General features: G+C 38.2%; 2 protein-coding genes across 2 annotated transcripts; both read left to right on the forward strand.

The window, feature by feature from the left end:
- The first annotated feature begins 1022 nt into the window (after positions 1–1022).
- On the forward strand, positions 1023–13068 carry LOC128362297 (thiamine transporter 2-like). The gene is made up of 6 exons (XM_053323038.1): positions 1023–1109; positions 2894–3157; positions 5565–6321; positions 11410–11602; positions 12653–12794; positions 12925–13068. The coding sequence occupies exons 1-6, from the start codon at positions 1023–1025 to the stop codon at positions 13066–13068; spliced, it is 1587 nt and encodes a 528-aa protein (XP_053179013.1).
- A 1971-nt stretch (positions 13069–15039) lies between these two features.
- Positions 15040–53228, forward strand: rgs8 (regulator of G protein signaling 8). Its single transcript, XM_053323039.1, is given in 8 exon segments — positions 15040–15047; positions 28547–28643; positions 28645–28689; positions 28691–28734; positions 43239–43349; positions 44811–44872; positions 51630–51796; positions 53034–53228. Coding segments are annotated over 8 exon segments (729 nt in total).
- The last annotated feature ends 18861 nt before the right edge of the window (positions 53229–72089 follow it).

A 72089-nucleotide genomic window follows, 5' to 3' on the forward strand; every position in this document is an offset into this window, starting at 1 on the left:
CACAGGAGTGTGGTGGCATGAGACTTTAGATGTCCTTCACCATGCTGAGCTCCATTCGGTCCCACTGTGCTCAGCATGCACTTTCAGACATTTACTTGCCATTGCCTCCCACAGTCCACACTGATCGAGATATATACCTAAGCTATCATAAGACTGTCTAACACTATCTTTACCTGCAAATGTACAGATAGAACATAAAGGAAAAGGTAAGATACCTTTTGATCATCACTTCAGTCTGCAGACAGGATCTTATTAAACAGAAAAAAGGAGAGCAGGTAGAAAAGAGGTAGTCTGAGAGTGAGGTCCATCTCTGTCGCTGTAAATTAATAGAAATAAGACCGGAGGTCAGAGATGATTAAGAGCGTAATGAGTCCAGAGTGGAAGATGAGGATGGGATGTCATGATCTTGGCAGAGCATCGTGCAGTGGTGTTAATGTTATTTTTCATGTCTGTACATTTTTGTTATAACATATGCAGTCACACTGTGTTTCAACACCAGGGAAATACACATTCAAGGGCTTCAAAAAGGGAACTGATAAGCATCCAAACCACATATTGCAGGTATACCTTTACTTTTTGGAATCTGTCTACTGAAAATGAACAAAAAAATTAAAGAAAAACTAAAGCATTGCTGACTTATGAGTTATGTTTTAAAGAAAAACAAAGCTGATGGCTAAACAAGAAGAAATTGTACATGTTTTTCACATACAGACATATTTCTCCTCATGCAGTTAAAATACACATTGCATCTGTGCAAATGCTGCAGATGAGGATTTTAAACAGAGATTGGAAATAGGAAAGAAAATCTCAAATAGAATTATGTTATCATTTTAATGAGTTTATATGGAATGATGGAAAATACAGCAGATGCAACAAAGGTTGGTAGTGCTAGTACTGATGCTTTACTTCTTATTACTAATAATAAAACTCCTACTGCTATTATTATACAAACCCAAAAAACTATGGAGGAAAGAGAAAAGATAGCAGAGTGGTAGACAGTGGATGGTGATGGATGTGAGACCATGGAGGATAAAACATTTCTTGAAGGCTTTGAATGTATGTGTCCCTTAGAAGATAATCAAGAGCCTCCACATGTTGTTACTCCAAAGGTACTGGCTGAAAATCAAAAGTGGGAACATAGCTATACAAAAAATAAAAAAAGTGCATGAAAGATTCAAGAGGTACTGCTGAGAAAATCTCTTATACACAGAGATTTAAAAAAGCATAAAAATGATAGACTATGCTACAGCCACTAGTAGTTAGTAAAGCTACAGAAAACCTCATCGAGAACAACATAGTTTCTATAAGAGACTAAAGAACAAATTATGATAACAATAAGACAATAATAAAAATAATGGATAGTAATATGAAAATATCTGCATGTTATATACTACTGTACAAATTTGCCACAGCACATACATTTTGAGAGAAACCTATTTCTCCCCCAGATAACATTTCTTAAAATAACGAGGAAACATTTTTAATTAACTACTTAATTAAATTTAATTAATTATCTGACAAATTAATCTTGCATGTGTAATACCTACAATATCCACTCTTCTAATACTGTATATCATCTGCATGATAGATAGATAGATAGATAGATAGATAGATAGATAGATAGATAGATCCAGAGGTAGCACTTCCTTCACTGGAAAAAATATTGCCAGTGAACATAATTGAAGCTTCAAATGAGTTTTCTGTCAAACCATAATTAAGAACGTAAATTATGAGGATGTTAAATGTCTCTGCAACACTGATACAGTAGCATACTGTAAATGAAACATCAGGTGGTGACTGTTAGATGTCAGTGATGACAGTCTGACCTTTTATACTACTGGCTCTACAATATGTACCGATAATAACGCACCTGAAAGGAACATTACTTGATACAATAGAACAGAATATTGATAAAAACTTCATTATAATTGTACTCTGACAGAATAAAAAGGTCAAACTGAGTGGTTCTATATCTGTTCCCCTCCAGCCACAGCCACTGAACATCATGTCCTTTAAATCTGGCAACATTAAACGACAAATGCTAAATATACTAATATGAATAACATTTTCTTTGCTGGTGACCTTGGCGTTGAAAATTAAGTCATGGAGACGCTCTGACAGTTTGAGCTGAGGCAGAGCTTTCTGTTGACACCCCACTGGTGAGTCATAATTCGCTGTTGGATATTTTAAATTACAGACTACAGTAATTCTCATCTCCGGAATGATTGCTTTGCTTATTTCTTTCCCGGAGTATTAAAAATTCACTGCCAAGCCACCCAGAGAACTCAAGGACTGACTTTAAAGTTATGAACTTGTTATTTATGACAGTCACGAAGACAAAACGCTGACTGTTAAAGATTATCTGATCAGATGAGCTACTGTGGATAATTGGAAAACTGGGTACATTTAATTTAGAGCTGTGATATTAGTGGATGTGTCCAAGTGTCTAAACTTTTGGTTATCTGCCTAAAGAAGCATTAAACATTTTGTAAAATCATAGTTTTTTGTTATTTATTCTGTCCTTGATTAATTATTACTGATGTACAGTGCAGGTGTGAACTCCACAGTGCTGCCCCACACACACAGGAACCCGACTCATACATATTCCCTTGCTTGACTTCCTCCCCTTCTTCCTCAATATCTGCAGGAACGAGGGTGTTTTCGTATAAAGACAGAGGAGGAGACAGTATTTATTATAACCTGCTGGAGCCCCAGGGGCTCCCCACCTCATATTTCATCTTAATGTATCTTCACTCACGGCCTCACATTCTCTCCCCGTCTCGCCGTAGCCAGGAAAACTTCAGAGGTGAGAAACAACAATGGCAAAGCAGGTGACTTGGTGTTCACAGTCAGTCTCACCTTGGCCTTATCTGGGGCTTCCATATCTCAACAGATTAAACTGCCTAAATTAGACTGTGCTCTCGACGGACGCAGCGAGACGTCCCTGGAGAGCCGAAGAGGAACGATGGGTTTTTGCTGGAGCGGAGAGTGTGCCATCAGGCCTTGCTGGGCAGGCCATTATATGCCCTGTCGTGCTGGTTGGGTGGGCCCCACTGTGCTGCTCTGCATCTATGGTTTCTGCTCCATGATGAGGCCCATAGAGCCCTTCATGACAGAGTTTCTCACGGGAACTTACAAGAATCTCACCACCGAGCAGGTAAGGGTACTGAGCTATGAAATGGGATATGTGACTGTCCTACAGTGATGGAAGCCTTAGGTTATTAGATTTGCTCAGTGGTTTTGTTTTAATATACATAAAAAGAATCTAAGTAAGAATAAGAAACTGAATCTGGCATGTTTGGTTTATAAGATATATTTGAAATGTACACATGAATATTATGTGCCAACCCCTACTTACAAGAGGACCTGTAATGTAATATAATTCAAATTTCAAATGACTGATTAGAAATGTAATATACCGGTGAATATAAATTGTATATCAATGTCAGTGTGATTATATAGCCTAATATCATCCATGTAAGGCTATAAGCCAGATGCCAGTATAAATACGCTTTACTAAACTGCCGGTTTAAATTAGAGATTATATTTTTAATATCACTGCTAAATAATTGGATATGGGTTTTTTAACATGTTGCCTTCTATTTCATGGACAAGTTTATGGAAACCATGAATATCCAAGTAATATGCAATGGTAATTTGGCCAGTGGTAGCGCAAATAAAATACTGTATGTTAGGCTTGACTCACAAACAAACATCACAACATCTTTTTGCCCCAAAGGGGTTTTTAGATTACCTGTTTGAAGTAAAGCACATGTTGTATTACCCATTTAAAAGGAGGAGGAGGAGTAAAGAGCACTGGATGATTTTGTAGAGTAGTCTGGGGAAAAAATCATATGCTTCTGAACATGGCCAAAACCAGAGAGATGCTGATTGACTTCAGAAGGAAGAAGATGGCTTCACAACCCCTGTAGGTCTATTTCCTGAGGAAGCTGACATCCTTTAACATGTTTACTTTCTTATGTTATATTTATTTTCCTAATCTATTTATGTATATTTATCTATCTACAGCATTTCATCTTTAAAAAAAAATCATATTATAATAATCATTGCTTCTTGTTATCATTCAATCATGCATTTTTATTTTCTCTCTCAATACATTAAAGAGTTATATAGACTAGATTGACATAAACTGACCTAGCATATCACTGAGTGAATAAATTGTGGCAGTAAAGTTTGGCACAGACTGAGAAGAAAAAGGGAGCCTTTAAAGTATCGTGCTGCACCGGTGGTAGAAGTCCTTCACGCCTCTGCAATAACAATCACTTAGTGGAGCACAAGGCATGCTGAGAGCTTCTTGTCCACGTAAATTACAGCAGGTACACTCAAGGTATACTCAAATTGATGTTCAACCATGTATGTAGCAAATTGCGTTTTTCAATGTGTGTTCCTGAGTGGCTTGTGAGATTTTATATAACATTATAAACATAAGTGTGTCGACCACAAGCACACCTCACAAATTCAATTTCCTCTCCCGGCCATACATACATGGTACTCTCGATACTTAAATTACCATAAAATACCAAGTTATGATGCGTGTATTGCAGCCATGCAGGGGCCAATGCTGAAATGGTTTAATCTTGTTTTGATTTGAGGAGCCTGAGGTCCATTCATATTGAACATGGGGCTATTTCTTGCTCCGTGATAACTTATTTTCCTCCAGTTTTCTCTTATTTACTCTCTTATTTTCTCTTATTCATGAAGTGGAAATGTACAACCCATAATTGTTCACCCAAACTGATGTAATTTTAGCTCATGCAGACCTCCACCTCATTGTACCACATCTGTTCATGTGCCTCCCATCTTTGTAGGGATAACAACTCTTAATTGTTTTATCTTTGGGAAAACTGTTGGTAGCAGCTTCTGTGCCCTCTGAACATGATGCTGTTACTAACTAGTTACCACAGAATAGAACAAAGTAACCCCTCAAATCCCTTTTTAAGTAAGTGCCGGTCAAGAGGAAGGTTTGACCTCACTGAGGCACTAAGAAAGTTCATGGGGCGTAATTAGGATTCATCCCCTGAGGGTTAGACGGATATCAAAATGAAACACCTTCTTAAGCTTATGACAGCAGCTAAAATAGAATAGACAAAGTATTTATGTAATGTGACCCTTTTGGAAAACCAACAAGCAGCTGCTGTCATTCATATACATTACTCTGTTAGTCTGCAGCTGACAGAGATGTAGGATGCAGATGTGGAATGGTGGCACCGCCATAAAAACCCATTTCTGGACATTATTCGAGTCAAGGCCAAACTGAAACAAAAAAAACATTCGAGAACCACATTATGCTTCAAAGGAGCTGCTTTCAGGCTGCTGCCATTGTATTTATTAGCATAATGTTAGAATTTATCAACATGTCACATGAGCCTCGTTCTTGCTGTTTCCTGTTCCATTATGCACATGCAGAAGTCATTTTTCATTGACAATGAGTAGTCGTGGCATTGCATCTGCTGCATCTGTCATCGTGTCCCACACACTCGCCTACAATCAGCAGTTAGAGATCATTTTCTAAAAATAATCTCTTTTCTTTCTTCCATATCCAGGTGACTAGACAGGTGTATCCTGTGTGGACTTATTCCACCCTGGTTCTCCTCATCCCTGTCCTCCTGGTGACAGACTACCTCAGGTACAAGCCTGTAATCATCCTCCAGGGGCTCACCTATGTCACATCATTTCTGTTGGTACTAGTTGGCTCGGGGGTCCACTCAGCTCAGTTGGCTTTCTTCATCTACAGCATTGCCATGGCAGCAGATGTGGCTTATTTCTCCTACATTTACAGTGTGATCCAGCCCAGCTACTATCAGAGGGCGACCAGCTATGTCAGAGGTGCCATACTTGTGGGCTACGCTGTGGGTGCCCTGCTAGGTCAGCTGTTAGTGTCTTTAGGTGGGGTGTCCTTATATTGCTTAGGTGTTGTGACTCTCATCTCAGTCTCTGTTGCACTGATCACCTCCCTTTTCCTGCCAATGCCTGAGACTAGTTTATTTTATAAGGAAACATATTCTGAACAAAAGAAAAACTCAAATGAGGACACTAAGGACTCTGAAAGCCAGGACTCTTTCATCTGGGTGAGGACCATAAAGACTACCAAGTATGTTTGGAGGATGCTAAAAAGGCTCTTGTTGGACTGTAAGAAATGTTATTCCTCCACAGCTTTGCTCTTCCTTTGCATATGGGCAGCCACAGGGAGGTGTGGCTTCTACCAGGTGACGGGCTACATCCAGATCCTCTGGGTCTACGTGCAGCCACATAACTCCACAGCCTACAATGGAGGGGTAGATGCCGTCAGCACATTGTCAGGTACACTAAAGGCAGCCACTGATTTGTTCTGACATCTCAATTTAATTTTTAATTTGCTGTTGCATCTTGTAGAGGAAAGTCATGACATAATATGTCAACATTTCAGTTAATTCTAGATCAAAAGCTTTGCTACCTAAAGAACAAGCAGCACGGTGCAATGAAATAGTACAGAAGGTTGAAAGTTTTGACACTGCTATGTAGTACTGCGTAGGTAGTGTACAATGGGTTTTTATAGTTTTTCACTGAGAACAGACAGCAATGAGACTGAATCAGAACAGTTGTGGGGCATAAAACCAAAATGAGTTAAAAGACGCTTAAAACTGTAGAGCTGAGGGGAGCTGCAGCCTGTGATAATATTTTCGGTTTGTCACTACGAACAACTCCTTTGACATTACATGTAGTCATTTGATCCATTGTTAATATAAAATATTCATTGGATATTGCAGCTTTAAGGTAAAGGATTTGAATACTTCTTCTACCACCGGTTGCTCTTTGGAATTGGTTGTCTATGGAAAGAAAAAAATCACTATCAGAGAAATACCTTGCTACCCCCCACCATTTCACATACTTGAAAGTTTGATGCTGCATTGTCACTCCAAACCCAAGAGGAATTGTTGTGCAAATCCTGAAAACTCTGATTAATTCTGAATGGCATCCACTGCATATCCAGCTTAACAGAATTGGTTCAGGTTCTTGTAAAAACAAGTCCAAACATTTTCATTAAAGCTTATGGGATTTATACCCATTCCGTTACAAAAAATAAATAAATAAATAAATGAATAAATAGACAATCCCTTTCTACTATCAGTTTTTCACAACCCCCAAAGCATGGCAGACAATAGGAGCAGCATTAATTAGACTATTTAATTGCCTGCTCTCATCCCCAGATGGGTATAGCAGCTGCTGCCATCCAGTCAGTGTACTTTTATTGATTATAGTACTGATACATTCCTGTATTCCCCAGAAACCAAAGGCAATTACTCTGTGTAAACCACATCCAGCTGTATGCCTTTCACTTGTAAATGGTTCCGCCCAACATGCAGTCAAGCTGTAGGGCCCATGTCTGATATTTCCCCAAAGATTCCTGTTGTATTTTTCTCTATTCCACACTTAGAAAACATCCCTGAGGAAAAAACCTGGTAGAAACCGATAGGGGAAAATATGAATATGGATTACCAACGTGATAAAATATGGGGGGAAAGCACAACATAATTTACTATTTTCATATTCAGCATATTAATAACTGTATGTCCTGGAGCCTCAAAACAACACTTTTTAGTAGCTCATTAGTATTAAGATAAAAACCAAATGTGTGCAGAACAAACTGAGTTATGTTCGTTACTTTTTTTTGTACAGTATGCTTTTCATTGAGTTACAGGGCACCTTGACCCATCTGCCGTATGTATCTGTGGTTTAAAAGAAGTGATTACAACTCATTTGCACATTAAACATCTACTGTACTTAAATCAATAGAGAGTTTTCACATCAACCCATCCCCAGGTCACGTTTGTCCAAGGTTTTCTATTCAATTTAGTGTGAAACAGTACGCTGAATATATTTCCATTTAGATGTAAACCACAAACTGCAGCTAAAAGTGTCAGAATCCAACATTCTCACCATTATTATCTGATCAGTAGTACATGAAAACATCTTCTACCATCTGTGCCACACAGATGTACTATGATGGATCCTGAAGCATGTGACCTCAATGCAACTTGTAAGAATTCAAAGTTCAAGTACATTATTCCTCTGAATGTAGCTACAACCTGCTAATGGTTAAACTGAATTATTTATTATGTATATATATTTACGGTTTGAAGCACAAGACACAAGTTTGCATTTTTAACATTTTGCCAACCTGTTATGTTTCACAAACCTTAACCAAAGTGTTTTTGTTGCCCAAATCGAACCACACACACTTCTCAAGGTGTGAAATCTTACTCACCAGTGTTAATTGTACACCCACCATCCATATTGAACCATCTATTGAGAGTAGTGTGCAGTGAATAAAGTAATACTGTATGGATAGTAGGCATGGGCCAGTATTCTGGCGGTATGATAACCATAAGCAATTTCTGACCAGCACTTCCTGTCTTTAACCAGACAAAAAACAGCTCATACCTTAGGAACGGTATGACAGAAAATTTGGCAGTTTCGGTTATCGTGGCTTTTTCAAAACGCGGTATACTTTGAACACAGTTATCATCCCATACCTAATGGATAGTAAGTACTACTGAAATAAACAGTCAACAAAGATTCCTCACCATAATGAGTAAAGACTAAACTAATTGTTCCATACCGTATCTGAACGCTGGTAGAGGTTTTCTGTTTTTCCTGACAGCATCCACTTGTGCCAACAAAAGCATGATTAAAGGACAGCTTCACAAAGTTTTAATTTGACATTGACACATGTTTTTCTTGCTGAAATAATTCCTCCTGTTCATACTGACCATTAAAAGATCCCCTCCTGATGCACTTTCAATGTAAGTGATAGTGAACTTCATCAACAGCCAACCCCTTCTGTGCAGAAATGTCTTTAAAAGTTGATTCAAAGCTTATGTGAGCCTTCAGCTGTCCAGCTTAATCAACTCAAGTTACTGCCTTTTTAGTGCCAAATTGTCTCCCTCTGTTAAGATCCTTCCACTGCTGCTGAACAGGAAACAGCTGTCCTTCAAGACTCAAAGAGGGAATCTTTCACTAAAAAGCCTGTAAATGTGAAAAATGGACCAAATCAGATGGCTGAAGCCTTTTGAATACATTTTACTCAAAACAAGGATGGTGGATTCTGTTCCTCATCACATATGTTGGAAGCACTTTTGAAAAGGATCTTCTAATGGTCGGTCGCTGTGGACAGGAGGAATGATCATAGCAAGCAAAACCTGGTTCACTGCTCATTTGGGCACCTGACTGTTGTTTCAAGACCCACTCAGACTTTAACTTGATAAGGTTATGTTTAGGTCACTCAAAGCACTTGGTCAGGAAAATAAATGGTCTTAGGCTAAAATGTGAACAGTGGTGAAGCACAAGAGATGATGTAATTTGTTTGTCAGTATATCACCAAACCACAATTAAAGTGTTTTTTGTACTCACACCATCCACCTCAGTCACCTCCCTGTGAGAATAACGTAACACTCTTCAGGCTAGTTAGCATAATCCAACAATTACAAAAAAAAAACAATTTAATAGTATATGAACCTACATAGATAAAGTTCCTTATTATGGTTATTGTTACAATGCCTTCCTTCAAGTGAGTTATTATTTTTGTCCTATATAACGTGGGTTTAATTATAGTGTAGATATAGACAGTTATCCAATTAAACTGAGTTATGAACACCAATTTCTACCATACTGTAGAACCCAGCTGCATTATCGATCCGTCTCCATGAAGTTGTACAGCTGGCTCCTGCTGACCTCACTAAGCCTCCAATTGACACTGCTGTGGAAACTGACCTAATTATTCAGTCTCCGTTTGACCCCCCTCTGCTAATCAGAGCCGGTGGGATTGATTAAGTACAACTTAAATACGCAGAGTGGCCCGGGTGGTGTTTACGTTAGACTATAATCACTGATTGACCAGGACTGGATGAGAAAGTAAATGTACACATATAAAAGAGTGAAGCAATTACACTCAGACACTCTTCATATCCCAGTGGATAAAGAGATAAAGATCACTGATAGATCCAAGAGTCTGGGGATTTAAGGGTTTTCCTATTTAAACCAGCCTCACTGAACATGTCTCCAATTATGTTTTTTATTCAACCTCCGCCATTACCGTATGATTTAACAAGCAAGCAGCAGTTACAGGAAAAGTCTGAAAATGATGAATACTGTGTGAGGCAAGTGAAATTACAGTGAGAAAAAGAGACAGAAAGTGAGAGGACAAATAAAATCAGACAGAAGGAAGCAGCAGTCAGACGATAAAGAGATGAGCAAAGAAGAGAGACAAATGTCCTGAAATCATCAACGACCCATCTGGAGTCCCCAATTTCATATACAGGGATAAAAGTATCTTAACGCCATCACATGTGCTGACAGGAGCCATGTGGTGTATCATTGTGCCACCCTGTGGCTGAAATGAGCAGAATCATCTATCAGGCATCACTGTTACCTGCTTAGAGTTTAAAGTATTATTTCATCTCTTAATGATTAAAACAAAATAAAAAGTGACTGTTGAAGTGATACATGATACAGTATGTACTGCAAGACCATGAACTGTGACATAAACTTCCAAAAAAACAATGATAAAGAAGTGTGATATACTGTATGTATCCAATTGCTATTACATATATTTATATATCACTTGAGCTTCAATCGCCTTTCGAGAAGAGAATATGGGAAGAAACTAAATAATGTATGATATTATAACTGAGAAAACTATCTCACCACAAAGTCCACTTAGTAGCTGTTGGCTTTTGTCATTTTGCATGATCTTCATCAGCAGCTGCAGCTTGCCCAGTTGTCATTGAATTGTAAGTGTTCAAATGTTCAGAGCACTTTAAAGACTGTTTGTCCATGTTGGATTGAAACCATAGACTCAACATTTGTTCTTGGCCTTGGAAACAGAAGTTAGCAACAAGTCTCACCTCAGAGTCCATTTAGTAGCTGTTCTGGAGCTTTCACTCATATATCATATCACCTTCATCTCTATTTGGAATTACATGTACATCTAAAATTCAAATAGACATCATGTGACATTATTGAAAGCTCCAAAACAACGACTTTATGGACTTTCAGGTGTAACTATGAAAAACCACTGCCAAAATTATAACATTATTTTATTCATTTATTTATTTTCTGATGATAATTAAATGTCCCACCTATCACATACCGACCTCTGAGTGGAAAAGGCATTGTTTTACAGTTTCCTTTCTATACCTAAATTTGACAGTATAGCTATGAATTATTAAAACAACTTGAATGATTTGTGAAAGATTATAATGTCTGCTATGTGCCCAATTCAAAAATCTGACCAATACTGTGAGATATGCACTTTCAGTATTATGTCTCTGAGGCCTCTCTTTGTCATTACCTCTTAGTTTCGCTACAGTTACAGTGTGAGTCACACAGTGATATTTCGTTCTCCTTCAGGAGCTGCTGCCTCGGTTGCTGTGGGCCACATGACGCTGGAGTGGTCTGTGTGGGGGGAGTTGGTCCTGGGGGGTTTCACGTTCCTGATCACTGGCGCTCTATTCCTGATGGATTTCACTCATAACATCTGGATCAGCTACACTTGTTATTTCCTCTTCCAAACTGTTTACATGCAGCTCATCACCATCTGCACGTAAGGATGCATTATGGACATGTCAGCTGGCAAATGTCCGATCCTCAATCCATAAATGCAGCAGTGTCAGCACATGCAAGACAAGGCTGTGTGCAAAAAATAAATATTCATAAAGGTATCATCGCCACATGATGTTTCAAACACGTGTAGAAGTGTCTTATGAGGCATCGGCAGAAAATGGATGGATGGACAAACAAATCTAGACCATATTTTAAGTTGCCATAGTTGTGTTACTGACACTTTACTGACACTTTGGTCTAGTTTTACACATTCTTGGGTGATTTTTGACTTAAGCTGTGCTGTCACTCACATTATAGTATTTCCACCTTGAGAATAACATAATGTGGTCAGCACATAACCACAAATACCAAACGTTAAAGGAATCATTCTTGTTTTCAACCTTTATTTTCTTTCATTTTTATCACTGTGATACTGACATCAATATTTTTCATGTAGTCTACAAACTGAGTTTTTACAGTGAGTTTAATTTTAAGTGAGTTTAAGTTTTTAGCTAAGGGTGGAGGGATGTCAGTGTGTATATCTCAAACTACTCACTCATCCAGTCAAATATCTCAACACTGGCCCCTAATTTGTTCCATTCGTCTGTGAACAAATATCTGTAAAACCAATGACATTCCCATCAGCCTCAGTCAGCTGTAGCCTGCTTTGTGTTTAGTGCTAATTAGCAAGTGTTAGCATGCTAACAGTCTAAACTAAGATCAACACAGCAAACACTACATGACAACATGTTAACATTGTAATCCTGTTGGTATGCATATGTTAGCACTGAACTCAAAGTGACAACTATCTTTTTTAAATTCAATTTCATTTATATGTTTTAGCAGGAAACCCAGCAGTGCTATGAAGAATATTATCAATTTAGAAACAGTTTTCCAGCTGATCCTTATTTTCAAATTTATCTTTTTCCAATTTTAATCTCCTTTTTCCATCAGATTGTCATTAATATCAGTATAACTAATAATTTAATAAACCTGTATTCTGAAGATTTTTAGCTGTTTCATTTTTTATATGACTACATCTGCATCTCAGTTTTCAGATAGCCAAGGCACTGACCAGAGAGCGCTATGCATTGGTATTCGGCATTAACAGTTTTGTTGGCACAGTGCTGCAGAGTCTCCTCACCGCCATCGTCATCAACACCAAGTCTCTACAGCTCACCATCACTTCCCAGGTACCGCATTACTGCATGTTTTAGATAAAAGGAAACAGACAATAAGAGACAAAATATTATTATGATAAATCAAATCAATCTTTTATAAGTCATCATCCACAGTTCAAGTACTCCTCACTTCTCTTTTCAGTTCTTTATCTACGCTTCGTTCTTTGCTGCCATTTCCCTGCTTTTCACACTGAGAGGTGTGTATACTGTAATCCACGCGGGCCGGCCTGCTAGCGAGCATCAGCCAGAGAAGACAACCCGCCTGCCAGAGGACTTACATCAGTGAGAAACAGAGAATTGATTTATATCAAAACTCTGCCATCAATTACAACAGAAATCAGCAGGAAATGAAAAAAATGGTTGTAGACACTCTGCTTGGATATACATCAAGATATTCAGACGGTCAATCCATCATCAGCAAGGTTTAACCAATGCTGTGACTAAAATACCTGTTAAAATAAACCTGTTTAAATAAAGGGTTGAATTAAAAAAAATACTGGAAGTGTAATATTTACACGTGGCCACTAGAGGACAGTATCTTCACAGTGTAGGAAAAAAAGACTACACTGCATGTTTGCTGTGTGCTAGTAAATATACATTTATTGCCACAATATCCCAAGCATGTGTGTGTGTACCTAAGAAGTCATCACAAAAGATGATGGACTGAGTTCAGAGGAATTGTGTGCATGATTAATTGTGCAGTTGTTATTTTTTTCCTCAAAATTCTTGTGTGCACATTTAGCAATTTAACAGCATTTTTATGAAGACACATGTCCACAACGGTTACATGGACAGACTAACAAACTGTGTTTTTGGTTTTGTCATGCAATTGCCATTTGGTGTGATGGTTAAGACACCTGCAGCAACTTACGAGCAATATTTTGTATTACTTGTATTACAGTGTATGTATTACAAATGAAAATCAGCTCTGTAAAAATGTTGAGGCTGCAGTAAGTTTTTAAAGTAGTATCTCTGAGGTTATAATTTACTAATATAAGAGGGGAAATGAATAAATGAAAACCAGATGCAATATTTAAAATGTTTATATTACTTATTGTATCACAAACAAAACAAATACTGAAGGCACAACACCTCTGCTAAATATGCTTTAAAACCTCCCAAGCACTTACAGCCTGCTTACATGTTCAGATTCATTCTTGGTATATGTTGAAAATATTTTTCTTTATTTTCTTCTTAAAATTACAGAGCCTAAAACCTCAATGAACAATGAGCTTTGTGTAGTCATGAGCACTATTACTGTAGATGCAAGTGAGAGAGCAACATGTTGTTGCCAGGTAACCAGCGCCTTGTTAAAAAAAAGGTCTGATTTTGGCTCTGCATAGCTACTGATCTTTGGCGTATATGCATTTCAGTGAGTATGTATATAGGCATGCTTACACAAAAGCACATTTCCACAAAAACAAACAAATATGACTATACATAGAATCATCATCCTCCTTGAAAAGGTGACCTTGTTAAAATCATTTTGGTGCTGTGAAGCAGGTGGTTTGTAAACCTGATGCTCTAATTTCTGCCCTCATTCATATGCACCATACAGCAGTCAGTTAGAAAAAAAATGGAAATTGCGTCCCATAAGTGGTCAGATGATGAATGTCTAGTCACGTCTGACCTATAATTTATAATTTTAACAGTAAGCTAATTAAGGTTCCAGGATGGATAACAGGGGGAGCTATTAGCTGAAATGAGCTGGCATATTGTATGTGTGTTGCATGCTAATTGATGATATCTTGATAATGACATGTGCCTTGCTTGTCTCTGGTGTTGTCATTGAGACTCTCATTAAAAGTATATTTGAAAAAGGCTGAACAATTAAAAATATCTAATTGCAATTTTCCCGATCATTATCAAGTTTACATAAGCTGTAAATGAAGTCATGTCAGCTCAGTGTTTATCGGTCAAACCTTAACAAACACAGTTGTATTTTTTTTTCTCTGCTTGTAGTGTTGTTGCATTTCATCTGCTCATTAAATCAAAGTGAAAACAGGTGTGAATCATTGTTTCCTCCCCAACTGGTCACTGACACGTAGTGCCTGAAAGGGTGAAACTGTTAAGGCCCATTTATGCTCAACGTTAAATACGGATATACAGATATGGACGGAGCCTTCTGTCCGTGCTCTTACCCAGTAGATGAAATTGTATTAAAGTTTTTGCATTTGTTTCTTTGTGTCATTGAGTATTTTTGCACCTGTTACACTCACTTGTGTGATTACCTGATACATTACAATAAAAAGTAAGGATGAGAAGGTAAAAATGGCCTCTACTGTGGGCTGTAGGAGAGGCGATGGCAGCGTGTTCAGGGATTTCAATTTGACTTTAGCTTTTTAGTTTTTTCTTTTAATTATTATTTTTTTGCCTTTTTGCCAATGTTATATTGAAACTCCTATTCTGTATGGACAGCTGCCTTGATATCTGATATTGGTCATGATCATATTCATACAGTATAGAAGCACAGTGTCCACATATAGTCACACATGCATAAGATCTGAAGTGGCAGCTACATGCAGTGATGCACAGTTTGGAAGTAGATTATTTTAACTTTATATCAAAGACCCCTTGACACTGTGGGATTTTGGACCATGTCAGATGAAAGTTGACAATCATGAGAGAAAAGTGGTCAACTTCAATCCAAAATGGTGCTCCGAGATACCGCTGTGAAACTTGTCCACAGGCAACCGATTAGAAGCTTTAGTGATCAAAACGCGGCCCGAGGCAAAATTCTCCCAATGTGACTGCTGCTATGACCCACGTCTACAAACAAACTAACCACAATACGACATGAATCAAATACGCTGGACAGTGTGAAAGGTTTTTTGAATAAGCTTTAGAAAAAACACTCATCAACACAATCATTCTCATTATCACATTCATAGCACACAAAAGCAAACAGTGGAGGTGAAATGAAAAAGAAATGCTTTTTTAAATTTTTTTTATACTGTTTTCTATTCACATTGTTGCCCTATGATTCCCCACACATTCAGTACACAATGTCCCAAGCATCAAATTGATATATAGTCTGCAACCAAGATTATATTACAGGTTTATCACTCGATGGGACATGTAATGAAGTTATACGAGTGTCTAAAGGCTGCCTTTCTCAACATAGCTTTGCAGTTTTTTGGTTGTTTTTAAGAAAGGCTTTGAAATCTCTCTCTCCAACAGTTCTCTTAGAAGTGTTTTTTTGGTAGACAGTAGATCCTCTGAAGTTCACAGCAAGTACTGTGGGCAATCCTGAGTATTATTTCTGGTTATTTTAGGTTTTCAGATGTGAATTTTCAATACTGTGTGCACCACAAATAACAGTTAAATACATTTCTTGCCTAAAATCCTCAGCACAGAAAATGTAAATGTTATATGCTATAGGATACCACCGTCTCTTCAAGAAATGGATCAAGAAGTCTTAAATGTGGAGTCTAGAAGTTGTGACATGTATTATTTCATTGAAAGTGCATTTTGAGGAATTGATGCTGATTGGAGTGATTTCAAGCATTTGCATACACCAACACTGCTACAGCATGACTCATAGCTAGAAGGGGTGTGTACAATTTATTCAGTTTTAGTCATCAGCCTTTCTATCAGAGGAAGAAGCAGACTCTACAGTGTTGTCAGATAAAACAAGGAAATGGGTTGATACCATCATTGGCTCATAATCCTACTATCACCTGTTCAGCAAACAAACAGCAGCTACACACCTTACTGCACTGCGCATAGGTCATACTGTCATCACTTCCTCCTCTCCTCTGACAGGAAAGAAAACCATCTGCTGTTCAAATAGGATGAATATATTAGACCAGAGGCAGAAGTATCAAAGGTAGTGGCAATTAATCAAACTTTGTATTGTAAGGTCTGGACCTAACTACGTTGGTGTCGAACCCTAACCCTTAACCCTAAACCCTAAACTCTAAACCCTAACCCTAACCGTAGGTGAGACATTAGATTGAAACCTCAAAAGACTTAGACAAGAGGCTGCAATAAAGTCCAACCTTCTATCCGAGAACTTTAAATGGTCCAAAGTCCTCCCGACAAAAAGGAAAGTAGGGGTCAAGGTCACTTCCTCCTCTCCTCTGAGACCAGAGGCAGAAGTATCAAAGGTAGTGGCAATTAATCAAACTTTGTATTGTCAGGTCTGGCCCTGACTACGGTGTCTAACCTTAACCCTAACCCTAGCCCTAACCCTAGGTGAGGCATTAGATTGAAACCCCAAAAGACTTAGACAACAGGCTGCAATAAAGTCCAACCTTCTATCCGAGAACTTTAAATGGTCCAAAGTCCTCCCAGTCCTCCCGACAAAAAGAAAAGTAGGGGTCAAGGTGCCAATCAGTGAGTGTCTGGTGGCATTAGCTGAGGCCACTGACAGAACCAAACCAGATGAAAACCCATGCATATAAATGGGGAAAACCACAGAAGAAAATATAGTTATTTCTAAGTTGTGTACAAGCACATCTGTTGCTAAGAAAAGCAACAACAACCAAACACTTCCGTCTCATGTGGTGCCCCCTCTCTCATCTCCTTATGCCCCAGCCCAGCCCTGTATGTCATACTAGTTAGGCTGACGTTTTTGCACATGTTAAAACCATCATGGAGTACAGTGGAGATGTTTGTTTTTTGAATTAGATCATAATGTGGTACAGATTTTAATATATCTGTGCTTCATAATGACTTTTCAAACAGTAGTATAACAAGGTTTCTTAAGTAAATCTACATATCTACAAAACCTAATGCTGCAGCTGCCCACTACCACAATACACTTAATTGCACTTCATTGTACCACATAATAAAGCTTATCAGCATTTATGCAATTTTAAAGAACATATTTAAAATAGTACAGAGTTGTTTTTTTCTGGTTTTTATGTTATTGGCACACAGCAATGGTGTCCTCTAATGTTAATAAAAGTGCAGATCAATATTTTTTAGCTAAAAGAGATGGAAGATAAAAAATGGAGAGAAAATGCCAGAGCTCATGATTATGTTGTAGATCAGTCCTTTATAAAATAGCATAAATGGTTCAACAATACAATATTACAAAGGGTAATTATCATTGAAAGCATTGGTTCAGTTTAGCAGCCTCATGCTCACTGATTTTTACTTGTATCCTGTATGTTGTAACACATCCTCCACATTTCTTTGTACTTCTGGAAAGATCAGTTTGCAGAACTTTCTATTGAGCCTCCTACACAAAATGTTATAACTCCAACTTTTTTTTTTTGTGCTGCTTAGCTCCTGGGCTTGGAGTGCTTTTTTTCACACTTCTGAGTATATAGCTTGTGGCATTGTTTTACTTTGCTTGCAATTAATCATTCGAGATAGCTAACAATTAATTCTACTCATTTCCCATACAGGTCTAGCTCACTTTTTTCAAAGCTGTCGAGCAAAGGATAACTTCCTTTTTATTTCAGGTTAGTAATGACAACCTAAAACAGTCCCCTTGTTAAAGCTGACCTACAGGTGTGGTCGGTATTTTTTATGATTTTATTGTAGAGGCTTCCAGCGTGTGACTCACTCTGGGCACAGTGCTTGAGAGGAGATATTACATCAACCATGAACTGATGTCCTGTTTGATCCAAACAATATCCTGTGTTTACATTTTATACAATATATGCACGCTCTACAAACTTTATACCTTATTAGCTGCAAGAATTTAGCTGATGCAATGAAACTTTTAGACCAGTGTAAGCCAGGTCCATCTTCAGGGAGACTATTGCCCCTTACATTTACAATCTAGTTGTATGAGCACATGTGGATCACTGTGTCAGGCTGTACTGGCTTTCTTCACTCGCCTCTGCACAGCAGCGCACTGACATATGAACCAGAGCTTGGGTGATTCAATCTTCGCTGTCTTAATAACGTAGGACTTTAGTGCCATTAGTGCGAACATCCTGGTACTAGATTATTAATATAGTAAAAGCCTGCTGGCGTTATGCATCAGTAGGGGGAAGCCCCGCAGTCTTCTTACCCCTTGATCAAACAATCATCAACCAGTGTGTGGGCACACATATTTGGATTACTCAATACTGTCTAAATGCATCACTTTGACACATGGGCCTTCCCTCTGTGCCATCCCACAAAATGACATAACTTTTTGTGACGCCACTCACACAGATTGTCCTTACCGTCTGGGTCAACATAGTTTCACAACCTTCCAAGACAGGCCAGAAACCCCATCTGTTTGATTATGTACTAGATAAACTGTCCCGAAAACGTTATGTCACCAGCTAACCCTGTATTTGCCACAAACTGCCATGTCACATTTTAGGATTAAAATCAATTGTGAAGTTGTTCTGCAGATATTTGAAACACTGTTAACCCTTACATACTGTCCAGGTGATGTTTGACCCGTTTTGACATTTCACGGCTGTAAAAACACCCAAAACATATTTTCTTGACCCTGAAACTTTTCCTATATTAGCCCAAAATGCACAAAATACTTTAAAATGTTTTACTTTTGTTTAGGTGCTACACATTTTTGTCACATTGAGGCGGTTCTAGGTCAAATTTTATATAATAGTTTAAATAAGACAGTAGTCATGAGGATATATTTTTATGATGTAGCAGTGAAGACTGGTGGCTCTAATGAACCCCACAGCTCCATAAAGTTCTTGTAATATTCAGTTTTATAATACGTTTAAATCATTATTGCTATGTTATATTTTCATGTCTTAAGTAAAATAGGACATCATATTGTGTGATAGTAGGAGTTTTTTCTCCAAAAATTAGTGTAAAACCTAAAAAATACACTCTATCTGCTCTCTGAAACATTAATCAACATTTAATCACCCATCTATTGATCAGTCAGATCAGCTATTGATGCTTTCTAAACAGATCTGTGGTTAAAAATTTAGTATCGACATTATTTATGAAGGAATTTATAGACCGAGTCAAAACTGACCTGGAACATACTGCAAGGGTAATATATGAACAGTACGTAAGGGTTAAGATAGTCAATCCATTACAGCAATCAGGATGTCTTTACATTCAGTTAATGTTGTGTGGTGATTAGAGAGCAGGGATTGCTTTTATAAAACATCTTTGTTAGTAGCTGATGTGACAAAGAAGAACAAACATACATAATTTTTATTTATTAATAGACAACCTCTTAACCAATCAAATGGGGTAGAGTTAAATAGATACTGAGAGAGATAAAAATCTAACATTTTAACTTGCTAACAAGCAAGCTACTGTAGCATGCTACCAGCTAGCACACTAGCTAACGAGTGATTTTCAGAAAACATGCTACTTTTGTCTTTGTGTGTGTTTAGCTATGAATGTGTTTGAGTTTAAGTCTGTTCATTTTCATCCTCTCCAACAACGTGGGTTGGTGGAGGCTGAATTAAATTTGAAGGATATTATAAAATCCCTCACACTCAAACAATTTGTCGTGACTTTACTGACGTCCTTAAACTGTGAAAGAGTAGCTTTCACCAACTTTAATGATAAGAAGTGTGTCATGCGATCAGTCAATAGGGCTTTTTTTGTGATCATGGAGGCTCAGTGCTTTCTGGAATAAGCTTGAACGAATTACAGTAAACGTAAGTAAACAATGAAAAGTGTTTTTTTAATGAAACTGTATGAGTCATCCAGTGCCCTGCTTACAGAACACAGGGTTGCCTTTAACCTGTTAGATTAATAATTTGTTCCAATATACCTATTTTTAATGATTTAAAAGAATTGGCTTTGCTATCACATCACATAACTGTTAATCTAATTTTATATCTGAGTGCATTCGTTCACCAGTCCATGCAAATTCGATATTCTGTATCCAAAAATAATAAGCAATGTTTATCATTTCACATAACACTTTATAAATGTGTGACTCATTAAGTGAGATAAAATAATTTGGTGTTCTCCAAGGGTTCAAATGAAAACCATTTGTCCAAAAGAACAGCGTGAATAAATGGGAGAAAGATTAATATAGAAGCCATGAAATTAAATCTGATGGCTGAGATAATCATGGAGACAGATAGAGCAGCGATGACTAACACAGTGAATTATATTTAGACTTGGGGGCAATATTTTTGGAGTGTACAGGTGTACCAGGAGTATAATTACATTTCTGAACCTATTTGAGCAGTTCTGTAAGCCTCCTCCTTTATGGGTTCTCTTCGTCATAAGCTGTAATAATGAATGGGAGATAATGGAAGATAGATGTAAGGGATTCGACACCAAAATTAGCATCCAATAAATCAACCACACAGTGTTCTGTGAAGTCAATAGACAAAAAGAGGAACATATTATTTTTGGATGTCATTTACCTAAAAACTTATAAACCTCTCTCAGAAAATCTGTGAGTGGTCCAAGCATTAATAAACAGAATAGGCTTTCATTTTAAGGTAGCCTATACATTCAGATCAAAAGGAACAACAAAATAGCTCTTTCTTTTCAAACACCACTCCAGCTTCCCTCGGGACTGCAAATGAAAAGAAGCCTTTCGGATGAATGTGACACAGTTTGATGTTAATTAACAACACCCATGATATAAAAATAGTTGTTTCAGATAACCCCTCTCTGTACCCCTGAGATACATCTCTCCTTTCAGGAGTTAAGACTGCATACAAACTCATGAAACCATTAAAAGTAAAGGGGACTACGAATATATTAATATATATAATTAATTAAATACCAAAAATGTCAACTTCTTGGTGCAGTTTTTTATTCATAGACTGTATAAGAAAAATGGATGTAACATCCGTGACGTCACCCATTGGTGTAATAGTTTCGAATCTAAGCAGCGCCATCTTGAGAATTTCAGGTGCATGCTGGGAAAAATAAAAACACGGATTGTACTTATGTGGGCATGAGGCGGAGTCATGGGCAGAAGTTTGGGCGGAGCGGGGAGTTTGCAATTGGTTGCGAGGGCTGGATCTCGAGGACAATCAACCTGTCAATCACGGCGTAGCCACGCCCTAATGCATACCCTGCTTTATCGTCAAATATAAAATCAGGGAGGCCAAAATTTCACAAATGAACATCATACTGCATTGAAGAAGGCTTTAAACTAGCGATTGAGACCATAAACACATTTTGAAAACGTTCACTGAGGTTAGAAATCAAGTGAGAAGTTGGTGAATTCTCCATTGACTTGTATTGAGACGGAAGTCCTTTTGACACCAAAACGGTCGCCCCCTGGTGGCCTTTTGATAGAATGCAGTTCTAAGTTACTTCCGCGTTGGCCCCATTTCACAGGACCAGAACTCCCCGCCTGATTTTATCTGAATATCTAACTCAAAAGCTTTTGTATTTGTAGTATTGACCTTTGTATTATTGGCTGCATCCTTTATTAAATGAATGAAAAAGGCAGAACTCAACTACTATGGCAGTGCATCACTCAGACAGTCTATAGCCTGCATCAGCAAAAACATCAGCGGTTGCAAGCATTTTTTGATTTAATAACTAAATAATTAACTTTGCGAGACAAACGTGAAGAATACTGTGTACTTTCTACGCTGTATCTCAGAGGCCTACATTAGTGGACCAGTGAACTCTAGCAGTGACAAACAAGACTGGTTAATGAACACACTGCAGTATTAAACCAACTCTGAGGTAAAGAAAATAACTCGGTGCTCCCTCTGTTTCACTTCCACAACCCTGTGCCTCCACTGCTGGAGATATGACATTAATAACAACACAGTGAAGTGCTCCACCCTTAGTTTGTTATTCTCACACAGGCAGGGGGCAGTGAGGTGCTCATACATTAATTCATTAATTCATGCAGTTAACTTTTGGAAATAAAAATGACAGTCATGTGTCATAATGTATTTCAGTGTATACTGGAGCAAGAGACTGAAAATAGAGCCCCCTATTCTATTCATCCAACTGATTATGAATTAAATCTGCACCCAGGTATAGGTAATGGGAGATGAGTATATTGTACCAGGCCTACAAGCACAAAATAAAAATGACAGTCATGTGTAATATTGTATTTCAGTGGACACCATTGAATAGTTAGACACAGTATACTGGAGCAAGAGACTGAACATAGAGCCCCCAATTTTATTCCACTGATTATGAATTAAAGAATAGGCAATGGGAGATAAGTATATTGTACCAGGCCTACAAGCACATGGTAAAAAAAAAGAAGCAAAGCAAAACAGTGAATTAAAGACCTTAACTATTCAGTTAATATTGAGGTAAAGAGTATCATAAAATTCAGATGGAGGAGTTGGAACAGGAAGCAAGCAACTTTTGACTGTTCCTTCTTTCCTACCTCCCTCTCTCCTTCCTTCCCTCCTTCTCTTTCCTTCCTTCCACCTACCTCCCTCCCCTCCTTCCTCCCTTCCTCCTTTCCTTCCGTCTTTGTCCCTTCCATCCTTCCTTCCTCCCTTCCTTCTTTGACTCTTTCTTTCCTCCCTTCCTTCTTTCCTCGGTCCTTCTTTCCTTCCTTCCTCTTTTCCTTTCTCCCTCCCTCCTTCCTTCCTACCTCCCTTCCTTCCTTCCTTCCTCCCTCCCTTCCGTCTTTGTCTCTTCCTTCCATCCTTCCTTCCTTCCTTCCTCCCTCCCTTCCTTCCTTCTTCCTCCCTTCCTTCCTTGACTCGAGGACAACAGGAGGTTTAAAATGGGTCCCCATACACAATATATCCAATCTGCAGATCTTATCAAGTAATGTTTAAATCGTTTATAGTCTGCAGCAGAGCTGTGCATGTCAGACAGTGTGAAAGACGAATTACTTCAGTAAGAACTTGTACAACTTCCGGGAGAAGATTTCCGATTAGTCACCCTGAGAGACAGAGAGAGAGAGAAAAAAAAAACTGTGTGTGACTAGGAAATCTATGATACTATACAAGCCACTCTGTAGCTGCAGCATGATGAAGGTCACACATCCCAAGACAACTATGTGGGCGAAACATTTCTCATCACTCTTCCTTTGTGCCCTGCTACCTCACATTTGAAATGGGCTTTGAATTACGAATAGTTTGAGTTCCTGCTCACTGCGATATTGTTTGCTGGATGACATTTGCAGAGAGAGACAAAAAAAAAGAAAAAGAACTGTACTGACGGTAATTTCAAGAGTTCATATGCAAGCAGTTTCTTTCTTTTTTTTTTTTTTTTTTACACAAACATAATAGGTGATCCAGGAGCTACATTTGTCATAATTGCCAGGTGCAGCTAGAAAAAGAGGCTCAATTAAGAACATGTGCCTCACAGCTGAGATACTCCTGACCGGAAATGCGTGTATGATTGTTCCCTGTGTTTGTGTGTGTGTGTGTTTTCCTTTTTCTAAAATCACATGTATGTGTAATCTAATCTGCCATGTAATTACCTTTCTAATAATTACATTTTTCTCTGATCTATTACGTACTTCTGGATGTTATGTTTCCGCTTGAAATAATAGATCAAATTACACAGATCCCTTTCCATATGTGGTAGGTTGAGGGTATGATTTTTTTTTTTTTTATTGGAGACAGAGTTAGGGTCACATTCTGGACCACGAGTCTTTATAATTATGCTTGAAATGACGTGATTGTGGCCTTGTGTATCCCCTCCCCTCACACCTTTCCCGAGGGCGAATTACCCTCAGGAAAGGTGACATTATTACCTTTTCTGAGGGTAATAATTAGGGCTGGGGCGACGCGTCGACGTAATCCATTACGTCGACGCGTCGTTTGAAAACAAAAAACGAGTAGCGGTAGAGGCAGCAGCAACGCAAGTGAGTCAGTTGACTCTGATCAATGTAAAAAACGAACTCGTAATTCTGTACCTGCCACATCAACGCCATCTGAAAGGCTTTTTTCAGTTGCTGGAAACATTGTCACCAAAAAAAAGGGTAAGCCTGACTGCTGAGCATGTTGAAATGCTAACATTCCTCCACTCCAATGCATGACTACATCTTGGATTAAACACACACATTACACACCGTATTCTTGAGTGAAAAGGCAGAGTGTATGTTCCTATGAATGAAGAGCAGTGTATCCTCTTAATGCACGCTGTTCCTCTTACGGGACGGGACGGATGTCAGGAGGTAGCAACACGTTCTTCTGAGTTTTAAACACCAACCCTTAAACATATATATTCATGCCGTACATTGTTAGAAAGCTTAGATTGTCGTGATTCATTCAAGGCCACTCACAAATTGTATGGTTGCTCACAGCCGTAATAGTATTAGCAATTAGCTCGGCTAGCCACTCAGCTAAAGTAAGCTAACAGCTATAATGCTACATACCTTCAAAGTCTTCCCTTCATCCACAACGATCATCTTATGACTCAGGACTTTCTGTACAGCTCGCCAAGTATCCATTCTTGTGAAATATGAAATCCGTTTCCTTCTAACCGAAATACTTTCCTCAATATGTCCATGTATTTAGTCCAACACGTAACGTAATAACACAAATAACAAACCACGTCATACACGTGACTAGATGTTTACGACCGTGAGCTCCTCCTGCTTCTGACGACACCACTCACAAGCCAATCAGTGCTCAGGGTTAGGCAGCACGTGGCTTTGATTGACAGCTGTTCCAGCCTATGGAAATATTCGGTGAAATGAAGTTGATAACCTTTTAGCCAATAGTCTGAGGTTTCCAACGGTGAATGACGTATCACGCTAAACTATCAGTTTGGCGGGGTTCTTATAAACAGTCTGTGGTTCAGGCCAAACTATGTGGGATCAGTGCTGCTCACAACTTGGTCATGTCGTTTAGGCTAAAAACATAAAAAATAGGGGCGTGTATTAAGAGGTTATATTTTGTTGGTTTAAAAAGAACTGCTGCTGTTTATATTTCATTTATTTTATGTTGATAACATTTTCTTGATTCTTGCACAACAGTTTTATTTATTGAAAGTATTTTATTTCATTTTATTTTTTGTTAAATGCCACCTCTGGTGTCAGATTGCACTATTGTTTTCATTACTGGAATTTTATTTTGGAATTTGATAATTTTTGGTTAAAACAATAAAAATATGTTTGAATGAAGAAATGTGTTTTTTCAGAGATTTGAGATACATAAATTAGCATATGTAAATTGCTATATAAGGCAAATAATGGGAAAATAATCGATAATTGAATCGAATCAAATTGAAAAAAATGAATCGTTAGATTAATCGATGCATCGAAAAAATAATCGCTAGATTAATCGATTACAAAAATAATCGTTTTGCCCAGCCCTAGTAATAATGTCACCTTTCCTGAAGATAATTAAATGTTATATATATTCAAAACTACTCCAGTTGAAATAATAAAACTTATCTCTGACAAAGTGGAACAATACTGTGATGTGGACGACAGAGTGAAGCCAAATCCAAACATGGTATTAAGCAAAGCACAAATAGTGTTTTTTTCCACAAATATTTTATTTAGGGGAAGAAAAAGAAACCCTCTCATATGGGTGTAAGGGGTGTGTGTGCTCCGCCTGCTTGTGCTGACGTGACATTGAACAGAGGGTGTGTGTGCGTGTGTGCGTGCCTGTCCTGCTGCTAATCTGTATATAATAAACAAAAACATAAAAATATGGGATATTATCAGAATACAAGGAAGTCTCTCTAGCTTGGAAATATACCACAAGTCCACCCTAAGGTAAATCTTCCAAAACAATTGCAAAGGTGTTGGTGTTAGAAAGTATTCCTGTCAGTTTGGTTAAATATAAATGTTAAATATGTGCATTTCTCCTGACTATGCAGCTGTCTGGAGCTAATGCTTGCTAACGTTAAGTTTAGCACGTTGCTGCTGACTCAACAGTTTGTCTTGGCATGTTGGCAGCTGGCGCCAGAGATATGTTGGTGATTTCAACTTGTTTTTCCTTCACAAGCTGAGTGTCACATTCCTGGTGTGAGCAAACGCTGTTTTCTCTGTTGTGAGAACAAGAGCGGAGAGGACATTATGTTTTGTTCTGCTATTTCCATAATGCTAGCTCACTGAAATGTGGGTTAGCTTGCACCTGTTTTTGAGTTTTAACAACCGATAGTGATTGTATCCTCATAGCTGTCCTCTTTTCAAACCACTAACATTGTGTGTGTGCCTGTCTGTGTGTTATATGTTAAATGTTATGTACATTTTAGCATGTGCAATGCTTTTTAAACAATGTTCACATAGGCTTTTATTGGTTTAAAGTTCAGTTTATTGCCTTGAGTATGGATTTCTTTTCAATGATATTTAAGGTTACAGGTGTATTGCTGTGTTAATGAAACCCATAAACACTTTAATATCCTAAAATTAGACATGCAAAAAACACAAACGTATTTATGCCACTTTTAGTCAAATACAATACATGATAAATATATTTCTTTTGCTGCCTCAATCAATACAGATTCAAATACTGGCCTCTCTGCACATCCCTAATATGGACAATGATGTACAGCACTGTACAATACACACCATGAAAATTAAGTTAAATTCAAGATTGTAATTTGTACAGTACCTACAGAAAGCTTAAATATTGATATTTTGCTTGTATGGATGATTTGATTTGACAGTATTGTTTTACGGGTGCATGCTCTACACAGTGCATCGCTCTGGATGGATTATGATAAGATAAGCTTTTGGATAAATATGATAAAGGTATCTAATGGTATTGGTTAGGGTGCATTGTCCACTTCGTTGCATTTCAGCCAGTTTTGGAGACTTTTGCTTTTGTGTGTGTGTGTGTGTGTGTGTATTTTATGTAACACTTAGTTGTCTATTCAGTGGTAAGAATTATCTATCCTCTGCCAGGCTGCCTCCTCCACACTCTCAGCTCCTTGCAGATCATATCTTCCTCTGCAGATTGTAATAAAACAAATGTTCAATCTCCCTCCTATACTGTATGCTGTTATGCGTCTTATCACATGCAGACTTTCGTATGCTTTTGGATACAAAAAAAACAAAGGTGCAATTGCAATTCCTCATCTTCGTGCATCTTTGTGCATATGCAATATTTACTATCGTGCTAACAGCAAAACGGATGAGAGATACTATGAGACAATGTGTTTGTTTCAGGTAGGACATCAATGTTTCACATGTTACCTACTGTGTACCAATATGCATGAGCCTAATGTAAATGCTTGGTTACATAACATCTTCCTGTTCACTACACTAGACAATATTTATGCTATTGTCTGTATGCATTAAGCTTGTATTTCTGTGTGCAACTCACTACTTGATGCTCAGTATGATACTCTGCTTAAGTACATGTTGACTTTGAAGTTTGCCTAACAGTGTAAATGTAAAGAATAATTAGTGGTATGTGAATCTGGAGTGAAAAATATGATATTATTTACATATGTAGTTATTATTGTCACAATTTACTTATGTTTTCATTGCCGAATAATGGAAAAATCTCTCTGTTGGTTTTCCAGTTAATCAGTTGTCAGAAAATGGTGAAAAATGACTACTATATGTTCTAAGAGCCCACGTAAACCTCTTCAAATAGCTTGAGAAGCTGTAACCAATCTAACCATCTGAGATGACTTTTAATAATAATAATTGGATATCATTAGTTTCAACAGTAAGTAAGTAACTGCCTCTCTTGGTTTCATGTTTGAGGCTTCAACCTTCAAATGCATCCTGATTCCATCCACCCTTATCTCGCCTCCTGCAAGCAACATTTACGTTTTCTGTCGCTTCAACCACAACACATTGAGCAGCACTTCACCGCCTCACAGATGTGCTCGGGTTGTCCTTGGAGATTTCCCTGTGCAAACAAAGCTGTCTTCCCCCTGCGTCTCTCTCTCTCTCTCTCTCACTGATTCCACCCCCTCTGCCTCTCCCTCTCTACCCACATCTCTGTTTCTCTCTCTCTCTCCTCTCCACGATTTCACACCAATGAGCATGCCGCGTGTAGCTCCCACTCACTGGCATCAGAAACACTAGATATCTTCAGTCCTAAGCTTTACAGATTCATACAAAATACACACCGGCATTGGCTAGACGAAGGCTGCAATCTGCCAAAACGCACGTTGGGGATAGGCAGTGAAAAAAAAAAAGAAGTGGAGAAAAAGTCCAGTCGCTCTTACACACACCGGACTCAAGGTAAAGGATCCATATTCATTACTGTGATGACAGAGTGTTATGTAATATTGCTGTGGACACAGAGCTCTAGGAATAATGTGGGTCTTTGTCATTCTTAATGGTTCACAGGACTGATTATTATCTGCAGCTTTTGAATGGGGGACTTATTGCTAAATCAGGTGAAACACTGTTGAAATGATTTGACGTCTGTGTGGCTAGTATTGTGTTTTATTATGTAACAGGAATTAAACAATTGCAGGATAGAAATATAAGCTTCATTCAAGAGTGTTTTCCTATAATTGTATGGGAGTCTTTGTACACTTTGTCTGGCTCCATGTCCAAAGTGATTGCTTATTCACGCATGCTTTCAGTACCATTTCCTGTATTCACTATTGAAAGCCTGTTCACACCCACCTCTCCGTCCCTCCCTCACTCCCACCTCTCTCCTTTTCCTTGATGCTGATAGCCACGAGGGCTTTTCAGTCCAGTAAATGTCAGTCATCAGAGCTATCAAAGATGGAGAGAGGCTTTGAAGCCCACATAAGTGTTACCTCAGGTTGAGGTTTATCCAAATCCTTTCCATAAGATCCAGATATTTCAGTCTTGACCTGTTCTACTCATTTTTGCCCCCATTGTCATCTGTTATTGTCCATGATAACGGGTCAGTTCACCCAATTTAATAACCTTTTCTCTCACTTAGCTCTGGTGTGTAGCCATGAAGATAGTTTTGGCTGTATTTTGCCAGGTCTTCCTACAAGTTATCACACAGGACACCAGCAACTGTACCACATGTTGCTAAGATTTGAAAACAAAATATATTTCTCCATGACCATGATGTTTCTCTAACTTGTGTCAGTACAGTAAATATGGCGCTTCAGCAGCAGTTAAGCTTTTTCTGGCACAAAGGCTTTAATCAGGAGGAAACAGTTAGCCTAGCTCTATCCAAAGGTGACAAAATCTGCCCATTAAAACCTCTAAAGCTCACAAATAAACGTGTAATATCTCGTAAAGTGTTCATTAGTGAGCTAAAGAGCTTTAGATGCCAGTAGGCGGATTAGTTACCATTGGTTAAAATTATATCTACTCCTCCTCTCTCATTAAAAATTCCATAATCCAATTATAATAATAATTATAATTATAATATATTTCAATACTTTCACCGCACTTTTCATTTGCAGTAAATCTCAGCACTCAAACATAATATATAAAATTCAAAAGACAACACAGCCTTCCAGAGTAAAAAGGTTTCATGCAAATACATTTTTTAAAAGTGTAATCTGCATACAAGATCTCTCCTATATCATTGTAAAGTCCATTATCAGTGTTTGTGCACTAGAAGCTTCAAAGTTTCTACATCACACTAGTATTTTATTACACAGTAGGAACAAATTTTCAGCATATCATATGAATGTGAAAACAACTTTCTGGTGTCCAACTCACATCATTCTGCACAGTGAAGCTCAAACATCCACCTGTTGGAATAAAGAGAAAAACAGATATTTGAAAGGAAGAGGACTAAAAGGCAGCAGCAAAGAAGTAAGCATTGATTTAAAAGGACTAAGAGTTGGAGCAGATCTCAAGTTTTCTAGGAAGTTTCTTTAAAGATATTAGGTACATAAAACCTGAATGCTGCCTCTCCAGAGAGTTTATCTAATGAAACGTCTTGACAAGTATCCACAGCACAGATTATGGTAACACATCACTGCTAAAATGTTTCAATAGAACATTTCAGTGAACCAATATAAGGCAAAAAATTGTATTCATAAAAGTTGTATTAAGGCAAATTCTGTGATGAATAGTTTTTACAGATAATTGATTGTAGATGTACTGTAACTATGTGCAGCAGTATTTAACAAGTGAGCAACGGCACCTCTGTAGCTCTACAGTACCAGTCAGTGTGTGCTACATGCCATCACTGTCTCTTACTGAAGAGATATGCTTTTAGTAGACAGAGTAACGGGCATCTAGGCTTGGAGCTGCTTTCTGCAATGCAAAATAAATCCCTGGAACAAACTGATTACATAAATGGTTAAAGGCAGGATGAGCGATAAGAGACATGTGCTCCGTCAGTAGCAATGAGCAGCCAAAGCTGAAAGGAACAAGGTGCCAAGGCGTCCTGATTTACAGCCCTAGATTAAAAAAAACACTAGAGTACACCTGCCTTACAGGGTTCATTACACAAAATGGTGAGGTTGATGTTCGGATGTGCTAATCCACTGCTAATATTCAGTGTTTACTTCAGTCAGGACTGATACTTGACTTCCAGGCTTCTTAGACCTGAACTCCACCAGTCTTTAAACTTTAGCATCAAGATTTTTAAGATTTGCAGGAAAAGCTATGGTGGTTATACAATTCTAAGAAATTGTAAGTGATGAAGTCTGACTGTCCTTATTCTGACACTACCCCCAACAAGAAAATTCAGTGGGACCATACAAAAGCCCATTCAGTCCAGTCACATCCCATCAAGTTCGGATATAGCCTACAGTGGATGACAAGCTCTAATTTTATCACCAAGCAAAATGTTCTCCAGAAGCTAATGCAAGTCAGTGGCGTGCCCTTATCATCCTGAACACCCCTGGCACACATGTGCTTTTAATAGCCCCGTCCAGCCAGTGACAGGCAGATTTATTTGAGTGTAATCTGACATAGCTGTGAGTCAAATACTTCGCCAAAGATTGGGGTGCCTTGTTTGCCCTTTGTATACGCCTACAGTGAGTGAGAGCAGTCAGAGCTTTGAAATTGGAGTCAGTTTTTGAGAATTATCTATGTTGAAAAGTAAAGATGGGTCACAGGTGATTTATACGATATAGGACGTACAGACTCGTGCAGTGTTGTGACAGTAGCTGTTCAGCTGTGTTTGGGTTTCTAATTATACCGCTGCTCTGCACTGAACTGAAACATTTTGCCGTCAGTTGTGTTTAATTTAGCTAACCAACCAGAGAGTTAAAGCAGCACTTATCAGTATCTGTATCTAAGGGTGAGGGTTGGGGTTTGCAATAGATCAAATGAGTGTAATGTGTGTGTGTGTAATGTTAAAGTGGTTAGTCAGTGTCTATGGGACTCCCTAAAAACTTGACATTTCACCCGGAGGAGGTGCCTTACGTCCTGCATGTTGTGTGTCTGATGCACGCTCTCATCATCTCGCATTGGGTCGTCTCATCCCTTTTTGGATCAATTAGCAAAACTGTAACCTAAAAGCTGTTTAACCTATTCTTTTGTTTAGCTCTAAGATAGATCTCTTGCCTAATTGTAACTTCAAACAGAGATTTTTTCCCCCCTTGTAATCATTAATTTACTGCTGACTCAGCTACAACGGCAACTAAACTTCCCTGCACTCAGACTTTACCTGAGTGTTGATAATTTCATATTAACCATCATAATATGAAATTATCAACTGAGTGGCCTACGCTGTCTCTCACTAACTATACAATCTTCATTCTTGTTTATTTATTGTACTAATACACTTTGTAGTCACATTCATATTTATTCTTTATCTTTGCACTTAATGATGTACTGTTGTTGTATGTGTCTTGTAAGGTGACCTTGAGTGCTTTGAAAGGTGCCTTTGAATAAAATGCATTATTATTATTATTATTATTATTATTATTATTTATTAATGTAATGAAAATATGTCCAATTAATTAGAATATATTGATATTTAGATGGATTTATAAAGCCATGATATACCTCCAAGTGGCCAAAACAACCAATTAGAGGCTAATATGCTCACCAATGACACCAACCAGTCATGATGCTTTTACAAGTGACACTTTCAAACTAAATAAATTACTGATTACTTTCCAGTTTAAAATATCTGGTGAACTGAGCTGCATGGCTCCAAAGTAGCCAGGCTCCAAAGATAGGACTGTTTCCTGTGCAACGCTAACCACAATTTAAAGAGGCATTGGTTTTAACTGATAGTCCTGCAATAAAAACATGTAATTAGAAAACAGCATATAATGACATAGCTTGGTTTAGCGTATCACATTCATGCACACTTCAGTGACAATTGTTAATGAGCAAACCCTTAATTAATCTTTGTTAGCAGAGTCATTTGTTTATCAAGGATGATTAATCATGCATCTCAAGTTTGCTTACAATTAGTGTTTTTAACAGTGAACACACACACACACACACACACACATACATACCAGCTGCTTACGTATGAAAAGAGGCTTTACAACAGAAACAAGCAATCCAAACCATCATAATGGAGCCTTAAATACATTTCTATGCTAAAATGTATATGTTTTTAATTTCATTCCTTTCAGTCACAATCAGTAATGATATTTTTAGCAGTTTAAAAAGGTCCATGCTACATTATGCTGTGTGCACCTGATGCATGCTCAGGTTTCAGCGCCTTGTGAGCATGAATACGTAGAAGCTACCTCTCTTGTTCTACCTGTGCAGTCGCTATATATTTATTATTTTCATGCAGTTGATACCCCACTATATCGTCCAGGTTTTTATTGTTTGTACAAAATGTAATTTGGAAATCGCAATCATAATTAAGTGACTTAAATCTCTGGAGTTAGAACCAGTTCCAATTTTAACAAAAGCTTTCACAATAGATGCTTGAACACAACACCTGCTGACAGGAGAGTAACATTAATCCAAATGAACATCAGTATACCTCAGTGACAAGAGGATGAAATTATAGACATAGTAATATTTGTTGAGCAGATGGGAAAACATTTATTTATTATTTTTTTAGGTTTCCAAACAGACAGATAATGTACCATGTCCCTGTAAGGCTTGAAAAGTGCATTTCTATTATTTTGGAGATTAAATTATAAGCTGTTGAAACTCGTGAACTGGGGACAGATTAAGTTGATAGAAAGTAAATATATAGAGTAAGGCCTGCATGGCGGGGGGAAGTGACATTAATCTAACCGTACATGAGTGTACCTTTCTGAGGAGAAAGTGGATGAAAATAGTATCAGGGTGTTATATGCTGAGCTCCTGGGTAGCTTTATCCCAGGCTGACCTATCAGACTGTTGAAGTGAGCAGTGAGCTCAGGTGTCATCACAGGAGGCCTCAGAGGACTGAAGGACCGTGGAGATATGGAACATGATTCATAGGAAGAAACATGACTCACTTGTCCAAACTTTTTACTCCATTACTCACACTGAAAGTTTTCTAGTGTGCAAAGTTTGTCAATTAGTGCAGAAAAATGATTAGGAACATCTCACAGATACGCAGCTCACCACTTTTCACTTCTTATTAACCCTCAAATCGTTTCTTCCTTTCTTCTGTCTTTCCTTCCCCCTCACTCCTTCTTTCCTTCCCTCCCTCCTTCTTTCCTTCCCTCCCTCCTTCTTTCCTTCCCTCCTTCCTTCCTCCCTCCTTCTTTCCTTCCTTCTTCCTCCTTTACTTCCTCCTTTCCTTCCTTCCCCCTTTCTTTCCTTCCTCCCTACCTCCTTTCCTTCCTTCTGTCTTTCCTTCCTGCTTCCTCCTTTCCTTCCTTCTTCCTTTCTTCCCCCTTTCTTTCTTTCCTTCCTCCCTCCTTTCCTTCCTTCTTCCTTCCTTCCTTCCTTCCTTTCTTCCTTCCCTCCTCCTTTCCTTCCTTCTTCCTCCCTCCCTTCCTTCCTTCCTTCCTTCTCCCTTTCCTTCCTTCCTTCCCCTTTTCTTTCCTTCCTTCCTCCCTTCTTTCCTTCCTTCCTCCCTTCCTTCCTTGACTCTTGACTTCTGAGTACATTGACGATTAAATGCACAAAGACAGAAATGGGAACATGCACTCTGTTCATCAGGCATGGTTCTGTTTTATAAATCTGAATCTGCACATGCATGAGCTTCATTTCCACCCCCAAACTTATTAGTCATAAATGCTGTAGACATGCTCTTAATCATTTATTTGCATATTTCTACCTGCTCCGCCACATAATAAACCAGCCAATAAAAGGATCAACAAAGAAGAATAGTGCAATTTTACTGATTATGCCACATGGGTGAGAATCAACAGCAGCTGTTACACATAGTTGCACCTATATCTCACTTGTTAGGAATAATTCATCACATGTACATGATTATTAAACAGAGAGAAATTAATGAGTTAGTGTGTGACACCATTATCAAAAACAGACTTTAAAAAACTGCTGCTTTACAACAGAGGATACAATGAAAAGAGCATTCACACAAATAAATGCAATTATGCTTCCAATGTGAACAAATCACACATTCAGTGAAATAGTCAAACAATACAAACAGTATTTGATTTTATTTGATTTTTTCAATTCTGTCTCTCACTTTATTTTTAATCTTCACATCATCATACCACAGCTTGCTCTATAAAAGCACACCCGCTCTGAATTATGGATGAAGTGTGCCATTTCTGTCTCACATTCTTCTTTTATGAGTATCTATTTGTGTGAAGAAATGGTGCATGCATGATGTTTGTGTGCATACATTGTTTATACGTCTGCCTCAAGGTCTTTTTCATTTTCTCATTTTTTTTCCACACACACTGTAGATTCCCAGAAGCATTTTTTTTAGCTGTCCTTGACAAAACAGGATGTTGTTTACTGTAAACAGCAATGACCGGTGTCCTCTGGCACTGGGAAACTACACATGGAAAGATTATATCCTTCTTAAAATATGTTTTAAACAACCCAAAATTGTGAAATGAAAATGATTAGATTTCTATTACTTCATACTTTTTTTTTAGCTTTTTTCGTATTGTTTGTGTGTCTTGCTTTTCTAAAAATAGACATGAGTACAAGGGGGAAGTCTGAGAGAAGGAAGGAGGTGTTTGTAGCTGCAAGCTTTTTTGGGATCATGACTGCAAAGTGCAGCTCCTCGGGGATGAGTTGGATGTGGACAGTCCCATCCTAAAACCTACCTAAGCCAGCCAAGCATAAAAAAAAGAGGGTTGTTTGGGACAGAAATAAACCCAAAATCTGCTACGGTTCATCCTTCTGCTGTTGCTAATGGTGGCAACACATCAGCTGGTCTGACACATACTTCTGTGGGCTGTCAGGCATCCGCTCTGCCTCTGAGGGCAGGGTACACACACACACACACACACACACACAAATACACATATGCAAACACACAAGTGAAATAGCACAGTTGTGTTCCTATGACTCAAGTCCCAAATCTGACAACTTGGCTGCAGAGAGGAAAGGGACATGCTTGGACTTGCCAAGCCTGAGTTGCTGTTCAGTCAGCCTGGATCATTTGTTATCTGAGTCACGGTGCAGAAGCATCAGAACATCAGAAGTAATCATCTTTTGACACTTTACATTATTTTCTACTTTGTTTATGCTACTCGCTGTTGTGTTACAGACATAAAATAATAGTTCATTCCTTTTATTTACTGTTGCACTGACCCATTCAAAGATACTGGAAGACGCACAATACCTGTATGTGTTTCCTGTTTTATAGATCAGTTTGTCCCTTGCATGTTTACGTCTGCAAATACTGTACACACCTCTAACTACTTTGCTTTTTTCATTTAAAAAAGGGCAAATCTGCACAATAATCTCATAAAAATGAAGCACAATGCAACGCTCAGTGGTTATATGCAGAGATAAGACCAGTAAATTACTCTCTATTGTGTGATAAAGTGGAGGAGGTAGATAGACTGACAGTAGGAGTGAGTGAATTAATTAACAGGTTCATGGATTAATATTAATTGTGAACCACTGAGAGTCAGTTACTGTCTGGATCTGTGAAGGCTGTAAGAAAGTGAGACACGCTACGGTATTACATTAAGCATGTCATTGTTGAACTATTCCTTTAAGCATTAATCAGTTCTAGCCGGCCAACCCAGCAAAATCCTCAGTATGAGAGGATCTGTCATGTATTTTTTTAATTAATACTATTAGAATTTATACATTTTTCTGCTTTTATTATTATAATTTTTTTTTGGTCATTTTCAACTTATGTATATGTTATTATTTGCACAATATGGAACAATAAGCAGCATTATTTAACCCTCCTGTCGTCCTCCCGGGTCAAATTGACCCCATCTCTTCTTTCCTTCCTTCCTCCCTCTTTCTTTAATTTTTCCCTCATTCTTCTCCTCCTTCCATACTTCTTTCCTCACTTCCTTCCATCCTTCCTTCCTCCCCTCCTTCTCTCCTTACTTCCTTCCTCTTTCCCTCTCTCCCTCCTTACTTCTTTCAATCCTTCCTTCTGTCCTCCTTTCCTTCGTCCCTTCCTTCTTTCCTTCCTTCCTTCCTTCCTTCCCTCCTTCCTTCCTTCCTTCCTTCCTTCCTCCTTTCCTTCCTCCCTTCCTTCTCTCCTTACTTCCTTCCTTCCTTGACCAGAGTACAACAGGAGGGTTAACAGCAGTATGATGTATGTCAGGAGATTGTGGCAGTTTTAGGACCAAAAGTGTGATCTGCTATAAATGGACTCACCACTAAATGTCCAAATATCTGACTTGACAGTTGCTATTTTTACTTCTTCTCAGCAGGAATGAGAGCAGGGAAGTGACCTGTACTTGTACTTTAGAGAGAGAGAGAGAGATGACCTGACACATACTTGGCCTCTGTCTTTTTGCCTGCAGCTAGTCTTCCATGCATATGTAATCACTGTAGTTAGCACAATACTGCCCAGACCAAACAATTAAATGATGTAAATATATACCTCACTATGGAAATAAGAGACAATACATGAATAAATTAAAATCGGAATACTTTGAATGTCTATTCAGTAGACCCTGATGAGCATATTCATTTGTGCATCAATCTAATCTATCCATTATCATGCAAAGTCTGTTTCATAATCACTTTGCAGCAACTATTACTACATGCAGCTATAGAACTGTAAGGTGTCTCCTGTCAGCATCTAGAAATTAGGACATGGAGGGAAATCTGAAAACCTGCATTGCACCAAGTTAGGTAACATCAAAGAAGATGTTCACACACACAGACATACACACACACACACACACACACATATGCTTAACTTCTGTGATCCAGATTTTTACGTCTTAAGCCACCAGCACCCAACGGGCATCAGAGATACAGGAGATCTAGCCGGATGTTGCCTGTACTTTTAGATTCATGTAGATCTGAGACATTTAGAGTGCTGTTACTGTTTTTAGCCTCGTTCCTCCAGGAGTTGGGCTTGCTGCATGGCTGAATAGAACATGCACTGCTTCCTCCTGACTACATGGATTTGTGAGGGATTTTTATAAATAGCTCAGCAGCGGCACGTGTCTGCACCATACTGCAGACACAACAGCCAGAGAATTACAGATTTGTCAAAACAGAGGAGGGGGAGGAGGAGGAAGGGAGAGAGAGAGGGGGGCATAACAGAAGGAGAGAGAGGAGAGAGAGAGGGCTGTTCACATGTTATTGACAGTTTGACACGCACCAGACTTATCAATACGGCCGTGTCCCTCCACATCAACTTCACATGATGACCTTTGCTCGCTGTAAAAGCCGCATGCTGTGACACACATACAAATTCAACCATAATAAATAGTTGAAGGCTGGTTTTTCCACTTCGAATATATGTGGATTAAAGCTTCTGATTTTATGTGCCAAGTTTTAGTATCTGAATTTGCATATTGCTGCCAAAATTAATTCAGTCCCAGATTTGTTTAGATTGAACTCTAATACTAATTACAGTGTGACAGGAATATACTAATGCACTCTCAATCTGTGTGAAATCTGTTGTTTTGTTCATGTGCTAGCTATGCTTATACAATCCATGAATGGGGCTGCCTACATAGTTGTGCAAAGGAAGAAGAGCTTAAAGGGGCACTGATGGAATTTCACTAGTTGTCAACAAACTCAAAATACAATATAATTAAAATATAGTGATGGATAGAAATGGATGGATTTGCAATAAAAAAATACTGATTAATAAAATAACAATCCATCACTTTCATCTACATCGAGAAAAACCGTGTCAACTGAAAATGAGGTCTCTACACTATGAAATGGTTTTGCTAGATACATTTGGGATGAAACGTGACTGTCTGAGCTGTCTGGGTTATGTGCAGTGGCAACATTTTTTTTCCAGTCCATGAAGCAGACCTTGGCCTCACGCCACACAAAATAGAGGGATGGTTGAAGTGTTACGGGCGGTGTGCATAGAAAGTGTGAAGACTTTGACAATTGAGTACAGCTAGATTTAGACTTCAAAAGCACTTTCATTAAGGGGCAAGGATAGATTGTGAATTGAATATTGAAGCTTGTCCTTCTACTGTATGAAAAACGACAGAATAGTTAATGATGTAAGACACTAAAAAATGACCTATAGTTACCTATTTGACCTATTTAAGTGACAGGCACAGTCTAGTGGCTGTTATAAGTGCAGATGACAGAAGCGTGAACATTTGGTGGGTTGTGTAGCTGATTAGATTCTAACTTATTTAAAAAGAGGACTTTGTGGACTTTGCTGCAGGAAACCACAGGTTGCATTCAACTCACGTTTCCAATTGAGAGTTATGGCAGTTTTTTAAAAAGCGTAACTACAATTTTTTGCAGTGTTTAGTGTTATAATGGCAAGGGTTGGCACATTTTTGTTTGCTTGATACAGTTACCTTCTCAACACATTCAGCCTATTTAGAGAGAAGATTCAAGATTCAAGATGCTTTATTTGTCAGTCATTATGTCAGACATGTGAGTGAGATATAGTACTCAGGTCTCAGATACTAAAATAAATTAAATCTAATTTAAAAACAAGCTAGAACATCATATACAAATAAAACATAGTTAAAGTGACTGGTGGTTTAAAGTGCATCACAGACAGGTAGTTTAAAGTGCATCACAGACAGGTAGTTTAAAGTGCATCACAGACAGGTAGTATAAAGTGCATCACAGACAGGTAGTTTAAAGTGCATTTATCGAGGTAGAGTCCGAACAGTTTAATAGTCTCACAGCATCGGGGACAAAGCTGTTTCTCAGCCTGGAGGTTTTTGCTCGGATGCTGCGTACCCTCCTGCCCGAGGGGGAGAGGGACAAACAGTCAATGTAAACAGTTCCCTGATTACATTACATGAGCTTTAGACGCATCCTGAAGTTCACATTTTTTGCCTCCCTTGCAGGCTTTAAGAATATCCTTCATTAGCCTTAGAGGAAGTTTAGTGTTGTTAGCATATATATATATATATATTACTTTCTACATTGTGTGAGGGAGTCATCCAAACAACACTTCTAACCTTTCACAACTTTATGAAGAAATGTGACGAACAACTTGAACTTTGGTAATTTCATGCTCTAAACATAGTTCACCACACTCAAAATATCTCTGGCCATTATTTTTTACAGTCCTCTGAAAATAACTATACATTAGCAAATGAAGTGTGCCTTGAGATTATGACTCACATAGATGACACGCACGTTGCCCTTCCAGTCCAGTACATCTCCAGCAGTACATAACGTGATATATAACGTTGGTATTTCTAGGGCAGACCACGTCACATCTACAGTACAGTGCTGCTGAAAGAAGCTGCAGAGCCTTGGATGTTTTGCTCCCTGACATTTATTCTTGATGTGGTAGAAAAACTTCTGAAATAGCATTTAGACACAATCAGGTCTCCACTAAAACCCAAATAAATACTGCTCAAGGCAGAGTGGACGGTTCTTTGATGGTTTTGCTCTCTCTGGAAATGACTAATATATTCACCTCTATGATAGTCACCCTTAATGGCAAAAGCAAATTGCCATCCAATTTTCCTTTGAAGACAATATCAGACACGTGATGTTTTTTTTTCTGAATGAAAACACAAATGCATATGCTGTCTCTATCTCACACACACACACACACACACACACACACACACACACACACACGTCTAAGACCTGTCAGCGGTAGGTGGAGGACATAAAGTGAAATTTTTAAAGAGCCCTGACATTCATGTGGTGGATGAAGCCAATTAATTCCAGCAAATGTCTTTCAGTTGGATAATGAAGCTTACATTTCACGCAATGTTCCCAATTCAAGCTCCAAGCATCAAAACAATCCACTGCTCCAGTTCTGCTACTACTAGATACCATCCAAGAGAGAGAGAGAGACATACTGACAATGAAACAGTGGCTTTTTAAGGTTAACGGCAGGTGTGAAATAATGAATAATAGCTGAATGAATAAAAAGTTTTAGTTTTACATAAATATGTTATTGTCCATTTGATTAGTCTGGAGATATTCACATAATGGATCTGTCACAAAGGCAAAGGGAGCATCAAGTAAAGGATCTCTAATTGAGGCAGACCACACATGAAGAGATTCCTTATTTGAAGTTTGATGAATAAATGAACTTAATGCTCTCATAAAGGAATTGTTGTATAATTGTTTTGGAAATAATCTTGTTCAGAGGAGGAGAGTTATGAATGGGACTACATTTTAAGTATTTCATTGTTAATTCAGATCATTAATCAGTGAGATAACTTCTGCTTTCTTGTAAAAGGATAAGAAACCATGATTCAGTTTTAAAGATAAAGAAGGTTTTTTTGTTTTTTTTTAATCTGTTTATTACATTTTGTTGTTTTTCCGCGAATAATACAGATAAGAACAAGGCACATATAGGTAATTATAATAGCAATAAGAATGATAATCAAACAGAAATACAGTAAATAAAAATAAATACAATTAACTGTGAAAAAACAAAAAATTAAAAAATAAACAAAATTTGAAAATAAATTAATTAATTAATTAATTTAATTAAAAATAAATAAATAAATTCAATTAAACAACAAAAAAGATAGTAAAAGTAAAAATAAAAAAATAAAAAAAAAACATTAAAAAAATACAAATAAAAACATCAACACACTCACTAAAGAAGTTATTTACTTTGTTTAGCTTGTTGTTGTTGTCCTCTCATAAACAAAGTTAACATTCACGTTTTCTGGCCAAACAACATTACATATGTGTTGCATGCATCTCCTTCCCCCCAAAAAATATTTGTTAATCTGATTTTTGGGACAATTCAAAACCATTTACATCAAGCCTGTTTACATTATTGTGTTTGCTCCCTTTGCTGGCATTTCCTTCCTTGCCTTTTCTGTTGCATTGCTACGTTACTGCAGCATCTGCACATAGATACAGTGTACTGACCAAATGGGGACCCAATCTCAAAAATGTGTCGTCATCGCACTAATGGTGATCAAAAACACACATGATACCGTAAATAACACCATAAAGGAGACCTGGAAACATACATGTCATGTCATGTCATGTCATTATTTCCTGTCATATAACTCTAGTTCTCCTTTGTCATCACCCTTTACCATCATGATGTTTCCAGTTGTTTCTGTCTATCTAGTGGTTTCCATGTTTTTGTTTAGTGTTCCTATGAAATAGACCTACTTTTACATAAATGTTTGGCCATTGACGGAGCATCTTTACGACCATGCCCCATCTGGTATGACTCATGTGTCCCGCAGGCAGAACACTGACAAATAGTACATGACAGCAGCAGTGTACAAATAAGATGGGACAGACTGTGGCGGAAGATGGAGTTCTGCTTCATTTCAGCAAAGCTCAGTTTGAGGGATGAGCTGTACGGTTTTAAAAAAAAGTGATCTAAAAACTCCTTTTTTAATTGCCAAAAAAAATGTGAGCTAACTAGTTTTTAAAAAAGATTCCATTTGTTCAGTTTGATCATATTTGCTGTTGCCATTAGCTGAACAGTAAATATACAAAAATAACATATTTGTTCTTCATACTAGAAAACAAGGCCAAGTTTCCAGCATGCTGTGAGTTAATGCAAGCTGCATAATGCCAGGGAGATTATCAAAGACAGTGCCTCCTCCACACCTCAGCCTACATATAACTCAGTGCAGTCATGTAACATTGTGTACGAGGGTTTTCTCAAACTCTGCAAAGCACAGTCGAAAAAGAAACGTTATCGGGATGTGAAGCTGGGTATCAGAGATGTTTGAAGGTCCCTTCTGAGCTGAGGCAGAGCCGTACTGAATCTGAGTTTTTTGCATATGGAGTTGCACCTGTTGTCTATGTCCAGTCCAGTCCTGACCAGTCAGTTGGCCTTATCTCTCTGCATCTTGTTACTTACAATCAGTTTATTCAGCAGGTCTCCCAACAACATTGAAGAACTTATAAATATTCTGAACATATTAAAGGGCCAGCCTGACTACACAAAGCCAAAACATACGATTAGCCACCTAAGCAACAGCTAAAACCTGACAGCAGCCTGCATGGATGGTACAGAGCTTACAATTAAAATGCATTTTGAAGGTGTACATGCTTTTTCTAGAATTTCACTCATAATACTGATGAATACAAGCACTTAGAATAATTTTCGCCTTTGATTATTTAAGGAGACTGACTGGGCATTGCTTCAAGTTTCCAGTTTGGCAGTTTCAAATTTCGGTTTGAAGCAGTTTGGGGTTGAGCACCTCGCTCATATGCAGCTGAGTACTTTCTAATTTAAGGAAAGGAAAGTTATTCTTACTGAGAATATAATATCATATTTTCCTTCCACTTCACTAATCTGTGTTTATATTCCATCTGATCTATCCACACACATAAATCAAAATCTGCCATATGGGTCTGAGTCCCATCAAAAGAAACAATAATTATACTTCTCTAATTCATTTCTTTGGCAGGATCAGCACCATGAAGACCAGACTAGGCTGTCTCTCCAACAAATCTGACTCCTACAGTGATTTCTCTGAGTTCCTGCCTCCTGCTCAGGAAACTACAGCCAGGTGTCTGAAGTGAGTCTGACAAAAAACCCTGTGTCTACCTCTGAGGGAGTACATATTTCATTTTTAAGTTAATTAAAATGGCTCAGTGGTGTAAAATAACCATAGTGTCCATGCTACACTAGATCAAAGCTGCAACGTCTTTTAAAACTTTTAAGGTTTAACCCTCCTGTTGTCCTCATGTCAAGGGAGGAAGAAGGAAGGAAAGGAGGGAGGTAGGAAGGAAGGAAGGAAGGAAGGAGGGAAGGAAAGGAAGAAGGAAAGGAAGGATGGAGGAAAGAAGGATGGAAGGAAGGAGGGAAGGAAGGAAGGAAGGAAGGAAGGAAGGAAGGAAGGTGGGAGGAAAGGAGAAAGGAAAAGAGGAATGGAGGAAGAAGGGAAGGAAAGGAGGAAGGGAGGAAGGAAAGAAGGAAGGGAGGAAGGAAAGGAAGGAAGGAAGGAGGGAAGGAAAGAAGGACAGAAGGAAGGGAGGATGGAAAGGAAAGGAAGGAACAGTCAAAACAGACGGGGTAAATTTGACCCAGCAGGTTAAAAAACAAACTAGAAGGATTTTTTATTACACTTCTGTGAGGTCAAGGTTACACTTGTTTAAGATGTATGCTATTTCTCTCACTGTGATCAGATTAATTTTGAATGCTTTAATCTTTAGCAGCCTAATGCCACAATCATATGATATAATAAACACCATTGTGAAAATGAGGGTTAGGGTTAGTCAGTTATTAGACTTATTCATTTGCAAACATTTCCAAGTCAGACTGAGGGCCCCACACACTGCAGATGTGTTTAAAAGACACCTAAAAACTTATCTCTTTACTAAAGCATTTTGCTAAGTCTTTTATATGTTGTCTTTTAACCTTTTCTTTTTATTTTTTATTTTTATTTTATTCTCTGCTCTGTAGCACTTTGAGATTGTTGAAATGTAAAGTGCAATACAAATTAAATGTATTATTATTATTGTTATTATAATTATTATTATTATTATTATTATTATATGGAAGTTACTTATGCAAACTCATTACTTTCATTTCTCATATTTCAGTATAACCATTATAATTATAACTCCCAAGACAATAACTCATAATTGTAAATTATGTGACATTGTTATTGAGCTAAACACATGTTCAATATATTATCTAACCAGTTGCATGTTAATAATATGTTAATGTATTCTTATAATCTCAAAAATAGTGTTACCCCATGTTGCAACACATAAAGAGCATTCAAATGTGAACGAAGGTCAGCTGTTGTTCTTCCTGTGCTGTCTTGCTGTCAAGCTTCTGTAAATATAACCAGATATTATAATTATTTTACAGCCTTGAGCGGAAGAACCACTGTGAGCAGAGGATAAATCATACATTAAACTCAGCTGCCTTTCAATAATACATGTGGTGTTAAAAATGCATGAAAGCACAGTGGTAGGTTGGTTAGTTAGCATCTTACTCAGACACTTTTCCTTTGCTTTCTCTCCATCAGACTGTCAACGGATGAGGTTGAACAGTGGTCTGAATCGTTTGATCACCTTCTAACTCACAAATGTAAGTGAATCATTTTTTTTTCATTTTTGGTCCCTCGCACATGAGCCATGTACAGCCAGTATCAAGAAAATCAAAGCTATGATCATGTTAGATATTCCCGTCCTGTTTCTTTAATGGTTTCTATTTTTCAGTCTGCACAGGCAAAGTCCATCTTCCTCCTCCTCCAATCTCATCTTATGTAACAGTCTAATTTCTGTGTTGTGAGGCCTCCTTACCACATAATGAGTCACATACTTGTTTGTGACCTTCCCCCTCAGATCAAACATACACTGTGAAAGATTCAATCACACTCATCCATCTGGTCAAATAGGTCACGCATTTATTTTCTAACAGTTAACAAGTGAAGTGACGTAGACTCGTTAACATCAAACTGATAGATTCAAAAGACGAAATCTAATCGATATTGATCAATCTGTCAATCAATTATTTCCTTAATTAATAACACAATCAGTGATGTAATGAGTTTCCCAGAGCCCAGTGTTATATCTTCAAATGACTTCATTCAACCAAGAGTAGCAAAGATTCACATTAGAGAAGCAATGAATGTGCAATGTCCTTTCTAAATTAATACTTTAACCCTCCTGTTGTCCTTGAGTCAAAGAAGGAAGGGAGGGAGGAAGGAAAGAAGAAAGGAGGGAGGAAAGAAGGAAGGAAGGAAAGGAGGGAAGGAAAGGAGGAAGGAAGGGAGGAAAGGAGAGAGGAAAGGAGGGAGGAAAGAAGAAAGGAGGGAGGAAAGAAAGAGAAGGAGGGAATTAAGGACAGGAAGGAAGGAGGAAGAAGGAAGGAAAGGAGGGAGGAAGGAAAGAGAGAGAAGGAGGGAGGAAGCAAGAAGGAAAGGAGGGAGGAAAGAAGGAAGGAAAGGAGGGAGGGAGGAAGGAAAGGAGGGAGGAAAGAAGGAAAGAGGGAGGAAAGAAAGAGAGAAGGAAGGAAAGAGGAAGGAAGGGAGGAAAGAAGGAACAGTCAAAACGGACGGGGTCAATTTGACCCGAGAGGACGACACAACGGTTAAATGATGACTTGATGGCTAAAAAAAGTTGATTAATTACATCATGTCCACCAAAGAAAACTCCACAGGGTCCATTCCTTTAAAGCTGATCCAGTCACTGCCAGCCTTTAAAATAATGTTGAACATGTTTGATTTGAACTTGTGGAAGTCAATCAGTACTCTCAATGCGAACGATGCAACAACTGATAACCTCACAGTCCTTCCTCACACTTTCCAGCTGTCTCCATTAACCAATTTTCTTCACCTTTCCATGCAAATTGCTTTTGATGTCTCTCTCTGATTTCTGTTTTTAAAATATTTCATGCAAATTTGTCATCTTGTGCAATATGAGTAATTAAACACATCCCACAAAATGACATAACCCTAATCACTTCTGACTGCCAAAAAACCAAAACCATATGCATATTATACAGACATTCTTATCTCATTCCTATTTTTATACATGTATAATCTTCAGTTCTGTTCCCAACTTAAACAGAAAAAACAAAACAGATTGTCAAGCAAGATCTGTCCTCACCTCCTCCTCCACGCTTTGATTGGGCTTGCTAAACTAGGGTGCACAGCTCTATCATTCAGGTGATTAAATCCATCATATCAAAGGCGGTGTTAGTTAGGGACAGCCAGCATCGACTGAAATAAAGCTATAAACATCCTGAACATTATGTGTTCTGTTCAGCTCGAGGTTATGACATAACACGCTGGTTTGACACACAGCCATTAGAAAGCTAATGTTGCTCACGGTAAAACAGAAAGTTTGTTACAGATCCAGGAATAGTGTCTTCCCTGGGCAGAGAGAAGAATGATACACCTGCGTATCCTGTTTCAATTGACCAAGCATTAGAGAGGTGAACTACAACATGTACATGAACACACACACATACACATACATTACATAAGTAACGTCAAAGCAATAGGAGCACAGCACTGGATGTACCCTTGATAGGATATTGCATTCACAATGGCCCTCCACTTGGACTTGCCTTCATTGGAGTATCATCATCATGTTTTTGCTGTGGGCGTGACCTGTGCACAGTGTCAGATGTTACATGTCTTATTAGTACAAGAACATTCTGTGAGGTTGACAAGCAGCAGTAAGCATATTATATCTCGGTTACAATGTGTTCAGCTGAGATTGTTATGAAGAGTTGCATGCAAACATATCAAAATGTCAGCGCTTCAGGAACTTAAAGCATAGCAGGATTGTTTTGACTTTAGCAACAATGTTTTTTGGGTTTTTTTTTTTTTAATACCCTGGTCTTGCCCAGGAGTCTCCAGTGATTGCCTTTTCCTCCCAGCTGTCCTGCAGTGTCATTATTACTCCCAGCTGCTCCTAATTGCTGTGATGTATTTAAGCTCCTGTCTCCTGTCAGTTCATCGGGTTCCCTTGTTACACTTTTGAATTACTCGGCTAGATTTCTTGAACGCCTGCTTTATACCTAATAACTTGCTCAAGATTCTTGCCTTAAAGGGAACCTATTATGCTTTTCCTTATTTTCAGTAATGCTGCTCTGAATGCTTTTTTTTCAGTCCGAAGCTATTTGAACTTTCTTTATATGGTCATCTGCACCATGCATAGTGTTCACTGCTCAACTCCGCTAATAATTTGGCATTTTTCCATTGTTTTGGGAGCGGTCACACAGTCGAGCTGGCATGCTGTGGGTGTTTTTCCATTACACAGCATGGCAAAGTAAAATACGTAGTTTACCTGTTGGAGGTGTGCTGGTCATCTGCAGATCTTGAAACTTAAGATATGGAAACTTAGAGACAAATCGAAACTTAAAATCATGCAACGCTACTCTAGTGGAGTCCCAGAATACAGAGAGCTGAAATTGAGTATAACGTCAATCAATCAAGCTATCAGACTTTTTTTTTTTTAGCATTTTTCATATGAAGAAAATATAACACGATGTGCTTCACACAATAAAACAATAGCGCCCTACCCACTCACAAAGTGATACATGACTTTGTTATTAATAAAGCACTCAATTATACCAGCACTCAATAAAAACAGGAACTGAGTAAACGCTATCATAAAGCTCAGTAATTTGCAATGAGGAAACACTAAAGGCAGAATTACAATGAATGAATTAATTAATAAATAAATAAATGCACAAACAGTAGATAAAAGAAATTAGATGATTGAGGTAGGTAGATATACGGGCAGAATATTAAATGTTAAATCCAGAAATTTTAAAATGGATACCAAGAGGAGAAAGAGATTAAAACACATACCGGTATATAAATAGACAAATAAGTTCTTCAAGTGTTCAGGAAGGCTGTTCCAGTGACGTGGGCCATATTAATAAAAGGATGCCTCACTGCAGAGTTTTAATCTGACTTCAGGGATAATTAAAAGGCCACTACCAGAATACCTGGGGGTTCATAGGCTGGAAGCAAATCCAATGAATTGGTAGCACCACGACTATTACGAGCTTTATTAGCCAATATGTTCTATATATATATATATATAATATAAGTTCTGAGGCAAACAGGTAGGCAAAGCAGAGACTTCAAAATGGGCGTAATGTGTGCTCTCTTTCTGGTTCTAGTCAAGAGTTTTGAAGTAATTGTAATTGAGCTGTATTATTTTTAGGATGTAGAGCATTACAACAGTCAATCCTGCAGGTAATTAAGGGATTAATGTATCTGTTTGAGTTGAGAGAGAATGGGTCTGTTCGAAACCACATACTTTCCTACTACTTGTACTAACTCTGTCATCATTTGAAGTATGTAGTGTGTTTCAACTGTGTAGTATGTGATTTAGAGTATGTGAGAAGTTTCTGGATGGTTTACTAGATTCACCAGAAATGCAGAGTATGCATCAAGAGCTGGTATGTTCACTTCCTGTTTTCAAAATAAAAGCACCAATTCTATCATTATGGTTTTCTTAATAATAAAAGGTAACAGGTGTTTTATTTTGTGAAAATAACAGGAAGTGCGTTACTTGCTACGGCTAACTCCGAATTCGCAGGAACAAAACTTTAAACAGGTGTTATTTGGACAACTTAGCGTCACATTGTGGATCTAAAGGGCTACTTTACTTTCTTCCTAAAAAGGTTAGACATGTGGATAAAGTGGTATATTTACAGAGTTAGAGCTAAAATGAAATCAGCTTCAGCCTGATGATTTCAGCTCGGGTAGGAATGAAATGCATTGTGGGTTATCGTGTAGTTTACTACAGTGTAAATGGTCTGCTTACTATCTGGTCGTTTAGTGTGTAGGATGGAAGTATGTAGTATAGAAGTATGTGGTTTCGAACACAGCCCATGTTTTTGAGACTATTGTTACGACCCCTCCCTTTCTGCTCACCATCATACAGTTGATTACTTCCTGCAGGAGTTGATAGTCAGGGAGGGTCATTAGTGCAAGGTGCTGACACCTGGTTAGGCCTCTACCAAGGTGATAAATGCCAGCTACAGGTTCTGGGTTCAGTTTAGCGTTATCCTTTTACACTCAACAGCAGCACACAATGTCTCACTCATCCACTCACTGCAATCACCATTAATGCCACTACTCTCCACACCTCATCCTTTTTGTAGATATGTTGTTTAAGTTACAATAAAACATTTTCATTCGGCACCAAAAACCCTGGCTTGACCCTTGTCACATATGTTGAGCCAGTTTGTGACAGTATAAAAAGCATTCTTAGTTAGTTTGTAATGTGAGGTTCAAAACTAAGCTCTGAATTAAACATTACTTTTTGATCGAGATCATTTAAGGCCAGTACTTGCAGTTTTGTACTGAGTTTGTCTCTCTGAGCTTCAGTACCAACAACCAAGGCTTCAGTTCTGTCATGATTAAGCTGTAAAAAATTTTCCATCTTTAACTTAAGATCTACAATACAGCTAAAAAGGGCATCTGCCTGCCCTGAGTCATCAAGAGACGCAGCAGTATAAAGCTGTGTGTCATCAGCATAGCTATGGAAATATATGCATGCTTTCTGATGATCCCTTTTTAATTAGTCCTCACTTGCACTTCAGCTCTTTCAAATCTCCTCTTCTGTGTCCGTCAACCTTTCCCTGCTGTCATTTTGCACCTCCAAACTGCCTCAGTCTAACCCTCCTCAGCCACCTACCAAGCGACAGACCCTTAGACCCCTCTCATCTCCACATGTTTAAACGACCCTGAAGACCTTACCAGTCTTCTCTTGTCTTGTCTTGTCTAAATCCAGTCACATAATCCGGTGGGATCTGAAAAGGTTGGATGTACTTAAACAGAATTTTCTTGTCAAGGAATATCTGCAACTCTCTGCAACTGGTGAAATATAATAGTTTAAAATTCCAGGAGCTGTGAATCCCTTTACTACAAGGAAGGACACAATCAAAATGTTGAAAGAACTAAAATAAGTAGTGTAGCAAATATCAGAAGAGAATAACCAGAGGAGTCCAGGTATAAATAGTCAGTTTGATCATAAAATGCTTGGAAATAATGTAACAGCTTTAGGGAAATAACAGTAAGTGATGATACATGCCTTAGTGGCTTGTCTGACTCGAACTGCTTTACTTGTTTTAGTTTCATCCATAGGGAATTTAAAACTTGCACATATTTTATTATCTCCTCAAATTCTGATGTTGCTTTACAAATACCAATACACTTCAGAATTTATAAGAATCTGCTTTTTTAACCTTCCTGTCATCCTCCCGGGTCAAATTGACCCCATCTGTTTTGACTGTTCCTTCCTTCCTTCCTTCCTTCCTTCCTTCCTTCCTTCCTTCCTTCCTTCCTTCCTTCCTTCCTTCCTTGCCTCCTTCTTTACTTTCTTCCTTCCTCCTTCATTCCTCCCTTCCTGCCTTCCTTTATCCCTCCCTCCCTCATTCCTTTTTCCTACCTTCCTTCTTTCCTTACCTCCCTTCCTCCCTCCCTTCTATCCTCCCTTCCTTCCTTCCGTCTGTCCTTCCTCCCTTCCATCCTTCCTTCCTTCCTCCTTTCCCTTCTTCTTCCTCCCTTCCTTCCTTCCTTCCTTGACTCGAGGACAACAGGAGGGTTACATTTATGGCAATAACTAATTTAGAGGATTGTGCATCATCAGCAGAGGTCAGTACTCTGAGTGCTTGTGTGTCACTAAGAAGAAAATCCTGTCAAACATTTTCTAGAAAGCTTAAGTAGACGAAGAGTCGATTCCCCTTCATACTGAACACTAATGTGTTTTTGTGTGTATCCGTATGCTCATAACCTGTAAAGCTGTTGGTGTGTGTGTGTGTGTGTGTCAGTGTGTCTCTATGAGTAGTGTTGTCGCTTATGCACAGATGGACCATCCCCCTCTGCCTCGCTTTATTAAGTAAACAGCAGACACGAGAATGGTTGAAATAACATGTCAACATGACACAGGCGCATAGAAAAACATGTGCTTCCTCTGTGTTTTCATCAATAAAGAGCGCATTAATTTGTCACTTATCTTGACTGATAAAGACACACAAAAAAAAAAAAAAATTATTTGTGGGAGGATTTTGTTCTGATTTGTTTGTGTTCTGATTATGAGAGCCGTTTCCCGCTTCTGAGAACAAGAGTATACGTACTGGAAAAATATCAACATAGGATGAATGGTATTATCACAACCCCCCCGTCCCCCTCCTCCCCCCCTTACATTTTGAGAATAAACATCCATAGAAAAGGGAGATCTCAGCTTCTCTCCAGAAATAGTCGCTACGACATCAATCATGTTCTGAAGTGTTTTTTGTTGTGTTTTTTACCCACCCATCCCAAACCCCCCCCCCTCCCATTTTTACAGTCTGATTCATTTGTTCTTTCCAGATGGCCTAGCTGCCTTCCGGACATTTCTCAAGACGGAGTTCAGTGACGAAAATATTGAGTTTTGGATGGCCTGCGAGGACTACAAAAAGATCAAGAGCTCGGCCAAGCTTGTGTCAAAAGCAGACAAAATCTACAAGGAGTTCATTGACGTTCAGGCACCAAGAGAGGTTTGACTATGATGATGATGATGATGATGAAAAAGTCTTCCTCTGTTTATCAGTGCCTTTCTGAAACACTATAGAAGAGCTGGTTAGGTTTAGGCAAAAACACTACTTGGTTTAGTTAGGGTTAAAATCAAACAATATTAACACAGATTTGGTGAATAATCTCCAGCATCCAAACATCCAAACTTTGTTGAATTATCAGTCCCCTCCAAGGTTCATGCTGATTATGGTTGTGTTTTGTAGTTATTTGAACAAACAACAAATGCTCTTCTTATGAAAACAATCTCTTTTTCAAACTTGCCCTCAAATGAACTCAGACTTTGTCCAAGCACCAGATTCAAGACAGCCTGTTATCCCTACTTTATTAAATTAATACTATAAAAGAGCAGGCTGGGATTTGTTTTTACCAAAGCTTCTTTGGAGTTACTATCCTTTAACCTTCCTGTTGTCCTCCCGGGTCAAATTGACCCCGTCTGTTTTGACTGTTCCTTTTTTCCTCCCTTTCTCTTTTCCTTCTCTTCCCTTCCTTCCTTCCTTCCTTCCTTCCTTCCTTCCTTCCTTTCTTCCCCTCTTCTTTCCTTCCTTCCTTCCTCGCTTCCCCTCTTCTTTCCTTCCTTCCTTCCTCCCTTCCTCTTTTCCTTTCTCCCTCATTCCTTATTTCCTCCCTCCCTCCTACCTTCCTTCCTTCCTTCCTTCTTCCTCCCTTCCTCTTTTCCTTGCTCCCTCCCTCCCTCGTTCCTTTTTCCTCCCTTCCTTCCATCCGTCTGTCCTTCATCCCTTCCTCCCTCCCTTCTATCCATCCTTCCTTCCTTCCTTCCTTCCTTCCTCCCTTCCTCCCTTCCTCCTTTCCTTCCTCCCTTCCATCCTTGACTCCAGGACAACAGGAGGGTTAATGCCTCACTTGTAAGTCGCTCTGGAAAAAAGTACATTTTTACAATTTGCCAAATGATGAAATGTAAATGTATGACACATATAATTAAAGCTCAAACAGAACAGTATGATTCGAGCTAGAACAGAGCCGTCCTCTTACCGATGGAGAAGCAATAGGCAATCGATGAAATATGCTCAAACCAACAGTATAATATTTGGTGGAATATCACTTTAAGGTTGAGTGTTAGCAATGTTTATATTTTCTAATGGTCACACATCATGTTGCTGTGTGTGTGATCATTTAATGGTTTTAAAATGAGGGGCCTTCCCTATATTTAGAAATGCCTATTTGCGCTCTTTATCTTGGCAGGTAAACATTGACTACCGCACCAGAGAGAAGACCAAGCAGAGTCTGGAGGATCCATCCCCGACCAGCCTCAACGAGATCCAAGCTAAAGTGTACAGCCTCATGGAAAAAGACTCCTACCCACGATTCCTCAGGTCCAAGATGTACCAGGATATTGTCAACAGAACGCATGCACAAGGCCAGCGGAGGTCTGTTTGACCCCAATCTGATGACAACCAAAATGGACATAAAACTGGACCTAAACTGTAAATCATTCATTAACCCTTTGACACCATCTATGAATACTGTGAATCTGCAAGGATGGGGTGACTGTTTCCTTTGTCTACACCAGTTCCATGCATGCAATCCCTCTAGATAAGTCGTGTCTTGGTGGACTGCACTGTACAGATAGGGAGATTGGATGACGATAGGATATTTGTTTTATTGCTCCTACTTAGTGCTGGGCGATATATCTGAAAATATCCTCAAAGCTAAAATGACCATATCATGTGATAACGATATTTATCACAACATGCTGTCTGCTATTATGTTACATTTTCTGCAAAAGGTATCAGTCGTATACCATGACTTTAAAACTTTAAAACTTTAAAACTCAAGGACAAAAATACAACAATCAGCTCTGCAATTGGAAATGTTGCATTTGTTTTGCTGGCTTTCTTAGTTCATTCTTTATCTTGGTTTGACCAAAAACAATTTAACTGTTAGGTTTGAGAAAACAACTTTATTGCTGCTTTTTTTTCACGTTCAAAGATATTTCTGTGTATAATATTCAGCATTTTTCAGAGGAAATGAACCTCTTTTTGAGTGTTTATTGAGGGATCTCTTGATTATGGCATTGTGTGGAAATGCTAACCATGCTAACCATTGATGACGTTAGCTGTTAGCTCTCTTTGTTCGGACATGACTTATGTATTTATTACAGGCCATGAAAATTTAGGAACATCTTTTTGACAATATTTTCACCATCTTTAGTTGACCTGGTACTGGATTGATGTTCTGTCTCTACTATTCTCCATTAGCCATCATTCCACACTTTTAGCTTTGCCTCCCCTCCATACTTTACTTTCCATCCTTTGCACTGAAGCACAACGGGCTGATGAAAGGAGATGTATGGGGTTCAAGTGAGCCGACTTGTTGGGGTTCCACTCACTCACTGTTTGTAGAAAACAGGGCAGATAGCCACCGTCATCAAGAAAAAGAATATATTGACATAATTATCGTTATCACTTTATTGCCCAGCATTACGTCTACTTATCTTCAGTTCCTCGTGAGATAGACACTGTCGTATGCAGGCGAGTAGACCTGCTGTGGTAGTTTGTGTGTTTCCAACGAACAATGAAATGCGTGAACACTTAAATATCTGAAACTGTGCCAAAATGGATTGCACTTAGGTCCTTTTTACACCTGGCATTAACACGTGTCTAGGTACAGGTGTGAACACAACCGAGACACATCGAGGACACACTTTGACATCCAATCATTCAGACCACATTCATCTAGCAGCGTGTACACGTTTGATAACAGGATAAACAAATGCACTATTGTGTTTTTCCATTTCCAAAGAAAATCCATGTCCTATTTTGTCTCGTTTTCCTTGTTCCCCTAACCTGTTTTTGTCTTTATAATTCACAATAGAAATTATAAAACGCTTGTCTGTCTAAAAAAAAAAGTGTCCTGCAGAAGCTAAATGTCCTACAGGAGCATAGAACATAATAAATATTAGATCCTGACCAATTCTGACAGCGTGTCTGGAGATTTAAATAATCAATGAAGTTACGCTGCTGTGCTTCCTGTGTAAACGTGAACAGTGTCTCTCTCTCAGTGGGGAGATGTAGCGGCGTCATGTTTGACGTATATAACTCTATATTTGTTATACGGGCTATATTTGTTCAGATCTGGTGCTAGAGCAAGTCTATAGCACGGGCATTTGTATTCCATGACGGGGCACTCAATGCATTGTATATTAGATTTTTTTCTGTTATCGGGGGTTAGTCTACATGGACCCGGTTCTCCCGCAGGTTTAAAACAATTCATTTGGTCTTTGCGAACAGAAATGATCTACGTGATTTTTGTGCATTTCGACCCGGGAAGTAAGATTTGATTACAAGTCGTGGAAACGTAGTCTAATGCCGGGAAAAGACATATTCGCTGTCCACTTGTCCACATGTTAATGTCAGGTGTAAACAGGCTATTAGATATGAATATAACTACATTATCCTGTGTATTGTAAACTCTTGCAGGTATTTTATGTGACATTAAATGTGGAGTATAAAGCAGGGTTGGGTTAATATTTGCTTTCAATTCACTGGATCCTACTAGACCAATCATTAGTGTGTCAGGATTGTGTAATATTGATTATTATTTGTAAGTTTTCATTTAGGGTTGATATGTCATCAGACTGTCCAAAGTGAATGTAATCTATCTTGATCATTAAATTGCATTGCTTGAACTGAAAGTGCATATTTAAAAAAAAAAAGTTTGGGGGGAAAAAATATTAAAAGCAAAGACACAAGCATAAGCAAATAGAAATTGAAATACATTTTAATAAGAATGAACTGTTAAAATATTGAGTATCAGTTATTGAACATAGATCTCCCATTCATTCCCGCTGGTAGTGAATTGAAAGCAAAATCCAAACCTCAAGAGAGTCTGCTGAGTTTTAAAAATGTGGTGTGCAAATTTCCTACATTATTTTTTAGCATGATGCAATACTCCGAATGAACTACTTAGATATTCTTTGACTTGTACTGTATGTTATGAAAAGTACTGCAAAAATATATATATATATAACACGTGTTATAAATGTGCTCCTTCTAATTTGCACTCATTTTTAAATCAACTAATTTAAAAGATTTCCTGAGTATTTCAGTGGACACATTTTTCTTTTCTTTAGTGCATGTGTACTGTAGAGTCAAAGAGTTTGACATACAACAAAACTGGCTAAATAACATATCGCCCTGTATGGTATGTTACTGTGTCCCACATGAATGTAACCCCCCCCCCTATATTTTGAGATTAAAAATGAATCAGTATCTATATTTTGTGCTCTGCGTGACTTCTTTCTCATAATACAAAAAGGGTATTAGAGCTATGAAAATGCTCTACGATCAGATGGACGGATTAACCTCGATTTCAATGTAATTTTATAACGACAATGAAACCAGACAATAAATGTATCCTAACCCTAAAAATCCTGGTGCTGAGCATGAGATGATTCATCAACTCTGTTTCAATAAATAAATAAATAAATAAAATATTTAATTAATTTAAAAATATTAAATTGATTTTTTTTTTTTTTTTTTTTTTAGAACTCTTGGATTTTTTTTGTCAGTTTTTTCGGAAAATAGCAGCAAATAAAATCAGCTCAAAAATAATATATGTTGATTTTTTTTTTTTTTTTTTTTTTATTAGAGCTATTTTATTTAAAAGCTATATTAATTTAAAAATATTGAATTTATTTATTTATTTTCTTTTAATTAAAATTTGTTGGTCTGTTTTTTCATTCACTATTCTATTAGGAAAATATCAGCAGGAAATAAAATCGGCTGGTGAACAACAAAGTTTATTTCTTTATGGCCGTGAACTTCACACAACATTTAAAACTTTACATTTCATTGCATACTGTAGTTCAAATGTTAGCGCTGTACCCTAACCCTAAAAAATCCTGGTCCTGAGCATGTGATGATTCATCAACCTGTTTCAAAAAATAAATAAATAAAATATTTAATTAATTTAAAAATATTAAATTGATTTTTTTCTTTTTTTGAGCATGTGATGATTCATCAACCTGTTTCAAAAATAATATATATATAGATTTTTTCTCTTTTTTTTGTCTGTTTTTTCATTCACTCTTCTATTAGGAAAATAGCAGCGGGAAATAAAATCGGCTGGTGAACAACAAAGTTTATTTCTTTATGGCCGTGAACTTTACATTTCATTGCATACTGTGGTTCAAATGTTAGAGCTGATTTATCACAATGACTCACCCAGGATAAATGTATGACTGTACCCATCAGGGGAGTACTTTTCTACATCTTTTAGGAATTAACCTATTTCAAAAAGAATAATACAAATAAAATATTTAATTAATTTAAAAATATTACATTGATTTTTTTTTTTTTTTTTTTTTTTAGAACTCCTGGATTTTTTAATTAATTTAAAAATATTAAATTTATTTATTTATTTATTTATTTATTTTTTAACTTGTGGATTTTTTTGTCTGTTTTTTCATTCACTCTTCTATTTGGAAAATAGCAACAGGAAATAAAATCGGCTGGTGAACAACAAAGTGTATTGAACTTTACATTTCATTGCATACTGTGGTTCAGATGTTAGAGCTGATTTATCACAATGACTCACCCAGGATAAATGTATGACTGTACCCATCAGTGGAGTACTTTTCTACATCTTTCTACATCTTCCTTTTAGGAATGAATGAAAACCTAAAACCACTAATCAAACATTCATGGTGTATGTCTACTTAGCAGCAGCAGCACTCACAAGGAAACCAAAGCTTTTTTCTTGTATCTGGGACACTAGTTGGTTGGAGTCCACTGTGACATTACACATCCATTAACTTTCCTGTTGTTGCAAATGTGTTACTCACTTAGGGAATGAAGAGCAGAGTGAATGTGGGGCAGCACCCTGCTCGGTAGACACAACAGCAGCCTATCTGGGCCAGTAGACCGCAAACACAGCAGACAGACAGGCACGCATGTCTCACTGTGGAAGTGATTAAAAGGCAAGCATCAACACGAACACGTACAGTGTGACTTATCTGTGCTTATGAAAGTCTGATTTATAATGCAAATTGAAAGCAGGGAGTATGTAATCTATGTGTCAGGGCCGCCGCTGGTTTAATGGGATCAATTATCAATGCTGATGCTGTCTTGGTGCTGTGCGGTGGCTGTCTGTCAGGAAATGGGTTAATGCAGCTGAAAGATAACACGTGCACTATTTTACTAACAAGGTACTTAAGAAACTATTGAATCTCCGTGGTTTCATTTGAGAACATCTCCAATGTTTTAAGGAAGTAAAAGAAGCTTCCTTGTTTCAAATAAAAACAACCTTTCCTTTAAAGTCTCCCTCCGCTCAAATATGTTCTTCTTCTTGTTCCTATAGTTCAGAGATTGACACTAGAAGTCTGTTTCACATTCAGCTGCTGAAAATGGAAAGTTTCTCTCTCTCTCTTTAATTAAAAAAAAAGAATAAATTAAAAAAGAAAAGAAAAAGTGAACAGACAACAAAAACAAACTAACACAAAAATACCCACACAATGTCAAACAAATAAAATCTCTGTGCCAGTCGTGATCCAGTAATCAAGTGTGATGTGGAAACATGAAGCCTCCAGTGCTCACACACTGAGAATGAACTTTTCAATGAAATGAGAGACATCACGTGTCCAGCAGAACAATGTTAAAATGCATTCATGAGAACAATTTGCATATTAATAGATTTTGGACATTTTAATGAAAGAGAAACAGTAGATTAGGTTTTAAGGACTCTAACATAGTAATTAAACTTTTTTTGTGGAAAAAACATGTAATACGTGTCCGGAGGGGCTCTTAAACAAAGAACAAGATTGGATTATCAGTTATTTTAATTAAATTGACACAGATTAATATCAATACTGTGGTAATCTCATCAGTATTGTTCAATCACTTAATCATCCTGTCCCTTTTGTTTCTCTCCCTCTCCTAATGCCTCTTTCTCTGTAACCCTCTTTTTCACTGTAACTCTGTCTCCACCTCTCTGTATCTCTCTCATCTCCTAATCAATAGTAAACACAATACCCATGGTGCAGCACTGCCATGACTATGGATACCAGGGAGGATTGGAGGGACAGTTGATTACTCCTCATGTTCGGCTAAGGGAAAAACAACAGCAGCAGTACAGACGGAGAAAAAAAAATATATAATTGGATTGTCTTTATTAGATGTTGTTGCAGTCTCACGTGACTTTAATGATGTAAATGTACAGTTCAACTAATCAATATTCATCATTATCACTGAGTCAAATGATGTATGCTTGTTGTAGAAGCCTGCTAGGTTATGTTTCTATTTTATAGCACGTGCTCTGAGCCGTCTTAGTGTGTGAATATATTGACCTTGCAGCTTTAAACGTCCCTGTTGCACACGTGGATCTATAAATCACTGTATGAGTTCACAGGAAAATGCCAAAATACAGTCTACAGCTTCTTTTTTTTTCATCCAACATACTTTTCTGGCTTCTCTTTCTAGCGTCTGTACTTTGTTGTAATAAGCAAAATAAAAAAATGTTTTTTAAAGAATAACACCTGTCAATCTTTAAAGTAATCATCATAGTAAATCATGAACTGTTAGGAAGTACACTGAACTATATGTGCAAATGTTCTCCTTGATAATTATCATTTTCCAAGCTAAAGTTAAATTCTTGGATGCATTAATGCATGGGGGGGGGGATTTGAGTTAAAGTGGAGGCAGCAGCTAGCACACGAAATGTAACATGTATTTCAAATGGCTTTGTAAGGTTTGCTAATTCTCACCTCATGTCATTTCCACAGTTGTGACCACTGACCTTTTTGTGCAGTCCGTGTTGATTCTCGACCAAACAATAATGCACCAACTGTAGAGATATTAGCTGTAGGGCAGCTAGCAATGTACACACCGACTAGAGGAGTGTGTTACACATGTACTGTATTTTCCATTGACATTTCCTGCAATAGCACTGCCTTGTAATATCAACTCCATACAGAATTGCAATCGTCCTATTTTATTTTTTGTGATGTATTATTTCAGGCTGTTTTAACATGTCTGCCAAATAAAGAGCAGTATTTCTATAAAACCATCATTCATATTATACAACATAACATATAATATCTCTCTATATATGTCTCTCTTTATACTCTGAGGTCCTTATTAAAGTCAGTTCTCACAGGGCTGGACTGTGCACTATTTTTAGTGACAAACAACAGTCTCTGAGAATAACAGTACCTGTCGTTACCTGATATTGACATTACCGATGTTTGTTATGATCACCAAGGCAGCAGGTACGTACTGTGTGTGTGTGTGTGTGTGTGTGTGTGTGTGTGTGTGTGTGTGTGATGTTGACAAGAGTCAGATATCAGCCCTGATGTTGTTGTGTTGCAGTTACCTCAACACTGGAGTATAGAAGAAAATAACAAAGCCATTGAGCAATAAGTTAATGATTATCAAGCTATACTGGCTATACTGGTAAAGGACCACCTACAAGTTAGAGTCATTTAACAGCAGGAGGCTCTTTTGTTGAAGTGAGCATCATGATTGTCTTTTATTCATGGCTGTGAAATCTATTTCAGCTCAGCCAGATTACATTTCAGTCACATTTCAATCCACCATCCTCAAACCGCACACTTAAGAAACACACGCTTTTAAAAAGGTTTATTATTCCAGCGTTCTGTCAGAATTGGTCCAATAATGAATCCTCAAGAATGTCTGAGGGTAAAATAAAAAGCCCACATGACAGCACAGAGAACATTAATTAGGTCAGAACAAATGTTTTTCAATGCCGTGCGACACATGTAGCTCTCTGAAACATCATTCTTTCCAGTCTGCAGCACAACACTGAAAAATATGGAGGTGTTGCATGAAAATTGCCCCTTGTGCCTCTTCTGACATAACCAAAATACTTAAATAGCATTCAAGCTTGCACCTATTAATCCATAAGATAAAGATGTTTTGCTCAACGGCATTATAATAAAGCGTTTCTACAGTAGTTTATATTATTGGTGGCTGGTTCCATTAAAGCTCTCTCTACCTAAATATGCACGATACATAATGAGTTCAATACACATATACTGTTTGAAGAAAGAAGCAGAGATAGCCAAGAAGCAGCCCATGAGGATGAGTCAGTAGCATATTGTTGAGAGGCTTGTTTCTTTATGTAAATGAGATACCCAGTCACAAATAAATTCATGTGCTTGTCTGTATTGTATATTGCAAGACTGAAACTCTGATGTTACAGTTCATTTAGAAAGAACTGGGTGATCTGTACAATGAAAATGTACTTATTAACCTTTGTGTCGTCCTCCCGGGTCAAATTGACCCCGTCTGTTTTGACTGTTCCTTCCTTCCTTCCTTCCTTCCTTCCTTCCTTCCTTCCTTCCTTCCTTCCTTCCTTCCTTCCTTCCTTCCTTCCTTCCTTCCTTCCTTCCTTCCTTCCTTCCTTCCTTCCTTCCTTCCTTCCTTCCTCCCTTCCTCCTTCTCTCCTTTCCTCTGTCCTTTCCTTCCCTCCTCCCTTCCTCTTTTCCTTTCTTCCTCCTTGTTTCCTCCTTCCCTCCTTTCCTTCCTTCTTTCTCCCTTCCTTCCTTCCTTCCTCCTTCCCTCCTTTCCTTCCTTCTTTCCTCCCTCCTTTCCTTCCCATTTCCTTCCTCCCTCCCCCCTCCCTCCCTCCTTTCCTTCCTTCTTCCTCCCTCTCTTCCTCCCTTCCTTGACTCAAGAACAAGAGAAGGGTTAATATGTCCACTAATTAATGCAGGTGGCACTAGATCCATCGTAACACATGATTTTAACATCATGAGGTAGCACAGAGTTGTTAATGCTTTCTTTGGTGGTACTTTTTGTTCCATGATCCACGTGAAGATAGATAGATAGATAGACAGATAAGCTATTTATAGAAGGAATAATATTAGCTCTGATGTCAAGTGTTTTGTTTCTGAAGACGTTTTGGAAATACCCAAATAAAGAAATGGACATTTACAAGCAAGACATGGGGGTGGAGGAGGTTATAGAGTTTAACACCCAAAAAAGTGCTTTGGGATTATGACAGTTTCTCTTAATAAGATTAAATAAAACATTGAGGTCAGGCATTTTTCAACAGCCAGCTGGTATTTATCCAACAGATCCTTCACAATTTGAGATGAGATCTGTAATTTATTCTATTTCCAACACCACTCTGCCTTTCTGCATGCTCTGCTTATTTAATATTATTAAACAAAAGTGAGGCCAAAGGTTTACGATTGTTAGTTTTGACCATCAAGGGTGGCAAAAATGATTGCCTAGGTAAATATGTCAAAGGGTTGGAGATAGAGACCTGAGGAGAGAACTAAATCTAGGTCATGGCCTTTTAACATGGGTCAAGCCATTCACAGATTCACAGATCAACAGGTCATGGCTTTTTAGAGGGACCGCAAATGTGGATGATGAAAGAGAAAGAAAGTATTGTTGTATTTCAGAGTAATGTAGGAGAGGATATCAAAGAGTTCACTGATAAAATCAATATTAAGCTTAGGGGGTCTGTATACTAGTAGTCAGAAAACCAGTGGGTTGCCATTTATCAGAAAAGCCAGAAATCCAGAAGATCAAGAAGTGCCTGTGGAGATAATGGGGCACTTCAGGGCATTTTATGCGAATTACGGCAACCCCATCACCTCATGTATTCGACCGGGGTTGATGAAAGTGACAGTGGCCTGGAGGAGTGGTTTCACTGAAAATGGAGAGGTCATTGTGTGTAAACCATGACTCAGTGATAAAAAAAAACAGCTTAGATTTTGGGATCAAATAAAATCTTGCCAGATACATTATCTGTTTGTCACCGCTCTCACATTAGTCGATGAAATTTGGAGGGAAGGTGAGGCAAGGATTGAATTATAGCATGTATAATGAGGATAAGATTATCTTAATTTAATGAATGGGATACTTTGAAGACAAGTTACCGTGTCTGAGATTGGGATGTGGTTTTACAGGTAGAGCACCTGAATGTGTTTGACAGTCCAAGCTCCATGACTAGTAGGGGGTGGTGGAAAAATATCACTTGTAACATGGAGCCTACTAGTATATTTACAGTGGCAGTGAACACAAGGAGCAGCAGAGGTGGCCACAGGAGAATCAACAGTGCGAAGATAGGAGATTGCCGTTGAAGCAAAAGAGGAACCTAGGGGAACGTTGCCATTGTTGTGCACAGTCGGTTGGTGGCTGGATCCATGGAGAAATCCACCTAATGCATCTGTGCTTTGTTGTGTGAAATTGCAAAGCTATTTGAACGATTAAGAGCAGGTGGTGAGACTGCCTTGTGACCACTCCTCTTGCAGCAGGGGTGATTAGGAGTCGAGCAGGGCAAGGACCGCATATTCATTACTGGATCCTATAGAATGATGTTGGATATAGTCGAGTTCATCCTCAATATCTTTTAAGCCGAATATCCTCCTTGAGGTTAGTTATGCTTCTGTTTTCCTTCTGGAGCAGCTGGCAGTCTTCACAGAGCATTGTATCTGATCCAATCTGATACAGTCCTTCTTTTATGAGGGAGAAAGATGTCAGTCCCTCCAGTCCGCCAGAGACTGCAGGCAGAAAATAGCAATTTTGCTAAGACCTGGTACAGTGCATCTCTCCTTGTTTTATACAAGGTTAATGTTATATTGTGCACTGTCCCTCTCTAAATAAAATTTCATTACATTATAATACAAGTGGCAGACCATGACTGGCAAAAAGGCCAAAGATTTCCAGAGTCTTGGAGAGATATGAACCCAATGAAAGTCTTCTTTTTCTTCTGCTGCTAGTTAGTTGGTCAGTTCTTTGGTCCACCATTCTGGTCCAGACTTAAATAGTTCATGCCAGTCTTTGTAATGTAGCTCATAGTTTTTGCAGCTACTTTTTATACTAACTGGAATTTATATAATTTGTATACTATAAATAATAAAATACTAAAATGTCTCCAAAGATGTACTTATATTCCTAGGAGATGTCTCCACCACTTGCTATTCATAAAAATGTTTGCAGCCTGTAAGCAGTGTCTCTATTGCCCTTTTAGAAAAGCACATCCAATCATCAAATGATTGCATGTTTTTTATATACACACAAAACATATCCTTAGAATTAGTCTGTGGTTAAAGAAAGTAGGAGACAGTTTTGGTGATAAAAAGAGTGAATCATGGGTGAAGGGTGAACCTTTCATCCACCATGAAGATGACATATTAGGTTTTAAATGTAATGTCTACTGGAAGTACTGTTTTTATATTTGATGCAGATTAATCTGGGTTAATAAATAGTGCTAATCTGCAAATGTTAGCATTATAGCCACAACAAGTATAGGCAGTGCTGCATGTTATTATCTTCTTCTGTTGCATGTCCAGCAACAATAGACCCAGTGCATAGAGATAGTGGAGCATACAGTACAAGGTTAGGACAATCTGAATGGAAAAATACAACTAGATTTACACTTAAGAGAGAAAGTGTATTTTAGGGCAGCTACACACCCTTTACTGGAGTAATGTTCCTATGGCTATCATTAGGATGCTAATATGCTAAACTTAGATGGTTAATTAACATAGTAAATTTTACCTACTAAACATTAGCATGTTAAAGTTGTGAATGATGATGATGTTAGCACTTAGTTTGAAGAACCACTGTGTCAAACAGCCTCAAAGAGCCGCTGGCATACGGCTGTATACACTTAGTCTTTTTATAACATCAACCCAACCCAGAGGTATTGTCTCTGCAGAGTCTGACTGATGCTTGTGCCACTTCTGCTATACTGCCCGAAGTATAATTGCACAGCTGATGGTTTACAATGCACTACTCTTGATCACCATTCTAATTCATGAAATTTGGGAATTCAAACCCTTTGAAGAAAAGAAAGAAACAGCTTACAGCTAAGATAGAAAGAATGGAGTGCAAACATAAAACCAAAAGAATAAGACAACAGAGTGCATTATGACACAATGTTGCAACATAAAGTGTATAATGACCTCAAGTAATGGAAAAGTCACCATTAATGAGGAACAGCCATAAAGAAAACACTGTTAAATACCTTGACAGATTATAACCTTAAATCTCAGGACAGTTTGCATATTGTAGGCTCGGCTGACCTCTGTCCAAACAGTACCCTGGGAGTAGTAAAGGACCACAGTGTTGCTGAGGGGGGAGCACACTCCAGTGGTTATTGTTTAACAGCCACAGTGAGCATCTGGCTGGGCCTGCAGCAGGCTGCTCCTCTCCTCCCCAGAGGACGATCAGACAGATGAGCAACTTGAGGCTCCTTCATGCACACTGCCAGACACACTCCCACAGGGACCACACGGGACCACACAGGACCACAAAAAGTGACAACTGTCCAAGCACAAATCCCTGGACTTTGTTATGAATTTTAGTTTACATCTAAGTGGATCTAAGAAATCCTAAAAATGTACTTTCCACCCAGAGAGAGAGAGAGAGAGAGCGAGAGAGAGAGAGAGAGAGAGAGAGAGAGTGTATTTAGCTGCTATAAAGCATCACGCTGCCAGCCTACTTTATGAGCCAAGTGTTAATATGACATTTCAGCAAATATTTGGGCATTATTTACACTTGGGTGGAGACTGCATCATTACACAAACACATTGTGAAAAATTATTTTACCTGGTGGAAATGTTTGTGCTGAAAACGCAGCAGAAATTGGAGGTCCAAACTGTCCAGGCTAACAAGGACGTGCCTCAGTTGCTGTGTAGTTGCATTATGGCATGTCACGTTCGCTAGAATGATAGTACTATTATAATGTGATCCATCTTTTGTGTTTGCAGAAACAGCATGTTTGTGGAACAACATGACCTACTTTTCAGTTTAAAGGAATAGTACACTTACTTGCTTGATCGATACCACTCCCACATGTTTGGTAAATATAAAACTCACTGTATAAACTTTATTTCACACAAAAAATAGTGTGTAAAATTACTGTTGTTCAATTAAACTTTATTTGTATAGCACGTTTCATACATGGTTATGTAACACAAAATGACAAAGACAAAACAAACAAACAAAATTACTCAATAAAAACATTTAACTGAGGAAACACTATCATAACTCTCATGAAACTGCAATAAATAAACATCAGAGATAGGATATAAATGTAAAAATTAGATATGGCCAAAGAAAATAAAAGGTAATAAAATATTAATAAAATGTAATGAAGAAATAATAAAGCCACTATAAAATTAAGAGGGTATGAGGAGAGGTATTAAAGTAAATGAAAAAGATAAGAGGAAAATAAAATATTGAAACTAAGAGTAATTGTGATTGGACAAAGCCAGACTACTGGTTTCATCCAATTCAGTTTATTTCCAAAAATGTCTTTAAATTTAATGGAAACTAATTTTGGTTAATAGTTTTAGGCTTTTGTTTTTGTTTTAAGTTAGATAATGTAAGTGCATTATATAAATTCACAGTCCTCCTCCTGTGCTGAAATGTTTTTTAAAAGTTCATCTGAAGCAAATATGAAGCTTCTTACTTAATATTTAGCAATGTGTAGTGCACTAATCATCTGGGCCATCTTTGATCTTTGTACTCAGTATCAGGTCTAGTCTCTGGAGCCGGATTATGGGGCTCAAAGGGATTCTGCAGTGTGTGATCATACTTGTAATCCAGATTATCCCATTGCATATCCAGTTTCTTTTTGAAGGAGTCGATGGAAAGCTAGATAGCTGTGACCATCTCCAGGTTGATTAATCTAAATTCATGCAACCCGTATTTCTCATTACTCGAGCATTGTTTGATAAATTGGGGTGTGGCACAAATGACTCAGGTCCAGCTGTTCTGTTGTATGAGTTCAAGTGTTTCATTATCTTGATTTTGTCACCCTTGACTCTACTAAAAACCATAGACTGTATAAAAGAAATGGACGTAACATCTGTGACGTCACCCATTGGTTTGTGGACTGCTGCTCGGAAGCCAGTAGTTTCGAATCTGGGCAGTGCCGTCTTGAAAATTTCAGGTGCATGCTGGGAAAAATAAAAACACTAAGTACTAACCACTGCTATGGTTGCGAGGGCTGGATCTCGAGAACATTGGTCAATCAACCTGTCAATCACGACATAGCCATGCCCTAATGCATACCCTGCTTTATCGTCAAATATAAAATCAGGGTGGCCAAAATGTCCCAAATGAACATCATACTGCATTGAAGAAGGCTTTAAACTAGCGATTGAGACCATAAACACATTTTGAAAACGTTTACTGAGGTTAGAAATCAAGTGAGAAGTTGGTGAATTTTCCATTGACTTGTATAGAGACGGAAGTCCTTTTGACACCAAAAGGTCGCCCCCTGGTGGCCTTTTGCTAGAATGCAGTTCTAAGTTACTTCCGCATTGGCCTCATTTCAGAGGACCAGAACTCCCCGCCTGCTAAACCAGTGTCTGTAGTTTCAGGGCCCCAAGTGTGGATAGATAGTCCAGATGACCAAGACCATCAGCAAGTTCAGTAGCTCTTCAGTAGCTTGCTTGTTTTATATTACGGATGCCAGACAGCTAGCTTGTACTCCAGATGTTTCCTGCATAGAGCTGGATAAAGGCTCTTGAATCAGTCCCATCATAGAGTTAGTCTTTTTTTATCTTGCTGTATATTTGTCGATTTTTTTTTTATCATCACCCTTGGATCAACCAACCATCCAATCAATAACCAACATGTTCCAGTAGCTGCCCGCAAACTGTATAGTCATGGGTGTGGGTGAAGTATGGTGTTGAAGTACGCCATTAAAATGAACAATTATCATGTAAATATCTTTAAATGTCTGCCTTTTTAAGACCAAAGTCTTTACTCTGTATGTTCATTTGTTTCCACCAAAGCTCAACAGGGAATACACTTAAAAGTCTATAAATGTAGTAGATATCCACTTAGTATGCCTAAATCAGACATCCACTTATTCATTTAATTGGGTTTTCGGCTGTCCTCTTCCGGTCTTTACTGAGTCACCGTACTTAAGGACCTTCAGAGAAAACACCAAACAAATAAACAAGCTGAGGTAATGCCAGGAAACATTACAGACTTTTCCTGTGGCATTGACCTTAGACTAGCATGTTGGGTTTTCTTTCTCCTCTCCAACACATACAGTACATAAACACAAGCAAACAGATAGGCAGAAAGCCGAATATGATTGCTTCTACTGGGTTTTCATCACTCCGTCAAGCACAAAGCCACACCAAGGCTGCAGGATAGCCTCTTCACATTTGTCTCCATTTAGTTTTATTGACTGTAAAGTGATTTTGCACACATGCATCACTATCCTGGCAGTATACTGGAAGTTCACACGTAAAACAACTTGTTCAGTTGAGTTGTGTGTCATCAGAGCAGCTGCTCAGTGTTTTTGTTCTGCGGCTTAATGTGTACATTCTGTATTGTGGAAGTGATTTGTGATCGGCATCACAAAGCAAAGTGAATTTAACAGTTGGTTAATGCTTCATGATGAAACAAAGAGGTTCATCCTCCTTGTAGCATGCAGAGAGCTGAATTGTCTTCCAGAGCACAATTGTTTTTTTTAGCTCTGTAGTCATCATGAATAGAAACACAAGAAACCAGCAGTACATACAGTGTGGATCATCTATTTAAAAGCTAACCTAATCATGTCTTCAATTCTGACTCACTATTCACATTACATCTATAAAGGGAGGCTAGGCAGTGCAGAGGTTTATTGTAAGTGTTTCACACATTTTGCCTCTGTTAAAGATTCACACTGTTGCCAGTTTATGTAAAGCTAGCCAAAAATAATCAAGACCTAGAACAGCAGGGCTATAATAAATTCAACCTTCATGACGTTTATGTTGGAAATGTTTCAGAGATGTGTTCAAATGATGTGTGATTCAAAGTTATGGTCATTTTTGAGGCTGAAGTTTGTAGTGATTTTGAATTGTATTGCATTTACAGGTGGTTTCTCATAATAGATCCTGGTAACTGAGTGTATGTACTATAGTGGGATCTAGACAGTTCAGCTCTAAACAGTCATTGCCTATAAACTTATAGCTCTGTAATGTTTAGCAGATTGTTCCTCCAGGGAGAATAGTGGCTGCTGTCAGTGACAATGTGTACCAACTGTGACCCAGTTCTTATGATAAAATAGTTACAAACACATCCACTGAAACTGTTACAGTCATTACTGCAGCCTAATACACCCATATGCCCAATATGATCCAAAACTGCGTGAATCACTATGACAACCTCCCTTGCAGCTACTGGGGGGGGTGTAATTCTGGTCCCAAAATTATGTGGAATAATTTGGAACAAAGATTTTATTAGCTCATTGACCTACTTTTTATGCAAATGGTAAGCACTCAAACTCGGAAGGAGAGATGACAAATAACAGATTGCCACTGGGATATAATTTACCATCAAATAACTTACTTTTATTGCCAGTTGGTGGTCCTTTTGTCCCAGGCTGCTCTGTTTCTGGAGCTGGAGTGTAAATGAGGTATCCGGAACCAAATCTGATTCATTTGGCATTTTCTCTCTGGCAACAATATGTCAAGAAGAGTGGCATTAAAGCATCCCTGAGGGAAAGACTAATCCCAATCCATCCCTCTCATCTTCCCAGCAGAACCCCAGATGGAGGTGAGCTGTGAAAGGGGCATGTTGAGTTGAAGATGAGCTATTTCTCCATCACAGCTGAGCTCAAATGACTCCGATAGGTCTTTACCAGGCCCTAGATGGACAGCCTGAGATGAAAAAGGACTTCCAATTTCAGGTGGTTTGAGGTAAAAGGGATTAGTCCGAATGAAAATGATAAGGATAGACTTGTGGGTTGAGGTAAAGTAAGGCCCTGAGACATGAGTGTCCTGGACTGGCCTCAGCCTCAATTCTGTCCCAGAGGTGATGAAGCAAGCGAGGAGCCGGATATGACCTTTTATTTTAAATACGTTCATACAGGTAAATGTCACTGTTGGTTTATCAGGCTTGTCTGATGATTCATTGACACATTAGAAATCAATAGTGTTCTGTTTCTTTTGCTGTTTTCAGTCTTCTCATAAAGACCATTTTTGAAATTCATAAGGAAATAAACTGTTGTCATTGTTTCTTGTTTCTTTTGCCATTTATTTTTAATTCCATCAGTGTAATTGAGATTGCACTGAGCTCAAACACGTTTTTGAAGCACAACATTGCACGTTGATGACTTTAATTGTCTGTATTTGTGTCTATTACCAAAGGGTTTCTTTTAGCCTTGTTATCCAGCATATCTCCAAAAGAGACAGCCCGTCTTTAGCAATAAAACCCCTCATTGACAAATTATCTCAAAAACATATGAGGCCGACGTATCTTTTAATCCAGAGTGTGCCGCGAGGGAATGAAAAGATAAAAAAGGTGCCCTGGAGCATTGATTGAGTTTAACAATGTGACCACAGTATACTGCTGTTATTGCTCACCCATAGAGAAGCTCTGTTTGTGAATGAAGATTTGTCTTTGAGTAATACACTTCAAAAGACAGATATTCCCACAAGCTAGTCATCTCTCTCCTTCTTCATCTACTCATCTCTGAGTCAATAAACACAAACGGTCCAACTGTCAAATTCCCGCAAATGACGCTAGTTGAAACATTTGCTTTGTTTTCTGTGTGAACTTTCTGGAGACTGAAATACACTTAAGTGCTTTCTAAGGAAAGCTGCCTCATTACTGAGATAAACAGTTCATTGGATTTGGAGTCTGTTAATGACCATTTAACCTAAAGATGAATTGATCCATGCACTTTTAGGAGAATATGGCACATCAGTGTAAAGGAATGCATGGCTGTTCAACATACAATGAGCAGGTTTGTACAACAGGGCAAAAATTAGCATATCTCTCATGTGTGGAGCCATAGTTGATCATACAATAAGGGTCTGTATTGCTTTAGACCTCAAAGAGTGTTTTCTATTCCAAAGAAGGGATTTTCTAAGAAATCAGATGTTAAAGCCTTTTCCCCAGGCTACATTTCACCTAGTTATGTTTGTATTTTGATGATAACTTTATGTAATATTACTGCTAAGTAACCAACAAAGGTGGTGTGCTTACTGTATATTTCTTAAAAAGAAATATAAGAAATGAAATATAATTTGACATATCTGAGTATTAGTGTTACATCAGTATACAGTGCAGGAAAAAAGCTTGATTGTCACAGTTGCTATGTGCAGATGTTATATCAGCTAGCTGCAAGGTCAATGAATCCACGGCTTCCGAGGAAACCCTTTGCTCAACAATACTATATAGATTTATTTATTTATTTTCACCTTCACTCTTTTATTCTCATGTTTCCGGCTGTCCTTTATCATTGGGACTGATTGAAGCTCAGAATTGTGTCTGCTGACATCACAGTGAGTAGGCGTGTGGGTGGATGGTCTCCCCCAGGCGTCTTAGACAACAAATGGTGCAATTAAATCCTCACTGGCACAATGATTCTAGACAGGTTCGGTAATCCCTGCAGTTGTCCCTCTTCTCAGCTAGAGCAATCCACTCTACATTAGCTGACTCAACCTAATAAGTGCGACTTGGTCTCGGTACACTGTGAGCTCTCGTTAAATGTCTGTGTAACATGGGCAGTTCCCTCTGCACAGCTTTCTTTGTAGCCTCAGGAAACCTAATTTTTCTTAAGCTTTTGTAACAAGTACTGAAACCTCAATCAAAACATGTTCCAAGCATCTAACAACATCACTCCTATTATGTCATGGTGTCAAGTGTTGTTTTTCATGTGAGGATGCTCCATCCATGTCCTATTTAAAAGGATCAGTTTGATGTTTTTTTCTAAATGTTTTCTTATAGTCAACAAATCAGATGAAAAAGTCAATGAACAATGATTCTTTACATCCAACTCCTCAGATATGTGTCCTCGCTGTGACACAGAGCTCCAATGTTGTCCAAAAACAAATCAATGAGCCACACAGCAGCACAGAATGATATGTTCTTTCATTAACGTGAACACGGGCCATGTAATTTATTTTGAGTCGATCCTGCATACAGTGTCCTGCTGTTGTAAACACTAAACCAGAGCTCTGAATTCACTGTTGAAGGTAGTGCCCAACAAAAACACTATTTACTCCTGGGAACTACAATTCCCAGCTGTGTTTTGGGGGGGGAAATGATGTAGCTTTCTTGCAAAACCAAATATTAATGACATGTTTCCAAAGAGTCTCATCTTGATTTATAATATCTTACAGTATTTTAAAATACAGTAACAATAAACATAAGTCAATTACCGACATCTCCTCACATTTAGTTTATTTTATAAGTTTTACGCAAACTTGCATAAAAATGATTCATCTGCTTCTTAAGAAAAAGCATGAGTAATACACCGGTGTCACATGTCTTAATAAAACCGCCCAGTTTTTGAAAACAAACCTTT

Source organism: Scomber japonicus, chromosome 7, assembly GCF_027409825.1.
Source record: "Scomber japonicus isolate fScoJap1 chromosome 7, fScoJap1.pri, whole genome shotgun sequence".
NCBI classification, from domain to species: Eukaryota; Metazoa; Chordata; class Actinopteri; order Scombriformes; family Scombridae; genus Scomber; species Scomber japonicus.

Coding starts and splice junctions, on each gene's coding strand:
- LOC128362297 (XM_053323038.1), top strand. CDS start 1,023: ATGGAGGATAAAACATTTCTTGAAGGCTTTGAATGTATGTGTCCCTTA. Junction 1,110..2,893: donor CACATGTTGTTACTCCAAAG/GTACTGGCTGAA, acceptor ATATCTCAACAG/ATTAAACTGCCTAAATTAGA. Junction 6,322..11,409: donor TGCCGTCAGCACATTGTCAG/GTACACTAAAGG, acceptor GTTCTCCTTCAG/GAGCTGCTGCCTCGGTTGCT.